Source organism: Apodemus sylvaticus, chromosome 20 (assembly GCF_947179515.1).
Source record: "Apodemus sylvaticus chromosome 20, mApoSyl1.1, whole genome shotgun sequence".
NCBI lineage: Eukaryota > Metazoa > Chordata > Mammalia > Rodentia > Muridae > Apodemus > Apodemus sylvaticus.
Window position 1 is genome coordinate 62,517,722 of NC_067491.1, and position 72,089 is coordinate 62,589,810.

General features: G+C 40.2%; 1 protein-coding gene across 1 annotated transcript; it reads right to left on the minus strand.

Annotated features, from left to right (window-relative positions):
* Positions 1–10,033: 10,033 nt before the first annotated feature.
* On the minus strand, positions 10,034–47,350 carry LOC127670674 (vomeronasal type-2 receptor 116-like). Its single transcript, XM_052165110.1, has 6 exons — positions 47,136–47,350; positions 32,922–33,213; positions 31,750–32,556; positions 29,683–29,910; positions 23,981–24,104; positions 10,034–10,971 (listed from the first exon to the last, which is right to left on the minus strand). Exons 1-6 carry the CDS (start codon positions 47,348–47,350, stop codon positions 10,034–10,036), a joined length of 2,604 nt encoding a protein of 867 aa, XP_052021070.1.
* Between the last annotated feature and the right edge of the window lie 24,739 nt (positions 47,351–72,089).

The window sequence follows — 72,089 nt, forward strand, 5'->3', positions numbered from 1 at the left end:
GAGAATAGTTTTAGCTATCCTGGGTTTTTTGTTGTTCCAGATGAATTTGATAATTGCTCTTTCTAACTCTGTGAAGAATTGAGTTGGGATTTTGATGGGTATTGCATTGAATCTGTATAGTGCTTTAGGCAAAATGGCCATTTTAACTATATTGATACTACTGATCCATGAGCATGGGAGGTTTTCCCAGTTTTTGAGGTCTTCTTCCATTTCCTTCTTCAGAGTCTTGAAGTTCTTGTCATACAGATCTTTCACATGTTTGGTAAGAGTCACCCCAAGATACTTTATACTGTTTGTGGCTATTGTGAAGGGGGTCATTTCCCTAATTTCTTTTTCAGCCTGCTTATCCTTTGAGTATAGGAAGGCCACTGATTTGCTTGAGTTGATTTTATAACCTGCCACTTTGCTGAAGTTGTTTATCAGCTGTAGGAGCTCTCTAGTGGAGTTTTTTGGGTCACTTAGGTAGACTATCATGTCGTCTGCAAATAATGATAGTTTGACTTCCTCCTTTCCAATTTGTATCCCTTTGACCTCCTTATGTTGTCGAATTGCCCGAGCTAGTACCTCAAGTACAATATTGAAAAGATAAGGAGAAAGGGGGCAGCCTTGTCTGGTCCCTGATTTCAGTGGGATTGCTTCAAGTTTCTCTCCATTTAGTTTGATGCTGGCTACCGGTTTGCTGTATATTGCTTTTACTATGTTTAGGTATGGGCCTTGAATTCCTGTTCTCTCCAAGACTTTAAGCATGAAAGGATGCTGAATTCTGTCAAATGCTTTTTCAGCATCCAATGAAATGACCATGTGGTTTTGTTCTTTGAGTTTGTTTATGTAGTGGATTGTATTGATGGATTTCCGTACATTGAACCAACCCTGCATTCCCGGGATAAAGCCTACTTGATCATGGTGGATGATCGTTTTGATGTGTTCTTGGATTCGGTTGGCAAGAATTTTATTGAGTATTTTTGCATCGATGTTCATAAGGGAAATTGGTTTGAAGTTCTCTTTCTTTGTTGGATCTTTGTGTGGCTTTGGTATCAGTGTAATTGTGGCTTCGTAGAAGGAATTGGGTAGTGTTCCTTCTGTTTCTATTTTGTGGAATAGTTTGAAGAGTATTGGTGTTAACTCTTCTTTGAAGGTCTGGTAGAATTCTGCACTGAAACCATCTGGTCCCGTGCTTTTTTTGGTTGGAAGACTTTCTATGACTCCTTCTATTTCTTTAGGATTTATGGGACTGTTCAGATGGTCTAGTTGGTCCTGATTTAATTTTGGTATTTGGTATCTGTCAAGGAAATTGTCCATTTCCTCCAGATTCTCCAGTTGTGTCGAGTACAGGCTCTTGTAGTAGGATCTGATGATTTTTTGGATTTCCTCGGTTTCCGTTGTTATGTCTCCCTTTTCATTTCTAAGTTTGTTAATTTGGATACTTTCTCTGTGCCCTTTGGTCAGTCTGGCTAAGGGTTTATCTATCTTGTTGATTTTCTCAAAGAACCAGCTCCTGGTTTTGTTGATTTTTTGTATGGTTCTCTTTGTTTCTACTTGATTGATTTCGGCCCTGAGTTTGATGATTTCCTGCCTTCTACTCCTCCTGGGTGAAATAGCTTCTTTTTGTTCTAGGGCTTTCAGGTGTGTCATTAAGCTGGTAATGTATGCTCTCTCCATTTTCTTTTTGGAGGCACTCAGGGCTATGAGTTTTCCTCTTAGCACTGCTTTCATTGTGTCCCATAGATTTGGGTATGTTGTGTTTTCATTTTCATTGTGTTCTAAAAAGTCTTTAATTTATTTCTTTATTTCTTCCTTGACCAAGGTATCATTGAGTAGAGTATTGTTCAATTTCCACGTGTATGTGGGTTTTCTATTGTTTCTGTTGCTATTGAAGACCACTTTTATTCCATAGTGATCAGATAGGAGGCATGGGATTAGTTCTATCTTCTTATATTTGTTGAGGTCTCTCTTGTGACCAATTATATGGTCGATTTTGGAGAAGGTACCATGAGGTGCTGAAAAAAAGGTATATTCTTTTGTTTTAGGATATAATGTTCTATATATATCAGTTAAATCTAATTGGTCCAAAGCTTCAATTAGTTTCATTGTGTCCTTGTTTAGTTTCTGTTTTCCTGATCGGTCCATTGAGGAAAGTGCAGTGTTGAAGTCACCCACAATTATTGTGTTAGGTGCAATGTGTGCTTTGAGCTTTAATAAAGTTTCTTTTATGAAAGAGGGTGCCCTTGCATTTGGAGCATAGATGTTCAGGATTGAGAGTTCTTCTTGTTGTATTTTTCCTTTGACCAGCAAGAAGTGTCCCTCAGAGTCTCTTTTGATGACTTTGGGTTGAAAGTCAATTTTATCTGATATTAAAATGGCTACTCCAGCTTGTTTCCTGAGACCATGTGCTTGTAAAATTGTCTTCCAGCCTTTTACTCTAAGGTAGTGTTTGTCTTTGACCCTGAGGTGTGTTTCCTGTAAGCAGCAAAATGTAGGGTCCTGTTTACGTATCCAGTCAGTTAGTCTGTGTCTTTTTATTGGGGCATTGAGTCCATTGATGTTAAGAGATATTAAGGAATAGTGATTGTTACTTCCTATCATTTTTGACGTTATTTTTTAAATTTGATTGCTTAACTTCTTTTGGGTTTGATGAAAGGTTATTATCTTGCTTTTTCCAGGGTGAAGTTTCCGTCCTTGTATTGGTGTTGTCCTCCTATTATCCTTTTTAGGGCTGGGTTTGTGGATAGATATTGGGTAAACTTGGTTTTGTCGTGAAATATCTTAGTTTCTCCATCTATGGTGATTGAGAGTTTTGCTGGATATAGTAGTTTTGGTTGGCATTTGTGTTCTCTTAGAGTCTGCATGAGATCTGCCCAGGACCTTCTAGCCTTCATAGTCTCAGGTGAAAAGTCTGCTGTGATTCTGATAGGTCTTCCTTTATATGTTACTTGGCCTTTTTCTCTTACTGCCTTTAATATTCTTTCTTTGTTTAGAACATTTGGTGTTTTGATTATTATGTGACGGGAAGTATTTCTGTTCTGGTCCAGTCTGTTTGGAGTTCTGTAGGCTTCTTGTATATTCATGGGCATCTCTCTCTTTAGGTTAAGGAAGTTTTCTTCCATAATTTTATTGAAGATATTTGCTGGCCCTTTAAGTTGTAAATCTTCACTCTCATCTATGCCTATAATCCTTAGGTTTGGTCTTCTCATTGTGTCCTGGATTTCCTGGATATTTTGGGTTACCTGCTTTTTGCATTTTGCATTTTCTTTAACTGTTGAGTCCATGGTTTCTATGGAATCTTCAGCATCTGAGATTCTTTCTTCTATTTCTTGTATTCTGTTGTTGATATTTGCATCTCTGTCCCCTGATTTCTTCCCAAGGCTTTCTATCTCCAAAGTTGTCTCCTTTTGAATTTTCTTAGTTGTTTCTACTTCTGATTTTAGATCCTGGATGGTTTTGCTTAGCTCCTTCACTTGCTTGTTTGTGCTTTCCTGTAATTCTTTAAGAGATTTTTGTGTTTTTTCTTTCATGACCTCAGCCTGTTGACCAAGGTTCTCCTGTATTTCTTTAAGAGATTTTTGTGTTTCGTCTTTCATGACCTCAGCCTGTTGACCGAAGTTCTCCTGTATTTCTTTAAGTGTTTTTTGCATTTCCTCCTTGTTGGCTTTTGTATTCTCCTGGATTTCTTTCAATGATTTTTGTGTTTCCCTTGCAAGGGCTTCTAACTTTTGATCCATTTTCTCCTGCATTTCTTTAAGTATGTCCTTCATGTGTTCCTGTACCAGCATCATGACCAGTGATTTTAAATCCAAATCTTGTTTTACTGGTGTGATGGGGTATCCAGGACATGCTGGTAGAGGAGAATTGGGTTCAGATGTTGCCATATTGCCTTGATTTCTGTTAGTGACGTTCCTGCGTTTGCCTTTTTCCATCTAGCTCTCACTGGTGTTACTTGGTCTTGTCAATGCTGGACTCACCAGTGCAAGCTGCCCCTTCCCCGTTGGCCTCTGGTGCACAGTTTACACCCTGCACTGCCTGTAGACAGGGTGCTGCTGTCCAGGCTGTTCAGATCCCGAAGCAGGCACCTGAAGGCTCCCACTGGGGCCCGCAGGATTTATTGGAGCACACCGACTTCTCCCAGCTGGACGCCCGGAAGCCCCCACTAGCCTCTTGAGGGACCTGGAGATGTGGTGTGGCCGCCCAGGCTGATCTGAAGCGGAGAGAGTTGACCTGAGGGCTTCCGCCTGAGGCCTTGCCCCAGATTGTGTCTGTGGACCAGATGGAACCCGTGTGCACCCCCAGGGAGCTCCGAAGGTGTATGCTGCTGTGACCTCCCCTGTGTTCCGCTCACTCCGCTGGGCAGCCGATTTCCCCAACCGTGCTGGCGCACACTAGGTTAGCCTTGTCGCCCAGGCCCTGAGTCCAGGCAAAAGCCTGGGAGGCCAAGGTCCGAGCAAAGTTCCCCTAGGGGTATGACTGTTAATTGGGTCCGCCAGGTGACCCGGATGGCGGGCGTGCGTGTCCGCGCTCCCCGAAAGCACCGGGAGAGTCTGTTGTGCTAATAACCTCCTGGGCGGGTTGACACACAGATGGCCCACCAAGCCGCCCAGTTCTTGGGGTCAGTCCTGTGCCTTTTGGGGCCTAGACCCCCGTTTTGTTAGCCTCAGGCTACGCTTGTTAGCCGTCTCTGCCCTCCCGAGCACTCTGGGTCCTGTAGGCAAAATGGTGGCGTGTGCGCCGGCCAGGGCAAAAAAAACCTCCTGGCTGGGTTGGCGCCCCGATGGCCACTCGAACAGCCCAGGGCCTGGGTGCAGGACAACGCCCGTCAGGCTCAGACCCCTGCGGTGTTGGGCCTAGGATTATGTTTGTGTACCTCAGTCTGTCGGATCTCTGGATCCCGGAATCAAGATGGAGTTGAGTCTTTCCCGACTGGCAGGAAGCCGAGTTCTGAAGTGGCTTCTGTGCAGCGAAAGGCTCCGCAGAACCGCAGCTGCTTGCCGCCCGGCTGGTCAGCGAAGGTCAGTGGTCGTGGGCGCAGGGCCTAACTGGACCCTGTGTCGCCTTGGTTCCACCGCTGATGGCCCTTCAGCTGGACCAGCTACTGCTGCCGCTGCCGCTGCCGCCGCCGCCGCCGCCCCCATCTTCTTCATTTATATTGCCAATGGTAAAACCTTTCCCAAATTTCCCCCCTCCCAAAGCCCCTTCCCCAAAGATTTCCTACCCCTCCTCCCACCCCTGCCTCCATGTATATGCCCCTCTACCTGACACCCTCCCACCTCCCCCCACCCACATTCCCCCTGACCATTTCCCTTTGTTGGAGCCTCTATTGAGCCTTTACCTGACCAAAGACCACTCCTCTCACTGATTCCTAACAAGGCCTTTCTCTGACACATTTTTGGCTGGAACCATGTGTACCCCTTTGTTGATGGTTTAGTCCCTGGGAGTCTTGGGGTGTCTGGGTGTCCGAAGTCATTGTTTTTCCCATGGGGCTATATACCCCTTCAGTCCTCCGGACCTCCCTCCATATCCTCCGTTGGGGACCCCAAGCCCAGTCCAATAGTTGGTTGCTCGCTTCTGCCTCTGTATTTGTAAGGCTCTGGCAGGGCCCCTCTGGAGACAGCCATGACATGCTCCTTTTGGTACATGCTTCTTGTCATAGTATCAGGGTTTGGTGACTGTTTATAGGATGAATCTCCATGTAGGGCAGTCACTGGGTAGCCTTTACTTCAGACTCTGCTCCACACATTGCCTCCCTTATTGCTCCTGTGAGTATTATGGATACAGAAACTGTGGTATATATACACAATAGAATACTATTCAGCTATTAAAAACAATGAATTCATGAAATTCTTAGGCAAATGGATGGAAATGGAAAGTGTCATCCTGAGTGAGGTAACCAATCACAAATGAATGCACATGGTATGCACTCACTAATAAGCAGATGCTAGTCCAAAAGCTCAAAATAAACAATTTACAATTCACCCAGAACAGGAAGCTCACGAAGAAGGAGGACTTAAGTGAGGGTGCTATGGTTCCTCTGAGAAAGGTGCTATGACCCCTTCTATTTCTTTAGGGGTTATGGGACTGTTTAGATGATCTATTTGGTCCTGATTTAATTTTGGTATTTGGTATCTGTCTAGGAAATTGTCCATTTCCTCCAGATTATCCAGTTGTGTTGAGTATAGGCTTTTGTAGTAGCATCTGATGATTTTTTGGATTTCCTCAGTTTCTGTTGTAATATCTCTCTTTTCAGTTCTAATTTTGTTAATTTGGATACTTTCTCTGTGCCCTTTGGTCAGTCTGGCTAAGGGTTTATCTATCTTGTTGATTTTCTCAAAGAACCAGCTCCTGGACTCGTTGATTCTTTGTATGCTTCTCTTTGTTTCCACTTGATAGATTTAAGCAAAAAAAAAAAAAAAAAAAAAAGACTCTACCTCTGGTAGAAATACAGGGATCAAGTGGAGGCATAGGGTTGCTGTCCCACAGTGAAAAATGCTGACCCAGGATTGTTCCTGTCTGAAAGAACTACAGGCACTAGAATGGAGAAGAGATTGAGAGAAAGAAGGTCCCGTGACAAGTCCAAATTGGACCCCATCTGAAGGGGAGGCTCCAAGCCTGACACTATTATTGATCCTAAGATACAGCTGAATTAGGGAAAGGCTGGAATAATTGAAGAGGAGTGCGACCCATAGGAAGACCAGTTGTCTCCATAAACCTGGATCCTCCAGATCTCTCAGACAATGAACTGCCAAGCAGGCAGCATACACTAGCTGGCCCAAGGCCCCTCACACACACACACACACACACACACACACACACACACACACACACACTCACTGAAATGGCCTCACTGAGAGTAGACACACCTATCACTTGAGAGACTCGAGGTCCCAGGACATGTGTAGGCCTGGTGGTGGGGGGTGGGGGGTGGGTTTGTTGGAGGTTGGGCCATTCCCTTGGAGAATGTGGTGGAGGAATGGGGTGAGGAAAGGTCAGAGGGCAAAGAGGGAAAGGGATAGAGACTGAACTGTAAAAATAAATTGGGGATTAGTAATAATACTGATAATAATACATAAAAAATATGAAGTACCATTGGTAGCTTTACCACTAGAACAAATAATCACAAAGAGACTTGCTAAGTACAATTTCTAATTATATCATAAAACAGATATAAGACTGAGTCTCAACCTTTCTAGGACATCTGTTAAATATCATGAAACTCTATAGTCCATAAAGACCCTTAACTGTAAATATCTGTGTTTACAATTAAAATAATAAATAAAAAAGAATTCTTTTAGTCTCCTTTCCTTAGGTTGATTTGCCTTGTCCTAGTTCAGTGAGATGGGCTTTTTTTCTTATATGATTTGCTAGTATGTTTTGTTTTTATCTTACGGAATCCTATTCTTTTCTAATGAGAAACAGAAATGGACTAGATCCAGAAGGGATGAGAGTAGAGAGAAACTGGGAAGATTAGAGTGGGATAAAACTGTAATCAGGATATTTTGTTTAAGAAAAGAATCAATTTTTTTTTGCTTTTTTTTTTATTCGATATAATTTATTTACATTTCAAATGATTTCCCCTTTTCTAGCCCCCCCCTCCCCGAAAGTCCCGTAAGCCCCCTTCTCTTCCCCTGTCCTCCCTCCCACCCCTTCCCAGTTCCCCGTTCTGGTTTTGCCAAATACTGATTCACTGAGTCTTTCCAGAACCAGGGACCACTCCTGCCTTCTTCTTGTATCTCATTTGATGTGTGGATTATGTTTTGGGTATTCCAGTTTTCTAGGTTAATAACCACTTATTAGTGAGTGCATACCATGATTCACCTTTTGAGTCTGGGTTACCTCACTTAGTATGATGTTCTCTAGCTCCATCCATTTGCCTAAGAATTTCATGAATTCATTGTTTCTAATGGCTGAATAGTACTCCATTGTGTAGATATACCACATTTTTTGTATCCACTCTTCTGTTGAGGGAAACCTGGGTTCTTTCCAGCATCTGGCAATTATAAATAGGGCTGCTATGAACATAGTAGAGCATGTATCCTTATTACATGGTGGGGAATCCTCTGGGTATATGCCCAGGAGTGGTATAGCAGGATCTTCTGGAAGTGAGGTGCCCAGTTTTCGGAGGAACCGCCAGACTGCTTTCCAGAGTGGTTGTACCAATGGGAAGATTAGAGTGAGATAAAACTGTAATCAGGATATTTTGTTTAAGAAAAGAATCAATTTTTAACAAAAGGGATAAGTTGCCCATGGTTGGTGAATATGTGAGTTGGTAATAAATCTTTAAACTGAATTAAAGTACAGTAAATAAATGAGTCCATGGTTATTATAGCTATTAATAGCAGTCTTTGGTTCAGAGAGAATAAAAAATATCCCCCTAAAAGATTTAGACTGCCAAAGCTGCTGATGGTTATCTAGACAAGTAGCTTTTAGTTGAAGATAGATAATTTTGGCTTCAAGGAAGATTTTATCAGTAGAAAAGGAAAAACATAGGAGAAGAAGCAGAGAGGAAGGAGTGAAGGAAGGAAAGAAGGAAGAAGGAGGGAAGAAAACGAGAGTATACTGGAGTTAGTTTATTTTTTTTTGAAAGTAAAGAGAGATGCCTTTGAAGTTCTGAAATTACTATAAATTCAGTGAGAGCAGTGATTCTCAACCCTTGAGTCATGTCCCTTCTGTGTTCACAGGACTCTTCACAAGAGTCACCAAATACCTTTGAATCAGGAGATAATTATTTAATGATTCATAATGGTAGCAGAATTATTGTAATGAATTATCCATGAAAATAATATTATTATTGGGGTAACCAGAATATTTGGGAATATATTAAAGGGTCACAGAGTTATAGAGCTTGTGAACCACAGATTTTAGATGGTCAAGCAAATTTTAATTCATGTTAGGAGCAAACCATTACCTTTGTGAGTTTTGGGCAAGTGGTCTGCTAACTTAGTCTGAAAAATGGGGGTTACATGCCCACATTTTGAATAGATTTTAAAAGTAAAGAATTCTATGTGCTAAAAATTATGCATAATTTTTAGAGCACATTGTTTGTTTGCAAGGACTCAGGATTTAATCCACTGTTATCCGTATATGGTGCCAAGAAGTAATTTTAGATTTTGAGATACACAAAATTTTCAAAATCTGTTGGGAAGTGTTTAAAGGACACTTTTCACAATTTTGGATAAGAAGGTAGAGAATAATGGTTAGAGTGATGTCACAATTAACTTATGGTTCCAGAGGAACAAGAATTTTATTGGTCAATATAATCATGTTACACATTGCACATAATGTGAAGCAGTGTCAGGGATTCGCCCACATGATGCTGACCTCAGACTCAGAGAACTAATTGCTTATTTAGCAGGACAGACATCAAGATGGTTCACATTTAGCTATGCCATGGTTTCTGCTGATTGCTGTTTCAGGACTTCAGTTGAAATAAGAACAGTACTGAAAGAATTGAAAATGTGAAAATTTATGAGGAATGTTGTGGTATGAAGTTTTATGTGGCAGTCAAACTGTGTGAAATTCATGACATGTGAAACTGTTAGAAATCAATGCCACCAGAAAGACATTGCATAGTCAGCACTGGGAGAAATGAAAAGGTCCTTTAAGGAAAAAACACCACTGGTTGAAGTAATTAATATGATTTAGAAATAAGAATTTAGAGAAAAAGCCCCAGGACCATCACATGATTTGATGAATAGAGTGTCCTTATTGCAAAAAGTGACAGATTTCAAGAGGAAAAATTAATATTTGATGTCAGTGTAAACAATGAAAGCTCATGCTGTCATATCTCAATGTTATGATTGTTTTCAAAAGGGTTTTCTAAAGTTATATTAAAAATGTTTACTTATTTTAGGGACTGGAAATGCACTAGTCCAACTTCAGAAAATCGATTCCTTACTTCATCATGGGGTTCCAGGGAATTATGCTCAGAATATAATATCTGGTGAGAAGAAGCCATACCCACAAAGCCATCACAGGAAAAACATGTGACCTAATATGTGATGGTCAGATCGGTAGAGATCCAGTGAAATTCAGTTTAGATGAAGAATCATGTGAACAATGTTTTAAGTAAATATTTGCCTCTGTGGTGTCTTTCATCCCTGGTATGAGGAAGTGTGTTTAATTCTGGCCTAAACAAAACAATGTAGCACTTAGGGACAAAGATTACAATTAGAATGCTTGCACTGGAAGCCAGGATAGAGAACATTTCCATAGCTATCCTGACCTTCCCAGTGGTGCTGTGGTAGACAGGGAGGAATGTGACCCATACACTGCAGAACACAAGCATGCTGAAAGCCATGGACTTGGATTCATTAAATGTGTCAGGAAGGTTCCTGGACAAGAAAGCCATGAGGTAACTACCCAAGGCCATGACTCCCAGGTAGGCCAGAGCACAGTGGAAGGCAACATCTGAGCCCTTGTTGCAAAGTATGATGATGTGTCCCTGTTCAGAGTGAGCATCCATGTCAATAAATGGAGGGCATGTTCCCAGCCATATGCCAGAGAGAAGTACTTGTATCAGAGTGCAAGCTGGAATGACACACTTAGGGACCTGTGATATCTGCAACCATCTGATCTTTCTTCCTGGAGCTGTAATCTTGAAGGCCATAACTACAGTGATGGTTTTGGCCAACACAGTGGATAGAGTCACGGTGAACAGAAGTCCAAACACGTTCTGTTGCAGGATACATGTGGCTGTGTGTGGAAGACCAAGGAAGAGCAATGGATAGAGGAAACAGAGGGTCAGAGTGATGAGCAGGATGTAACTGAGAGATTTGTTATTGGCCTTGACTATTGGAGTGTCTCTGTGGTTTACAAAGACCCCAATAACAAGAGCTGTGAGAGTAGAAAATCCAAAGGACACGAATGTGAGTCCCTTCCCCAAGGGATCATCATAGGCCAGAAAGATGACAGTTTTCTCCAGGCAGTGTGTCTTCTCTGCATTTGCATAATGAGTTTCTGGACAGTGCACACACTGATCCATACCTGGTGGAAATGAAGTTGATCATGAATGCACACTCAAGTTTCCCTTTACCCTACTACATTTTATGCTTCAAACTCATTGGATTGTTATTACAACCATGTCCCCTTGTCACTTTTGGTATGGAGATATGAGTATTCTAAAGTAAATAATTACACAAGTTAAGGTTTATACTTCTTTCCAAAAACCCGATGAAGAGTATCCTTTTCTGGAGAAAAGGGTATTTTTCACATTATACATTATAAATATATCACTGAGGAAACCATGCAGGAACTGGAGGGAGGATAAGGAGGTAAGAACTGAAGCTGAGTCCACTGGGGTGTGGTGCTGCCTGCCCTGCCTCTACTATTTTCCCTGACCTGCTTTGTTATGTAGCTTGTGATCACCTCCTCAGAGGTGCACCAACCCAGTGAGGCAGCGCAGCCAACAGCAACCACTAAACATGAGTATGTACAACGGATTTTCAATTGTGGTTTTTCTTTTATTACATAAATCCTGATTGTGTCAAAATGACAATGAAAAAACCCATAAAATCTCATACCGAGAGCCTATTTATTTTAGTTGTATATTGAAGTATTCTTATTTTTAGCTTTTTACCTTTCTTTTATTTATATTTTGTAATACAGTTGAAGCACATATTTTCAAACTAGAAAATACCAAATTACATTGCAATAACTAATTCTACTTTTATACCAGTTCTCAAAAATATTTCTAAATTTCCAATAGAAGATGCGAATTCAATTTTGAAATAGACATTTTTCATTGAATTTCTTATGTAAAATGATTTTTTAGTCTGGGATATATGACACAAATTCATTTTTATTTATAAATTTTTTTCAGTTTGAAAATATTTTCTTCTCATGTGATGTTGGTTGGAAACTACTAAATATGTCTTCAAACCATTCCTTATCTTTCCCCAGCCCCTTTCATTTTTGATGGAAGGAAGTTCTCACAGGTATTATAGTGAATATATGGATGTTTGAGAAAAGTTAATAGGCCTTTTCTCTTTTAAGTACTACTGGGTTCTGTGATGAAATTAAGGGTAGAGTAGGGGATTTAAGTTCCTTTTAATATTGAGATAATTTCGTGGCTATTAGTTTACTGTTTTGGAAAACTTTTTGAAACATTTCCAGGAAAAGAACTACTTAATAGTTAAATTTATGTTTTCTTTGTTCCTCCAGAATAGATTTTTTTTTCAGATTTATTTATTTTTTAATTTTTTTTATTCTATATAATTTATTTACATTTCAAATGATTTCCCCTTTTCTAGCCCCCCCACTCCCCGAAAGTCCCGTAAGCCCCCTTCTCTTCCCCTGTCCTCCCAGGGGAAGGGAGGACTTCATTAATTGTGGGTGACTTCAACACTGCACTTTCCTCAATGGACCGATCAGGAAAACAGAAACTAAACAGGGACACAATGAAACTAATTGAAGCTTTGGACCAATTAGATTTAACAGATATATATAGAACACTCTATCCTAAAACAAAAGAATATACCTTTTTCTCAGCACCTCATGGTACCTTCTCCAAAATCGACCATATAATTGGTCACAAGACAGACCTCAACAAATATAAGAAGATAGAACTAATCCCATGCCTCCTATCTGATCACTATGGAGTAAAAGTGGTCTTCAATAGCAACAGAAACAACAGAAAATCCACATACACGTGGAAACTTAACAATACTCTACTCAATGATACCCTGGTCAAGGAAGAAATAAAGAAAGAAATTAAAGACTTTTTAGAACACAATGAAAATGAAAACACAACATACCCAAATCTATGGGACACAATGAAAGCAGTGCTAAGAGGAAAACTCATAGCCCTGAGTGCCTCCAAAAAGAAAATGGAGAGAGCATACATTACCAGCTTAATGACACACCTGAAAGCCCTAGAACAAAAAGAAGCTACTTCACCCAGGAGGAGTAGAAGGCAGTAAATCATCAAACTCAGGGCCGAAATCAATCAAGTAGAAACAAAGAGAACCATACAAAAAATCAACAGAGTAGATTTTAAGAACTAAATCTTTGTGAATAAAACTCAGAGGAGAAAAATAAATGCTCCTAATATTATTTAATCACATATTTCTTGTCACAAATAACTTTCCGTATTTTTATAAAGGCTTTATTTCAAAAACTATTTTAGTTTCACTTTTCCTTAAAAGATACAGAAAGACTACATTTACTTCTTTTTACACTCAGTTCTGTATTTGTGTATCTTTCTTATGCTTTCTTGAACTCTCCTGTCAAATAGTTAACATTTTCTCAATGTGACTATTCATGCTAATGTAACACTTTTACACAAATCTGTTCTGCTGTGTTGTTAGATTATATTTGTTGCTGTGTTATACTAGCTTTTAATATTGTATCTTATAAATAATATTCATTAATTTATGGCAACTGATCTATAAGACAAAATTTATTTCGTATAAGGCGTATGGTTTGTCTTGAAATATATGTTTATTATATTTCCCTGTATTCAAATTCCTTTGATCAGTAATTTCTTTAACTTTTGAGTGTTCAACATATATGTAGCTGTATTTTTAATCAATGCAATCTGATACTGTGATGTAGGTCTAAACCTTTATTCTATTCTATCCCTCCAAATGTACATATCTCTAACGTGTCTGAACTTCAGTCTGTAATAAAGGAAGCATTTTGGGGAGACAGTTGAAGTGGTCCTTCTACAACCACATTAAATTCGTAAGTGAAATTTATATGTCTTCAATCTGCATACAGGAACTATAACCGAATTAACAGGCAATTAGGTAGTCTATATGTAGCAGAGAAATACCTTATATAAAATATTTTACAGTCAAATAATGGAAATTAATAGATGAGGAAATATAATTATCCAGAAATCTGCACCAGACTTCTATTCTCCCACTACGTCTCTGCCCAGATTCATCAAGCCTGTTGATCCAGAACCAAAACATTTAGATTTCTTTCCTTCTCTAATCGTCCCTGCCCAAAGAACTTTGTCAGGCATGGCTCTGAGGAGATCGTCCTTGCCAGATATAAAATTTTCTGCCAAGTCTCTTGCCATCTTTTTAAGACCTGCTATTCCAGAACCATATAGCCCCAAAATATACACCAGGGGACTATCACACCAAGATCACGATGGTTAGCCATCATCCCAATATATATCATAACAGGAACATGCAGTGACTAAAACATCTAGATGGCTGTAGGAGTTCTCTAGTGGAGTTTTTTGGGTCACTTAGGTAGACTATCATGTCATCTGCAAATAATGATCGTTTGACTTCTTCCTTTCCAATTTGTATCCCTTTGACCTCCTTATGTTGTCGAGTTATTTATTGTTTTATTTATTGTTTTATTATTAAAAAAACATCTAGATGGCTAAAGGCATGAAACTAACTCAAACAAAAAAATTCAAGAATATTATGACACCAACAGGGCAAACTTACTCTACAACAGCAAGCCCTGCAAATCTTAACACAACTGAACCACGGTGCCCTTAAATCCAGTCTTATGAAGATGATAGAGGCCGTTAAAAAGGAAAGGAATAAAATGCTTAAAAAAGAAAAGGAAAACACAATCAGACAAATATAGGACTTTACAGAGGAAACAAATAAATCTCTTAAAGTAATAGCAGAAACTACAGTTAACCAGGGAAGTAAGTAAAGCTGTTCAGGAAATGAAAGTGGAAATAGAAGCCAGAATGAAAATACAAACTGAGAGTAAACGGCAGATGGAAACCCTAAAGAAGCTTACAGAACAACAAATGCAAGGATCACCAATAAGATGAAAGGATGTAGGAGAGAATCTCAGGCATACAAAAATAGAAACTGGCACATCAGTAAAAGAAAATGTTAACGCTAAAATATCCCTGAAACAAAACAGCCAAGAAATCTGGAATACAAAGAAAACAAGTAACCTTAGAATGATCGTAATAGTAGAAGGTAAAGAGTCCCAGATCCCAGGGTAAGAAAGTATTTTCAACAAAATTATATTAGAAAAAATCACAATGTAAAGAGAGAAATACCTATAAACATAAAAGATGCTTGTGTAACACAAAATAGAGTGGGCCAGAAAAGTCCTCCCTCAACAAAATAATGAAAATGCAGAATGTAGAGGACTAAGAAAGACTAAGCACTGAGGGAAAAGACCAGGTATCATTCCATAGCAGACCTGTTAGAATTGTGCATTTTCAATAGATTCTCTAAAAACTGAAGGGCCTGGACAGATATCTAAAACCTATGAAAACATCACACATGCCAACCTAGAGTCCTATAACCAGCAAAACTGTCAATCACAATAGATGGAGTAAACAACCATAATTCAAGACAAGTCTGGATTTAAACAATATCTATCCAAAAATCCATTCCTAAAACAAAATGCTAGAAGGAAAACTCCAACAGAAAGATGATAGCTAATTTGAAGGAAACACAAGAAATAGGTAATTCCATACAAGGAAAATCAATTTAAACACACACAAACCCATATACACACAACACCAACATCAAATAATAGGGATAAACAAACACTGATCATTAATATTTCTCACCATCTATTGATTCAATTTCTCAATAAATGACACAGACTAACAGAACAAGTACAAAAACAGGAACTCTCTGTACTGGCTGGTTTTGTGTGTCAACCTGACACAGGTTGGACTTACCACAGAGACAGGTGCTTCATTTGGGAAAATGGCTCCATGAGATCCAGCTGTGGGGCATTTTCTCATTTAGTGATTACAGGGAAGGGCCCCTTGTCAGTGTTGCCATCCCTGGGCTGGTAGTCTTGCTTTCCATAAGAAAGCAGACCGAGAAAGCCAGGGATGCTAGCCCAAAAGTAACATCCCTCCATGGCCTCTGCATCAGTTCCTGCTTCCTGACCTGGTTGAGTTCCAGTCCTGACTTCCTTTAGTGATGAACAGCAGTGTGGAAGTGTAAGCTGAATAAACCCTTTCCTCCCCAACTTCCTTCGTGGTCATGATGTTTGTGCAGGAATAGAAACCCTGACTAAGATGCTTTCATTTTGCTGTATAAAACAAAGAACTCAGCAATACCAATAGACATTACCTTAGAGTAAGTTCTGAAAAAAATTTCCAGGACAAAAAGCCCTAGAAGTAAGCTGAAATAATCATTCTTATACTTATTAAAATAAACTTCCAACTAAAATTATTAAAAGGAGATGGGAATGGATAATTCATACTCAGCAAAGGAAAAATCTACTAAGATGATATTTCAACTCTCAACATGCATGCCTCCAGTTCAAAGGCATGAACATTTGTAAATGAAACATTGATAAAGCTTGAACCACATGTCAAACTCTGATCATTACTAGTGGTTAATTTCAACACTCTGTTTTCACCAATTGACATGTTATTTAGTCAGAAACTAAACAGAGAAATAACAAAACTTACAGACATTATGAATCAAATGCACTTAAAAGGCATCTAGAGAATATTTCACACAAACACAAAAGAATATACTGTCTTCTCAGCACCTAATGGATTCTTCCCCCCAATATTTACCAGATAATCAGTCACAAAGCATCCTTCATGGATACAAGAAAATTGAAACATCATTTTTTTCTGTTATGAGAGAACCTTGGAGGAAATTTGGACTTCAACAACAGAAATACCATGAAACCTATACACTCATGAAAACTGAAGAACTCATTACTCAATGATCTCTGGATTAGGGGAGAAATAAAGAAATTTTTAGATTTCAATAAAAACAATGCACAGCAAACCCAAATTCTTGGGAAACAGTAAAAATAGTGCTAAGAGGAAGGATCACTGCACTGAGTGTCTTTATAAAGAATTTAATTTGAAAATTCTCAAAAGAGTAATTTAAACATATATGTGAGAGCTCTAGAAAAATGAAATACCAGGAAGAGGAGGCAAGAAGAGGAAATAATCAAATCAGGGCTGAAATCAATCAGTTAGAGCAAAAGGAATAAAATTAATCAATGAAGACAAGAACTAGTTCATCGAGAAAATCAATAAGATAGACAAAATCTCACCATATTAACTACATAGCAATCGTATCAAAATAAATAAAACCCACACTTGAGAATTCTTTGTTTAGCTCTGTACCCCATTGTTAATAGGTTTCTTTTGTTCTCTGGAATCTAACTTCTTAAATTCTTTGTGTACATTGGATATTAGACCTCTACCGGATATCCGGTTGGTAAAGATCTTTTCTCAATTTGTTGGTTGCCATTGTGTTTGTTCTATTGACAGTGTCCTTTGTCTTACAGAAACTTTGTAATTTTATGAAGTCCCATTTGCCAATTCTTTATCTGAGAGCATAAGTCATTGATGCTCTGTTCAGGAAATTTTCCCCTGTGCCCATGTGGTCGAGGCTCTTCCCCACTTCCTCTTCTATTAGTTTCAGTGGATCTGGTTTTATGTGGAGGTCCTTGATCCAATTGAACTTGAGCTTTGTACAAGGAGATAATAATGGATCAATTTGCATTCTTCTGTAAGCTGATCACCAGTTAAACCATAACCATTTGATGAAATGATAATCTTTTTCTCACTGGATGGTATTACCTACTTTGTCAAACATCAAGTGACCATAGGTGTGTTGTTTCATTTCTGGGTCTTCAATTTCATTGCACTGATCTACCAGTCTGTCACTGTACCAGTTTACCATTCACTTTTTAAACACTGTTGCTCTGTAGTACAGTTTGAGGTCCAGGATCCTGGATTCCCACAGAAGTTCTTTTATTTTTGAGAATCGTTTTTACTATCCTGGGTTTTTTGTTATACCAGATGAATTTGAGAATTGCTCTTTCTAACTCTGAAAAATTGAGTTGGAATTTGGATGGGGACAGCATTTAATCTGTATATTGCTTTTGACAAGATGGTCATTTTTACTATATTAATCCTGCCAATCCACAAGCATGGGAGATCTTTCCATCTTCTGAGGTCTTCTTCAATTTCTTTCTTCAGTGACTTGAAGTTCTTGTCATACAGATCTTTGACTTGTTTGGTTAGAGTCACATCAAGATACTTTATATTGTTGGTGATTACTGTGTAGGATGTTATTTTTGTAATTTCTTTCTCTTACTGAGAAACACCTAAAGAAATGTTCAAGATCCTTAGTCATCAGGGAAATGCAAATCAAAACAACCCTGAATTTCTGCCTCACCCCAGTAAGAATGGCTAAGATCAAAAACTCAAGTGACAGCAGGTGCTGGCAAGGATGTGGAGAAAGAGGAACACCCCCCCCCACTGCTGGTGGGACTGCAAGCTGGTACAACCACTCTGAAGGCAGTTTGATGTTTCCTCAGAAATTTGGACATAGTATTACTTGATGACCCAGCTCTACCACTGCTGGGCATATACCCAGATGATTCTCCAACATGTAATAAGGACACATGCTACACTATGTTCATAGCAGCCAGAAGCTGGGAAGAACCTACATGTTCCTCAACACTGGAATGGATACAGAAAATGTGGTACATTTACACAATAGAATACACTATTCAGCTATTAAAAACAATGAATTTATTAATTTTGAAATTCTTAGGGAAATGAATGGAAGCAGAAGATATCATCCCAAGTGAGATAACCCAATCACAAAAGAACACACATGGTATGTGCTCACTGATAAGTGGATATTAGCCTAGAAGCTCAGAATACCTAAGATACAATTCCCAGACCAAACAAAGCTCAAGAAGAAGGAACACCAAAGTATGAATACTTTGGTCCTTCTTAGAAGGGGGCACAAAATGCCCATGGGAGGAGATAAAGAGACCAAGTGTGAGCAGAGCCTGAATGAAAGACCTTCCAGAGACTGCCCCACAGAGAGATCAATCCCATATACAGTCACCAAACCCAATCACTATTGTGGATGCCAACAAGCACTTGCTGACAGTAGCCCGAAATAGCTGTCTCTTGAGAGGCTCTGCCAGTACCTGACAAACACAGAGGTGGATGATCTCAGAAAACCACTGAACTGATCATAAGGTCCCCAATGGAGGACCTAGAGAAAGGTCCCAAGGAGCTGAAGGAACTTGTAGTCCCATAGAAGCAACAACAATATGAACCAACCAGAATCACCCCAGAGCTCCCAGGGACTAAACCACCAACCAAAGAGTACACATGGAGGAACCCATGGTTCCCGCTTCGTATGTAGCAGAGGATGGCCTTGTTGGACATCAAAGGGAAGAGAATCCATTGGTCCTGAGAAGATTCGATGCTTCAGTATAGGGGAATGCCAGGACAAGGAAGCATGAGTGTGTAGGATGGTGAACTGGGGGAGGGGCGATGGAATAGGGCGTTTTCAGAGGGGAAACGAGGAAAGGGGATAACATTTGAAATGTAAGTAAAGAAAATATCTGATCAAACATAAATAAATATATATAAATAAAAAAATTCAGAAATGAAAAGGGAGGCAAAAACACACACAAGAAAAAAAAAGTGTTAGCTTACTTCAAAGCTTATACTCCACAACACTGGAAAAGCTTAATGAACTGGCTGAATTTCTAAACAAATTCCATACTTACTAAAGTTAAATCAAGATCAGGTATCCTATATAAATATCTGTAAAACCCTAAAAAAAAAAAAAAAGAGAGAAGCAGTCATGAAATGTCTCTTGATTAAAAATACCCTAGAAAATTGGAATACCCAAAACATAATCCACACATCAAATGATGTGCAAGAAGAATGTAGAAGTGGCCCCTAGTTCTGGAAAGACTCAGTGTAGCAGTATAGGGCAAAACCAGAACAGGGAAGTGGGACGGGGTGTATGGGAGAACAGGGGGAGGGAAGAGGGCTTATGGGACTTTTGGGTAGTGGGGGAACAGAAAAGGGGAAATCATTTGAAATGTAAATAAAAAATATATCAAATAAAAAAAATACCCAGGGCCAAGTGGTTTTATTTCAGAATTCTCCCAGACTTTTAAAGGAGAGCTAAAACCAATTCTTCATGGATTACTCCACCAAATAGAAGCAGGAGCACTGCCATACTCATTTTATGAGTCCACGGTCAAACTGATACACAAATTTCACAGACTCAACAAACAAAAATAATTTCGGACCTATTTCACTTATGCATATTGATGCAGAAATACTAAAAACAATCTATAAAAATCAAAACTCACAAACCAATTCCAAGAACACATCAAAAATGTCATAAACCATAACTCAGTAGGATTCATCCCTGAGATCCAAAGATGGTTCAATACATGAAAATCCTTCTGCCTGATTCACCATATAAAAAAATTGAAGAAAAAAACATATTGATCATCTCATTAAATGCTGAAGGAAACATTATGAAAATGTGATACCAATTCATTCACAGAAAGGAACCTCCTATCTTGACAGAGCACTGGAAATCCAAAAAAGCAGCAGAAAGTGTCAGATGCAGATATTTGTACCCAACCAATAGACAGAAGCAGCTGACCCCTGTTGTTGAACTAGTGAAGGTTGAAAGAAGCTGAGGAGAAGAGCGATCCTGTAGGAGGACCAGCAGTCTCAATTAATCTGGACTTATGTGATCTTTCGATCACTGGACCACCAAACAGGCAGCATATACCAGCTCCCGCACACATACAGTAGAGGACTGATGGGTCAGTGTTATGAGATGCTGCACCTAACCATCAAGAGACTGGAGACCTCAGGGAGTTTAGAGGTCAGGCAGGGTGGGGGTCTGGACCTCCATGTGGAGACAGAGGATGTGAAGGAAGTATGAGATGTTGAACAGTTGGTGAGTCGATGGGGGTGAATAAAATATGGAGTGTAAAAAATTAATTAAAATAAAGAAAATGTGACATTAATTCATTTTTTAAGTGTTTGAAAAATCAGGGATATATGTCAAAGATCTAAATTTTACACAAACAACATACAGAAAGCCAGTATCTAACATCAAATTAAATGGACAGAAACGTAGCTAATTCCACTAAGATCAGGGACAAGACAATGTTGCCCACTCTCACTAATCTATTCAATACAGAGGTTGAAGTAGTAGCTGGAACAGTCAGAGAACTAAAACAGATCAAGTGGCTACAAATTGGAAAGAAAGAAGTCAAAGTATTGCTTTTGACAGATGATATGAAAATAAACATAAATAATTCCAAAAATTTCTACCAGAGAACACGTACAACTGATGAACACTCGGGGAGTAGGGGACCAGAAAAGGGGAAATCATTTGAAATGTAAATAAAAAATGTATCGAATAAAATTAATAAAATTAATAAAAAAGAAAAAAGAAATAATAATTAAAGAAATATTAAAAATCAGAAAAAAGTGGCTGAATACAAAATTAACATTAAAAATGCCATATTCCTTCTTTACACAAATGATAAATGAGCTGAGAAAGAAATTATGGAAACAGATTACTTTACAATATTTATAAATAATATAAATATCTTCATGTAATTCTAGCCATGCAACTGAAAACCTATAAGAAATTATCTTGAAATCACTGAAGAAAACATTGAGAAAGATATCAGAATATCCAAAGATCTCTCATGTCCTTGAAATCGAAATTAACATAATGTAAATGATTACCAAACCAAAAGTAACCTACGTATTCAATCCAATTCCCATAAAAATTTCAATACAATTCTTTACAGACCTTGAAATAGTAATCTTAACTTTATATGGAAAAACAAAATCCCAGCATCACTAAGGGAATCCTGAACTATAATAGAACTTTTGGAGGTAACACCATCCTTGACCTTAAGTAATAGTAATAAAATCTGCATGATACTAGTCTAGGAACAAACATATTGATCAATGGAATCAATCCTCAAAGCCACATGCCTACAGACACTTAAATTTCTGACAAAAACCCAAAATCATACAATGGGGAGAAAAGAAAGCATCTAAATAATAGTGGTGAGCTAATGGGATGTCTGATGTAGAGGAATGAAAATAGATGTATATCTATCACCCTGCACAAAACTTCAAGTGAAGTGGATCAAAGACGTTAGCATAAAGACTCCAGAGAACCAGGTAATGCTATTAAAAATGGAATACAGAGCTAATAAAAGACTTTCCAAATAAGGAATCTCAAGTGGCTTAGAAGCTCCTGGTGAACTGTTCAACATTCTTAGTCATCAGGGAAATGTAAATCAAAATGACCTTCAGATTCCACCACACACCCTTTAGAATAACTAAAATCAAACTCTCAGGTGACAGCAAATGCTGGTAAGGATGTGGAGAAAGAGGCAAACTCTTCTATTGGTGGTGGGAATGGAAGCTGGTAAAACCACTCTTGAAATCAGTGTGATAGTTTCTCAGAAAATTGTAAATAGTACTACCTGAGGATCCAGTTACACCACTCCTGGGCATATATCCAAAAGATGCTCCAATATGATCATATCAGCCTTTTTTATAATAGCCAGAACTTGAAACAACCCAGATGACCATCAATGAAAGAATGGATACAATACTTATCATGCAAATACGCAATGGAGTGATATTTAGCTATTAGAAATGGCAACTTTGAGTTTTGCATTCAAATGGATGGAAGTAGAAAATACCATCCTCACTGAAAATGTTGAGCAGCAAAAGAACATGAAACATATGTACTACTCTCTCATAGTGATGTGGCTATTAGGCAAAAGGCTTGTAATACCCACCATACAATGGACAAACTGTGAAGATCAAGCTGAAAGAAGACCAAATTGTGGATCCTTCAGTCCTACTTAGAAGACGGAAGAAAATAATAATGGGAGCTAGAGGGAGAAAATTGGTTAACAGAGCAGAGGATGAGGGGAGAAGAGGGGCAGGATACAATTCACAGACTAAATGAAGCTCAAGATGAAGGAAGAACAAATTATGGATACTCTAGTCCTTCTTAGTAGGGGGAACTAAAATACCCACAGGAGGAGATACAGAGACAAAGTGTAGATCAGAGACTGAGGGAGAGATTAACCAGAGACTGCCCCAACCTAGGGATCCAACTCATATACAGTTACAAAACCTGGACACTATTGTGGATGCCAACAAGTGCTTGTTGATAGGAGCCTGATATAGCTGTCACCTGGGAGGCTCTGCCAGTGATTGACAAATATAGAGGTGGATGCTCTCAGCCAACCATTGAACTGAGCACAATGGACGAGCTAGAGAAGAGACCCAAGGAGCTGAAGGGGTTGCAGTGCCATAGGAAGAACAACAATATGAACCACCCAGCTCCCCCAGAGCTCCCAGGGACTGAATCATCAACCATAGAGTACACATGGAGGGACCCATGGCTCCAGATATATATGAAGCAGAGGATGGCCTTGTTGGACATCAAAGGGAGGAGAGGCCCTTGGTCCTGAGAAAGCTAGATGCCCCAGTATAGGGGAACCCCAAGACAGGGAAGTGAGAGTCCGTGGAATGGTGAGCAGGGGGAGGGGGAGGAGTTAGGGGATTTTCGGGGGGAAATCAGGAATGGGGACGACATTTGAAATGTAAATAAAGAATATAACTAATAAAAATAAAAGTGCTTGCTCAGAGGAGCCAGATACAGGTGTCTACTAACAGAGTCTGAGAAATACAGATGGGGATGCTCACAGCCAATCATTGGACTGAGCACAAGAATCCCAATGGAGGAGTTAGACGAAGGCCTGCAGGAGCTGAAGGGGTTGCAACTCCATAGGAAGAACAGTATCAACCAACCAGAACACATGGAGAGAACCATGGGTACAGCTGCATATGCACCAGAAGATTACCTTATCTGGCATCAGTGGGAGGGGAGCCCTTTAGTCCTGTGGAGGGTGGATGACCCAGTGGTGGAGAATGCTAGGGCTCTGAAGTAGGAAGGTGTTGTGTGGGTGAGGGTGGCATCATCATAGAAGCAGGAGGGATAGGATTGGGTGTTTGCTGAGGGCAAAACAGGAAGGGAGATAATATTTGAAATGTAACCAAATAAAACAAACAATAAAAAATTTTAAAGAAAGAGCATAGACTTAAAGATTTAGTTGCGAATCTAAAGTAATGTAATTGCCACGTAGTTCTCTTGTTTAGTTTTTTTTTCATTACTTAGTTTTGTCAGTGCACCATAGGGAGTATGTAAAATCCTCTGAGAGACTTGTCCTTCACCTGTCTCATTGGAAATCTCATTGTCTGGGCAAGGACTGCAGTCAAAGCAACAGGTAGGCCTTCCCTCCAGGACAACTTTCCTAAATCCAGGGCTGCAGCTCTCACTGCAAACAGACCGAGGAATCTGAAAAATATTTAATACAAGATACAAAATGCTTAGCTCCTAATCAGTGCCCAAGTACATATTTTATAATGGAAGGTGTATTAATTAAAATTTATATTTAAAAACGTACAAACGTGCTATTGAATGAAAAGTGGAAATGAAGTTTGGCCAGCAACAGCGATCGCTTTCCTCCTGCTGAATGTGGACAGAATCTGCCCAGTTTCCTCAAATCACTGCTGTCCTGATTCCCTGCCATGATGAACTTCACCCTCCAGCTGTGATGTTCTGAAGACAATCCTACTTTCCTCGCATTGGTTTTGTTGCCATTTTTCCAAGATGAGACTTAAGAATAAAGGGACATCCTCTCAGTTTGTTGTGTGTCTGCCAAAGGCTTAAAAGCAAAGGCGGCCAGAAAACTGACTGTGACTGCCTTTCTAGTTGTCTTAGTTGTGGTTTCTATTGTGATCAAACACCGTGCCAATAGTAAACTGAGGACAGACATGTTTCTCATCAATGGAAATAAGGACAGGAGTTAAAGCAGGAAACTGGAAAATTAATAGAAATGGAGAACATGCAGTATTTCTGTTTACTATCCTGCTAATCATGGGTTTTTCACCCATGATTCTTAAACAACTTAGGACCACCTGACACCACTCCATTTTATGTGTCATTGCGATTATTTTTTCACTAATTGTTTTATTAATTTCACATACAGGATGCTACCTCTCCTAGTCCACACCCTAACACTCCTCCCCCCTGGCCTGCTGTGCTGAGAGGGTGTGGGCCCCCTGGATTTACTGCCACTCTGCCACATCATGTCTCTACAGGATTAGCTTCATACTCTCCCACTCTGGCCAAGGAAGGCAGCTAAGTTGTGGAGTGAGTCCCACAGATAGCTTAAGGACAGCCCCCACTTCAGCTTTTTGGAACAAACATGGAGTTTGAGCTGCACATCTACTACATATTTTGAGGGTGTTGAGACTATGTCTATCTCATGTATGACCTTTGATTGGTGGATTATTTTGTCAGAGCCCCCAAGGGTTGAGGTTACTAGACTCTTGGTCTTCCTGTGCAGTTCCTAAACTATCCTCAATCCTTCCCTAAGAGACCCTTAGCTCTGTCCAGTGTTAGGCTGTGGATCTCTTCATCTGTGTCTGTCTACTGTTGGGTGAAGCATCTTGGACGACACTTGTGCTAGGTCTTTTTCTGCAAGCATAACAAAATATCATTAACTGTTTCAGGGATTGAGTATTGCCCCAGGATGGATCTCAAATTGGGCCAATTATTGGATGGCCATTATATCAATCTCTCTTCCATCCTTGCATTTCTTTTAAATAGGACAGATTTGGGTCAAAATTTTTGTGTCTGTGTTGTTGTCCTTATCCCCCCAAGGCAGGACCAGCATGGCTATAGGAGTTGTTTGTCCTCTTCATGTACTATATCTCCACGGCTATTTTTCTCAGCTATGATCACCTGAATTTTCTACTGGTACCCTTCCTAAAGCCATGTTTCTGACACTTCTTGTGATTCCCCCAAACCCTCCACTGCTGGCAGCTACAGATTGCCTTTCATTCTTCTAATTCTCCCAACACCTGATACTGAGACCACCATTCCCTACCACCTTCCCTCTCACACCCAAGTCCTTCCTCCATCTACCAATTATGACTATTTAAAAACCACTTCTAAGTGAGATTCAAGTATGCTTCCTTCAGTATCCTGCTTTATTTAGCTTCACTGGATCTGTGGACTGAATCAGAGCTATCATGTACTTTATGACTAATGTCCTCTCAAGAGTGAGCAAATACAGTGCATGCCTTTTGGGTCTGGGTTACCTTATTGAGGAGGATATTTTCTAGTTCCATCCGTTTTCCTTGAAAATTTATAATGGCCAAGTGTTTTAATAGCTGAATAGTAGACCACTATGTGAATGAACCACATTTTCTGAATCTGTTTTTCTATTGAGGCCTATCTGCGTTGTTTCCAGTTTCTGGCTATTATGGATAAAGATGCTATAAAGATAGTAGAGCAAGTGTCTTTCTGACATGGTAGAGCAGTTTTGGTTATATGCCCAGAAGCAGTATATATACACTTCTTCACGTAGTACTATTTCAAGTTTTCTGAGAAAATGCCAGATTGTTTTCCTGTGTGATTGTACAAGTTTGCAATCCCACCAGCAATGGCGGAATGCTGCCCTTTCTCTATATCCTTACTACCATATGCTATCTCTTGAGTATTTCTTTTTATTTTAGCCATTTTGATTGGTGTAAGATGATTTCTCAGGGTCATTTTCACTTGCATTTCCCTGATGACTATGGTTGTTGAACATTTCTTTAACTGCTTCTAAGACATTCAAGGCTCCTCTTTTGAGAATTCTCTATTTAGTTCTTTACCACATTTTAAAAATTTTGTTATTAGCTTTTCAAAATAAGGAATCTAATTTCTTGAATTACTCATTATTTAGAATATTAGACTTCTACTGAATGTAATGTTAATGAAGATCTTTTCACAGTCTATCAGCTGCCACTTTTGTCCTATTGATAATGTCCTTTGCCTTATGGAAGCATTTCAGGTTCAGTTATCAATGGTTTCATGATCCGTCCAGGAAATTGTCTTCTCTGCCAATGGGTTCAAAGCTATTTCACACTTTCTCTTCTATTAGACTCTGTGTATCTTGGTATTATGTTAAGGTTTGTTTTTATTTATTTATTTATTTTATTTACATTGCAAATGATTTCCCCTTTTCTGGGTCCCCACTCCCCGCAAGTCCCATAAGCCCTCTTCTGTCCCCCTATTCTTCCATCTACCCCTTCCCACTTCCCTGTTCTGGAATTCTCCTATACTCTTGCACTGAGTCTTTCCAGAACCAGGGCCCATTCCTCCATTCTTTTTGGACATCATTTAATTTGTGGATTATGTCCTGAGTATTCAAAGTTTCTAGGCTAACATCCACTTATCTGTGAGTGCATACCATGATTGATCTTTTGAGACTGGGTTATCTCACTTAGTATGATGTTCTCCATCTCCATCCATTTGTCTAAGAATTTCATGAATTCATTGTTTCTAATGGCTGAATAGTACTCCATTGTGTAAATATACCACATTTTTAGTATCCATTCCTCCGTTGAAGGACATCTAGGCTCTTTCCAGCTTCTGGCTACTACAAATAGGGCTGCTATCAACATAGTCGAGCATGTGTCCTTATTGCATGCTGAAGAATCCTCTGGATATATGCCCAGTAGTGGTATAACAGAGTCCTCAGGAAGTGACATGCCCAGTTTTCTGAGGAACCGCCAGACTGATTTCTAAAGTGGTTGCACCATCTTGCAATCCCACCAGCAGTGGAGGAGTGTTCCTCTTTCTCCACATCCTCGCCAACACCTGCTGTCTCCTGAGTTTTTGACCTTAGTCATTCTGACTGGTGTGAGGTGAAGATTAACGGAACAACTGAAAACCCTGGAACAAGAAGAAGCTAATTCACCCAGGAGGAGGAGAAGACAGGAAATCATCAAACTCAGGGCCGAAATCAATCAAGTAGAAACCACAAGAACCATACAAAGAATCAACAAGACCAAAAGCTGGTTCTTTGAAAAAATCAACAAGATAGATAAACCCTTAGCCAGACTAGCCAAAGGGCACAGAGAAAGTATCTAAATTAACAAAATTAGAAATGAAAACGGAGATATCACAACAGAAACCGAGGAAATTCAAAAAACCATCAGATCCTACTACAAAAACCTGTACTCAACACAACTGGAGAATCTGGAGGAAATGGACATTTTCTTAGACAGATACCAGTTACCAAAATTAAACCAGGATCAAATAGACCATCTAAACAGACCCATAACCCCTAAAGAAATAGAAGGGGTCATATATAGGCTTCCAACCAATAAAAGCACAGGACCAGATGGTTTCAGTGCAGAATTCTATCAGACCTTCAAAGAAGACTTAACACCAATACTCTTCAAACTCTTCCACCAAATAGAAACAGAAAGAACACTACCAAACTCCTTCTTCGAAGCCACTATTACGCTGATACCAAAACCACACAAAGACCCAACTAAGAAAGAGAATTTCAGGCCAATCTCCCTTATGAACATCGATGCAAAAATACTAAATAAAATTCTTGCCCACTGAATCCAAGAACACATCAAAACGATCATCCACCATGATCAAGTAGGCTTCATCCCAGGGATGCAGGGATGGTTCAATATACGGAAATCTATAAATGCTATCCACTACATAAACAAACTCAAAGAAAAAAAACCACATGATCATTTCATTAGATGCTGAAAAAGCATTTGACAAAATTCAGCATCCTTTCATGCTAAAAATCTTGGAAAAGACAGGAATACAAGGCCCATATCTAAACATAGTAAAAGCAATATACAGCAAACCGGCAGCCAACATCAAACTAAATAGAGAGAAACTTGAGGCAATCCCACTAAAATCAGGGACTAGACAAGGCTGCCCCCTCTCTCCATATCTTTTCAATATGTTAAGGTTTTTGATGCACTTGGTCTTGGGTGTCTTCAGAGTGATAAATATTGGTCTATTTGCCTTCTTCTATAAGCATATATTCAGTAGGAGAGATATCATTTGTTGAAGATGCTTTCTTTCTTTTTCCATTGTAAGGTTTGGCTTCTGTCAAAAATCAAGTGTCCGTAAATGTACTACAGGGAGCTGATTTCATTCCACTGATCAACTACTTTCATTTTATAGGAAACTATAAAGGTTTTATACCATTGCTCAGTATTACATTTTGAGGGCAAGGATGGTGATTTCTCCCAAAGTTCTTTTATTGTTCAGGTTCATTTAGCTATCCTTGGTTCTTGTTTTTTCCATATGAAGTTGAGAATTGCTCTTTGAAGGTCTGTAAATAATTGTGTGAGAATTTTCATAGGAATTACACTGTATCTGTAGATTCCTTTATTAAATTTGTAAAATTTAGGTAACACTCTAAATTTCCAATTTTCACTAGATTAATCAAATTCATCCATGAGGATGAAAGAGGTTTCCATCTTCTCACATCTTCTTCAATTTATTTCTTCAAGGACTTGAATTTGTTTTCATACATGTCTTTCATTTCCTTGGTTAGAGATACATCAAAATAGTTTACATTATTTGTGGTTATTATTGGTAAGGGTGTTTTTTTCACTAATTTCTTTCTAATCCCATTTTTTTTAATAAATTAGGGAAATATCTCCCATAGTAATGGTCCCTCATACTACCATGTTTTATGATAATACTCGACAGGTTTTCCTTGATGAAAGAAGATCAGAAATACTATCTATACTAAGATTCCTCTTCTCAGGGAAGTTCAATTTGTGTTATTTTGAAAAAAATTTACCTTGGACTCTAGAAGTTAATGTAAACAGCCTGATATCTCTTATGTTACAATGATATCAGAAAGTACTAACTGATAACCTTTCTTTAAAGGTCAAAATAATTAGATAATTTAAAAATATTTAAAACACTTCCACAAGAATGAGCGATCAGTAAAACTCTTAATAATAATAGTTATGAGTGTATTGATGGGGTAATTATTAACAACCAAGATTTACTACATCAAGAAGCATATAAGATTTACTTAGAAACACACCTCTGTAAATCCTATGGGCCAGTTAATCATGTATTCAGATATCATCAGCTGTTCCCCCTTGGAAGCACTAGGAACAAATGTACCCACTTTCACCAGTAGTGAAAGACCTGATGGAAAGTTCCAAACGTTGTGAATATCATACTCTGGATCAGCCATCCTTTTCCAGTCCAGAACCACAGGGTCACCAACAGAGTTTTTGAATTGAATAGTCTTCAGAAAAGGGTGAAGCTGAAAGATATGAGAAATCGTATGATGAAGTTGAAGTTATGGATTTATAATTTAATTATGAATAAGGAGTTATTTCCTGACAATAAGGTATGATGTTAACACTGTTTTAATTAATTATCTATGGGATTGAACACAACAAAAGAAACCTTAGAAGAAAATAAATATAATTTATTTCTTAAATGTCAGTTTGCATAGAAAATGCCAGGCCAAGAAGTACCAAATGATCAAAGATAATACAGCAAACAAGTCACAACTTTTTATCCCTTTTCAAAAGATTGAAACTACTTCATTTCTATCACTATTATCTAATAGAATAAAATATAATTCCAAGAATCTATAAAATGGTACAAAAGAGCGTATTACTTTGCCATGGTTGAAAAAAAAAAACTATCTTATTACTCTTCCAAGTATTACTAAATGTTCAAGGACTATGGAGTTAACAGATCTCAACTTCTTTGAAAAACTAGGTATATCCTTATATTTCCGGACATTTTCACAGCCTCAATGTTTAAGATGAGGTTATTTGTGTTTGGTGGAGAGTAGGAGTGGGCTGATTTAGAGCACATACTTATGCTAATGGCATACAGGAATTTTGTATATATTTTGTGTAAAATGAACTTGAAAACCTGGATTTTTTTTTCTTCTTTCTTTTTTCTTTTTGTTCTGGTTTATTTGCAAGAATGAGAACATGCATTTCAAACAATCAAATGTTTTATAAACTTAGCAACATAGAATACAATGGCAGTTTTCAAACTAGAAAGCATAGCTTAACATGAATTGGTAGCCATGATTTACATGTATGTTGACTTCTATGAAACCCAAAGATACACAGTTGTCCTGTATGCTTCACTGACTTAAAGAGTGCTTATAGTTCCTATGAATAAAAAGTCACACAACATTTCCCTAGATCCAATGACCTAATGCCCCAAAGTCCCCTGACACATACCTCTCAAGACAGCTTAACAGGGTAACCCCACGAGACCCAGCAGCTTGGCACTTGGATTTGGATTGCAGATGCAGTCACATTGACAACTATGACTACCCATCACAACTAACTGTATGTCATGCTGTGAAACACCAAATTATTCTTATTTATCTAAAGTGGGGTATCCTCTAAACAACATTTTCATTGCCTTTACCCTATAATCACATTTTCTTGGCAATTCCCATTCTACTTTCTAAATCTACTCTGGAATTTGGATCTACATTTCCTTTTTTATAGGTTTTGTATGCTTTTCAATGTAATTATTCAGTTCCATCCTGATTGCAGTTCCTCTTTTTAGACTAATCCATCTCACCACCCAACCCCCATCAACTTCTCTGAGATGGTGTAGCATCCCCTGGGTATTCACAACTCTAAGACATGAAGATTCTTTAGGGATCGGCACATTAATGAAAATCTTGGTTTTTCTACTGAGAAATTATCAAGACAAATATCTCTGCTATTTTTTTTTTGTTTGCTTGGGGGTTTTGGTTCTTTTTCAAGACAGGGTTTCTCTGTGTAGTCCTAGCTGTCCTGGAACTCACTCTATAGACCAAGCTGGTCTCGAACTCAGAAATCTGCCTACTTCTGCCTCCCAAGTGCTGGGATTACAGGCGTGTGCCACCATGCCCAGCTATCTCTGCTATTTCTACAAAAAAGAAGAATTAGTCTGTTGAACAGAATCTTCTACAGGCCACTTATCATATACATAGACATTGAACTATATTGATATCTAAGCACTGAAATATGCACTATGTCTTATAGGTTATTGAATGGAAAAATAATATAGTATTACTAGTGTGAGAGCTTTTCAGGCATCTATTGGTGAATTTAAAATACAAAGAAAGGCACATTACCTGCCAGGGGGATAACAGAGTCCTATCAATATTTGCCTGTGGTTGAACTTGTATTTGATTGAGATTCTTCTCATGGAGACTGTGGGCCACTGCATACACAGCATTGTACACATTGTAACTCTCTTCAGTCATGACCATTTCAAAAAGACTCCTTGGCAACAATCCCAAAGAGGCATTGGGCACACAGTTTTCAATGATTTTACGTGCAGAATGAAATCTTGAGCAATTGAAAAAAATCATCCACAAGATAAGAAGAAAAGTATCTTCTGGGTACTTAACAGGATTGGCTTCCTGCATAAATTTTATGAAACCAACAATCTCCCCATGATGGGGTGAAAAAGTGAGAGCCCCATGGGATAAATGTGACAGTGTATATGGATGAATACTTGGGCTAATCCATTTTTTATTCATAATCCAGATTTTATTCATTGTGTACTTTCTATGGATATTTACTATTATAGTTAATAGGAAATTATTGTGTTCATAAATTACAATCACATCTGCAGATGACTCTATAGTACGCATCTGATCATATCTTAGCAAATGATATATTGGTTCTCCCACAAACGATACTGTTTCCACAAAAGCTATGCAGGCTTTGTTCTTTTCCATCTCCATTCTAAAATCTGATGCAAACTGAGAACCTTTGTGGTCATCTGTGATGAGCAGTCCCACCCAGGTCCAGCTGAAATGAAGCATCAAAGAGGCAATACCACAGAACAGAGCCGTGTCTTTGGGGGCTACCTGGTACACAGATGTAAAATGATTTGTGTCAATCTCTGCATGATCAAAAGGCCCAACAGTAAGCTGAAAGGAAATCAGTATTTTAAAAAGGAGAACAATAAATGTCATTTAAATAGTCTTAGTCTTAAAAACCCGATTTAAGTTATAAAGTTGATACTCTGCTCAATAGTTCTTAATGTCGCATCTCATCTCCTGAGTGTTTCCAGAAAAATTATTAAAAGTATCAAAGTTTTAAATTGCCTTGTGTACTGTTCACCCTCCTTACTCTACATCAAAGTAAAAAAAAAAAAATAACAGACTGTGTCCGTACTTGTCTTTCTATTTGCTCTTTAATGCCAATTAATCAAAATCTCTCCTTTTCATTTTGCAAACAGCTAATTCTGAGAAAAGAAAGCTGGCTTCCCACCACTCACATCATGTGCACTCACCTGAGGAAATTTGTAAAGACCCAACAGTGTCCCAATGATTTCAGATGATTTCCATGATATTCCAGTAAGTGTAGCAGCCGATTTCCACTTTTTTCTACAATTGTAATTAGGGATAAATATGCTCAAACCTGTGAGCCAATAGAATACACTCTTCAGAATGTTCCTTTCAGTATCTGAGAGACTATATATCTCAAGTCCCAGAGACGTGTTTGGTAAAACATGAGGGTTCAAGTTGATTTCATTGATGGCAAATAACATGGCCAAAACAAGTTGGTAGTTTCGTATATCCATCCTGCATAGAAGTATCACAGCATTCATATTGGGAACTCATAACTATTATACCTATAACTTTAAAGCAATGGCTTTTATATTCTGAAAGCTTGTGTTTGCTTAGAACACACAGTCCTTCAACAAATTCTTCATTTCAAATGATATGCTGAAGAGCAAAACTTATTAATTATATATCCAAGAGAGTTTGCTTTCTCTGACTTCCAGATGTGGAAATATAACATAATTCCGTCATAGAATGAAATATATTTCTTCACAAATTATCCACTGTACTTATCTTCCAGTATGCCAAACCATGAAAAATAGTTTATTTTTCATGAACCACCAGATTCATATGATATACTATTATGAAAGAGCTCACTTTGTGAATTCAGTCTATCTGTGGCAAGATTTGGCTTTTGAAAAACCTGTTCATTTTTGGTTTACCCTGGAAAATAGATGGATGCAACCTTCTCTGTGTGGGCCAGAGATTAAATAACTATTGCAAGATGGAATGGCTAGAAAGGGAATCATATTGTGTAAACCCTCAGAGCCACTAGGTACCTCATTTGCATGGAAACCTATGTTTTGTGGTATGTGATCACATGTCTTATGTCCTTATGTGGAAAATATGGCAAGTATCCAATTCAGGAATGTAGTAGGGAGTTAGGAGATGCCTACAATCTCTGGTGGGTGCCTGGGTACCAGGGTGCCAGGGTCTCAGACATACTCAAGCTTACTAGGTTTCTGGCTTTTTCTTCTATCCCAGACTCATCTCCTTAAGAAAAGTAGGAGCTGGGTGGCTGTGGCACACGCCTGTAATCCCAGCACTCTAGGAGGCAGAGGCAGGCAGATTTCTGAGTTTGTGGCCAGCCTGGTCTACAGGGTGAGTTCCAGGACAGCCAAGGAACTCTGTCTCAGGGAACAGAGAAACCCGGTCTCAAAAAAAACCAAATCCAAAAAAAAAGAAGAAAGAAAGAAAGAAAGAGAGAGAGAGAGAAAGAGAGAAAGAAAGAAAGAAAGAAAGAAAGAAAGAAAGAAAGAAAACTAGGAAAAGGATCAAGATTGGTGGCAAGTTTCTATGTTGGCGCACATTGTGTGATGTTTTGTCACTATTATTGGATTGCTGAATTCTAATCTTTCAGGGAGTAAAGCACTGGCTTAGTTGTCAGTTCTTGGTTTTGCTATTTCTACAGACCATCAGTGGCCTGATATTTTGTGAACATTCATCCTTCCTCACTTGCCTGTAAGACGTAAGATATATCTGACTACCAATAGCTGGGAAGAAAGTGAATAGCAAAACTTCCAGGAGATATAGGGATACTTCAAAGCAGAAATCAAAGGTGGTAGTCTTGCTAGCAGGACACTGTGGTTTTTGGATGGACCTGAAGATGAGCAGAGAAGTAAAGTGGACCACATCCAGGACATAGTGGCAGGTATTACAGTGGAGAGTTTCAAAGTTTTCTGGTAATCTGCTCACCTAAAACTCCTATGCCTTAAAATATTGAAAAGCATCTGTCATTATCTATACCACTGGTGGGTGCATGAGTCTACTACATACAACCTTATTAAACATGCAGAAGCAGGCCTATCTGTAAATTCCATATGAGTCTGTCTATATCTTGCTTCCAGACAACCCTGGATATACATTAACCCTATCTCAAAGAAAATGAAAAAGTAGAAAAATTTCACTGTGAAGTCACAAATATTGTTAAAAGTACCTAAGTTATCGCTTCTTGACCTTTTGGCTAAGTTAGATGCTCTCCACTAAATGATTCTAAAATACAGGAGAAAGAAAGGAGTCAACATAGTAGGACTTCACTGCTAAAGAGGACAGTCAGGTCTGAAGGTCAGAATAACATATGAATGCCTAGCCTCAAGTGATTTGGTGATTTCTGCTTTTCCTCACTGATGAGCACTCATAGAAGCCCACATAAGCTCTGAAGCTGCAACATTGACAGGATATTTTCCCTGCCCACAAACAACATCTAGTTTCACTTCTGGTTTCTATCCCAGAGCTGAACCTGTGCACCAGCTCTCTATACCAAAATACTGCCAGTAGAGAGTTAGTCTCCAAGTAGTGATGACAAACCTATGAGCAGTGATAAGACTACCAATCTGCTCTGAGGGACCTGACCAGAGTCCTCAGATCGCAGGAATCAAGGAGAAGTGTGAGATAGAATCGCTTGGGTTTCAGTCACTGCCCAGAGTTAACCATGGGCCACAGAGAGAATTCCTCCCAGAGAGAACTGATATCAAAGGAGTGCTGACACGCAGACTTGCAGAAGGGACAAGCCACAATCAGGGACAAGAATACCAACTAACACCAGAGATAACTAGATGGCAAGAGCCAAGGGGAAGAACATAAACAACAGAAACCAAGGCTACTTGTCATCAGGATAACCCACATCTCCCACCACAGCAAGCCCTGGATACACCAACAAACCAGAAATCAAGGCTCTCATTTAAAATCAAATCTCATGATAATGATAGAGGACTGTAAGTACATAAATAACTCCCTTAAAGAAATACAGGAAAATGCAGGAAAACAGGTAGAAAGTGTTAAAGAGGAAACACAAAAATACCTTAAAGAATTATAGGAAAACACAACCAAATAGGTTAAGGAACTGAACAAAACCATCCATGATTAACAATGGAAATAGAAACAACAAAGGAAACAAAAGGAGACAACACTGAAGATAGAAAAACTAGGAGAGAGATCAGGACTCATAGATGCAAGCACCTCCAACAGAATACAAAAGATAGAAGAGAGAATCTAAGGTGCAGAAGACACCATAGAAAATATTGACACAACAATCAAAGAAACCCCAAAATGAAAAAAGTTCCTAACTCAAAACATCCTGGGAATCCAAGACACAATGAAAAGACAAAACCTAAGGATAATAGGTATAGAATAGAACAAAGATTCCCGACAGAGAGGGCAAGTAAATATCTTCAATAAAATTATAGAAGAAAACTTCCATAACCTAAAGAAAGAGATGCCCATGAATATATAAGAAGCCTACAGAACTCCAAACAGACTGAACCAGAACAGAAATTCCTCCCATTACATAATAGTCAAAACACAAAATGCACAAAACAAATAAAGAATATTAAAAGCGGTAAGTTTAAAAGGTCAGGTAACATATAAAGGCAGACCTATCAGGATTACACCAGACTTCTAAACAGAAACTATGAGAGCTAGAAGATCCTCAGCAGATATCATACAAACCCTAAGAGAAGACAAATGCCAGCCCAGGCTACTATCTTTCTACAAATTCAGCCCTGCAAAGGGTAACAAATGGAAAATTCCAACAGGAGGAGGGAAACTACACCCTAGAAACAGAAGAAAGTAATCTTCTTTCAAGGAACCCCAAAGAAGATACCCAAAAGAAAAGAACATAATTTCATCTTTAACAACAAAAATAACAGGAAACAACAATCACTATTTCCTAACATCTCTTAATATCAATAGACTCAATTTCCCAATAAAAAGATATAGACTAACAGACTGGATATGTGAACAGGATACAGCATTTTGCTGCATACAGGAAGCATAGCTCACAGTCAAAAACAGAAACTACTTCAGGGTAAAGGGCTGGAAAACAATTTTCAAAGCAAATGATCTCAGGAAAGAAGCTGGAGTAGCGATTCCAATATTGAATAAAATCTACTTACAACCAAAAGTTTTCAAAAAAGATAAGGAAGGACACTTCATACTCAACATATGAAAAATATTCCAAGGAGAGCTCTCAATTCTGAACATCTGTGCTACAATTGCAAGGGCACCCACATTCATAATAGAAATTTTATTAAAGTTCAAAGCACACAGTGAACCTCACAATAACAGTGGGTCACTTTAATATTTCAATCTAACCAATGGTCAGATCATGGATACAGAAACTAAAGAGAGAGACACAGTGAAACTAACAGAATTTATGAAACAGATGGATTTAACTGCTAATTACAGATGATTTAACCCTAAAGCAAAATAATAAACCTTCTTCTCACCATGGTACCTTCTCAAATTATCTACCATATAATTTGGACACAAAATAAACATCAACAGATCCAAGAATTTTTAGTTAATCCCATGTATTCTATCAGACCACCACCGAATGAGGCTGATCTTCGATAACTACAAAAACAGGAAGCCCGTGTACACATGGAAGTTGAACATCTATCTCCTCAATGTTAACTTGGTCAGGAAAGAAATAAAGAAGGAAATGAAAGACTTTTAGAATTCAATGAAAATGAAAGACAAAACATACCCAAACTTTTGGGGCACAGTGAAAGCAGTGCTAAGAGGAAAGCTCATAGCTCTGAGTGCCTCCAAAAAGTAACTGGAGGGAGCATACACTAGCAGTTTAACAGCACACCTGAAAGCTCTCTTACAGAAATAAGCAAATACACCAAAGAGGAGTAGACAGCTGGAAATAATCAAACTCGAGGATGAAATCAACCAAGTAGAAACAAAAAGAACTATATAAAGAATCAGCAAAAGCAGTTGTTGTTTCTTTATCAACAAGATAGTGGAAATACTTAGCCAAACTAATTAGACAACACAGAGAGAGTATCCAAATTAACAATGTCATAAATGAAAAGGGAGACATAGCAACAGAGATGGAGGAAATTTAAAGAAATTATCAGGTCCTAATACCATAGACTATACTCAACAAAACTGGAAGTCCCTTTCTCAGAGGAACCATAGCACCCTCACTTAAGCCCTCCTTCTTCTTGAGCTTCCTGTTCTGGGTGAATTGTAAATTGTTTATTTTGAGCTTTTGGACTAGCATCCGCTTATTAGTGAGTGTATACCATGTGCATTCATTTGTGACTAGGTTACCTCACTCAGGGTGACACTTTCCAGTTCCATCCATTTGCCTAAGAATTTCATGAATTCACTGTTTTTAATAGCTGAATAGTATTCCATTGTGTATATGTACCACAGTTTCTGTATCCATAATACTCACAGGAGCAATAAGGGAGGCAATGTGTGGAGCAGAGTCTGAAGTAAAGGCCACCCAGTGACTGCCCTACGTGGAGATTCATCCTATAAACAGTCACCAAACCCTGATACTACGACAAGAAGCATGTACCAAAAGGAGCATGCCATGGCTGTCTCCAGAGGGGCCCTGCCAGAGCGTTACAAATACAGAGGCAGAAACTAGCAACCAATTATTAGACTGGGCTTGTGGTCCCCAACGGAGGATATGGAGGGTGGTCCGGAGGACTGAAGGAGTATATAGACCCCTGGGAAGAACAATGACTTCGGACACCCAGACACCCCAACACTCCCAGGGACTGAACTATCAACAAAGGGGTACACATGGTTCCAGCCAAAAATGTGTCAGAGGAAGACCTTGTTAGGCATCAGTGAGAGGAGTGGTCTTTGGTCATGTAAAGGCTCAATAGAGGCCCCAACAAAGGGAAACGAACAGGGGGAATGTGGGGGGGGGAAGGTGGGACTGTGTCGGGTAGAGGGGCATATATGTGGAGGCAGGGGGTGGGAGGAGGTGTAGGGAATCTTTGGGGAGGGGGGCTTTTGGGAGTTGGTAAATTGGGAAAGGTTTTACCACTGGCAATCTAAATGAAGAAGATACTCAATAAAAAAATAGTAAAAATAAATTAATAAATAAATGCACAGGGCCAGAAGATTTGAGGGTAGATTTCTATCAGAATTAAAGACGTCTTAATACCAATAAACCCAAACTCTTTCACAAAATAAAACAGAAGGAACACTACCCAATACATTTTACAAAGCCTCATTTATGCTTTGTAAAGCCTCATTTATGCTAAACCACACAAAGACCCAACAAAGAAAGAGAATTTCAGAACAGTTAACAATTTCCCTGATGAATATTGCTGTAAAAATATTCAATAGAATTCTAGCAAAATGAATCCAAGAACACATCAAAATGATTATTCACCATGATCAATTGTGCTTCATCTCAGGGTTGCAGAGATGGTTCAATATATGGAAATCCATCAACTTAATCCATTATATAAACAATGTCAAACAAACAAAAACCCACATGATCTTCTCATTGGATCCTGAAAAACTTTTGACAAAATAAATCACCCCCTCATGCTAAAAGTATAGGAGAGATCCGGAATTCAATTCCATACCTAAACATAATTAAAGAACTATAAAGCAAACCAACAGAGTTAGAGAACAGGAGTAACCAAAGAGGGATAGAGGAGCAGGAGGGCAAAAAGGAGGGGCATGAACAGGTAATAGAAGAGGCAGGGGAGAAGACAGAAAATAAAACAGAAACAAGTAGCAGTGGAGATGTCGAAATTGGGGCAACCAGAAGACAGTCCTAGACTCCAGAAAAGTGAGAGGCTCCCAGGATGCAATGGGGATGGCTTTAGTAGTAATATCCAAGAAAGAGATACAAAACATCTACACACAACCTCCAGTGGATAGTCATGACCCCCAGTTGAATCATGATGCCACCCATGTAATTCAAAACTTTAAACCCAGAAATATTCCTGTCCAAAGGAAAGAGAGAGACAAAAATGGAAGAGAGACTGAAGTAAAAGCCATCTAGAGGCCACCATGAGAGGAATTCATCCTACATGTAGAAGCAAACACCCACAATATTGTTGATGTCAAGGGCTTGCTGGAAGGAGCCTGATATGACTGTTCTCTGAGAGGTTATGCCAGCAACTGATTATTACTAATGGAGAAACTAACAGGCAACTACTGGACTGAATGCAGGGACCCCAATAGAAGAGAAGGGGAAGAACTGTAGGAGCTGAAGGGGATTGCAACCCCATATGAAGAGCAACATCAAGTAACTGGACCATCCAGGCCTCCCAGGGACTAAACAAGCAACCAAAGATTGTACATGAACCAAGACATGATTCCAGATACATATGGAGAAGAGGATGGCCTTCTCTGACATCAAGGGAGGGTAAGGAGGCATGATTCTCTGTGTAAAGGGATGCTAGACTGGTGAGGCAGTACGGGGTGAGTGGGTGGAGGAGCACCCTCTTAGAGGTAAAGAGTAGGGGGGTGAGGGGCAATGTGATTGGGAGCTTTGTGGAAGTGGAACTGGGAAGGGAATTCTCATTATAAATATAAACAAAAAATGATAAATAATGTATTTGTATAAGAAAAAAGAAGACAGCATAGATAAAATAGATATATCATTCAAATAAAATGTTAAATTTTAAAAAATTCCAGACCCAAAACATCCGGAAAAATCTTGGACAATATAAAAAACAAAGTTTACACACATAGAAATAGGAGAAGTAGAGAATCCCCATGTCAGAAATCCAGGATATTTTAACAAAGCCTTAGAATAAAAATGTCATATCCTATAGAAAGAGTTGCCTATAATCATGCAAGAAGCTTACAAAATACCAAAAAGACAAGCTAAGTAAACATTCCTGCTACATAATAATCAAAACACTAAGTACACAAACGAAAAGAAGAAATACAAAAAAAGATTAAAACTAAAAGAGAAAATGGAAAGTAATATATAAAGGCATACCAAATAGAATTACATCAGAATTCTTAAGAGACACTCTAAAAGCCATGTGGGCCCAGGAAGATTTCATATAGACTCCAAGAGACCACAGATATCCATGGATAGTATTTTACCCAGTGAAACCTTCCCTAACAATAGATGAAGAAAACGAGATAGACCATGAGAAAGACAAAGTATAGAATGTACTTGTAGAAAAATTCAAACTAAAGAATGTCAAATGTAGCCCTGAAAATTCAGGCAATAAATAATCTCATACCAGCATAACAAAAGCAGCAAAGCAAACATACACTCCACCCTACCACCAACATCAATACCTAAAATAAAATAACAAGAGTTAATAATCATTAATCATTGTCTCTCATTACCAATGGACATAATTCCCTGAAAAACAACACAACCAAATAAAATGACTACAAAATCAAGATGTTACTTTGCTGCATAATACAAACACTATTCAACATCAAAGATAAAAAAAATTATCTCAGAATTAAGGCCTGGAAGGGGTTTCCAAACCAATATCCAAGAAGATCAGTAAGGTCACGTCTAACAAGATAGACTTTCAGCTAAAATTGCCAAAAGGAGATGGGGAAGTGGACTTCATACTTACCAAGGAAACATCTATCAATAGTATACTTCAATTCTCAACAACTATGCCTCAAATTCAAGGGCACCAATATTTGAAAAGAAACATTACTAAAGCTCAAATCCCATCATCCTTCACACCCTTGTAGTGCAAGATTTCAATATTCCACGCTCACCAATAGTCTGGACATACCAGACAAAAACTAAACATAGAAATTGTAGATGTAATAGACAATATGAACCAAATGGACATAGCAGATAACTAAAAAGTATTTCGCCCAAACACAAAAGAAAATACCTTCTTCTGAGCACCTCCTCTAACACTCTTAGAAAATTACCACATAATTATTCACAAAGTATATTTAAACTCATAAAAACATTGAAATAAACCTTTATATTTGATCAGGAAAATACTAATTAACAGGCTATCAACAATGACATCACGTGTAAGCTATCATCAATGACAGAACAACAAATAGCATAGTAACTCATGGACACTGAAGATATCTCTTTAGAATAACTACTGGATCAAGGTATAAATAAAGGAAGAAATTAAAAACTTTGTTGCTATTCAATGAAAATGAATACAGATCATAATCAAAGTTGTGGACTCAATGACGTTGTGCTAAGAGGAAATGTTAAAGCAGTATGTACTTTCATAAAGAAATTGGAGAGATCTTCTACATTCAACTTAACAGCACACCAGAATATTCTACAATAAAAAGAAGCAAACACATGCAAGATAATTACATGGTAGGAAATAGTCAAACACATGTCTGAAATTATTACAACTGAAACAGAAAGAACAAAACAATCAGTTAAACAAGAGTTGATTCTCTAAAACAAACAGGATGAAAAAAAATGTTTATCCAAACTGCCTAAAAGACAAGAAAGCTGTACCCAAATTAACAAATTCAGAAAGAAAAAGAGGCAAACAACCAAAGATAACAAAGAAATTCAAATAATCATTAGTTCCTCCTTTAAAGACCCTTCTTCCACATAATTGGTAAAAGAGGTAAAAGAAAGGGACAGTTTTCTTCATAAATACAACTTACCACAGTTAAATGAAAATCAGATAAGCAGTGCAAATTGACCTGTAGCCCCAAAGGATATAGAAGAAGTCACTAAAATCATTCAATTAAAGCAAAGCAACAACAACAACAACAAGAACTGAAGGTCAGATGGTTTTAGAGGAGAATTCAACAAGACTCTCAAAGAAAGACTAATGCTAATCTTCCTAGAAATATATTCAAAAGGAACATTGCCCAATTCATTTTATGATGCCACTGACACTCTAATGACCAAACACCACAGAGTATAAGAAAGCCTGTTGTAGAAAAATTTCTACTGAAAGTAGGTGAAACTACTCAATAAAAGACTTGCAAAGAACTGAAAGGGCATTGACAACATCATCTACTATGATCAACCGGGTCTCATCTCTGAGATGAAGAAATGGTTAAATATATACAAATCTTTCAATGTAATCCACAGTATGAAAAACCTGAAAAAAGTGCATAATCATGTCATTAAATGCTGAAACAGCATTTGAAAACATGGAGAAACCTTTAAAGATAAATAGTTTTCTACTGATCTGTGGTATAAGGGACATACACTTAAGAAAGCCAGTTTACACCAAGCCTAAATCCAAGAAAGCAATTCTTCAAACATCAGGAAGAAGACAAAGCTGTCCACTATCTCCAGAACTATTTAATATAGTACTTGAAGTTGTAGATTGAACAATAAAACAGAAAAGGAGTTTATGGGAATTCAAATTGAAAAGGAAGCTATCAAAATATCACTATTCACAGATGATATGATAATATAAATAAGTGAGTCCAAAGTCACATATACTAAACTAACCAAATATTATCAATAACCATCTTATATGGAATCAATAAGGAGACCAAGGAAGAAATTGCTAGTGAACCACTCTATACAACAGCCACAAATTATAAAAAATCTTGTGGTAACAAACACCAAGCAAGTTAAAAACATGTATAATAAAAATGTTCAGTCATTGAAAATAAATTGAAGATGTCAGAAGACAGAAAGATCTCAAGAGCTGATGCAATAGTAGGATCAACATAATGAAAATGGCCTTCTAATCAAAAGAAATCTCCTGTTTCAACTTAATCATTATCAAAATTACAACAGAATACTTTTCAAAACTTAAAAGAATATGTAACTTCATACGTAGAAATAAAATCCCACTGTAGATAAAACAATTATGTACAATAAAGAAAATCCCAAGGTATTACTTTCCCTGATATCAAACTGTACTACACAGCAATCGTAATAAAACCATCAAACGGGTTTATTAATAGAATTAAATGAAAAAACCCTCATTGGAATCCATACACCTATGGACAATTGATCTCAGATAAAAATCCAAAAATTATACAATTGTAAATAAGAAAGTACTTTCCATGAATTGTTGTGGTCTCACTAGATGTCAATGATTATAGAATGCAATTAGTTGCGCATCCAGGTTTTGCACAAACCTAAATTCCAAATAGATCAAAGATATTAACATTAGACCAGAAATACTGAATCTAATCCTAGAGAAATTAGGGCAAACCGTTGCATGCATTGAAGAGGAAAGACTTTCTGAACAGAACACCACTCATGCAGTTGCTGTACATTATCACAGCTAATAAAATGATAATAAAAAAGTTTGGTAAGGCCAAGGAAAGACCAGTTGTTCAAAACAGCAGTCTTCAGAATGCAGAAAGATTTTCACCAATTCCACTTCTTGCAGATAGCTATTATCCAAAATATTTAGAGTACTCAAGAGACTAGAAAACAACAAATCAAATATTTCAATTAAAATGCAGTACAGATCTAAACAGAATTTTCAACAGAAAAATCTTAAGTGTCTGGGAAACATTTAAATAAATGTTCAAAATTCAACAGAAAAATGTAAATCAAAATGATTCCGTGATTTCATCTTACACATGTCTGCTTGGCTAAGATCAGAAACAAAAGTGACAGTTGACGCTGGTGAGGACCTCAAGGAAAGGATGTGCTTGCTCCTCCATTCATGGCAAACTTCTACAGTGACCTTGTCCATCAGCAACTCAATAGCCAGCCATACCTCTTCAGAGCATACATCAAAATATTCTACTGTTGTGCCCAAGGACATTTGCTCAACCATGTTCTTTGCAACTTACTGCATAACAGCCAGAAACCAGAAGCAATCTAGATATCCCTCAGTCAAAGAATAGACAAAAATGTGTTAAGTTTACATACTGCCATAGTACACAACTCTTTAATAGAGCATCATGGATTTTGGAAGTAGATTTATCCAGAGCAAGCTTATCCAGACCCAGGAAGATGAACATGGCATGTTCTCACTGACAAGCGGATTAGTTCTGAGGTACAGATTTGGAGAGAGCAAGTAAGAAATAGGGATTAAGGGACAATGCAAGAATAGCCCCAATGTAACAAATATTAGTGTCATGTGTGTATAAAGAACTTGTTCTTTGCCAGGCGGTGGTTGCACACACATGTAATCCCAGCACTCTGGGAGACAGAGGCAGGCAGATTTCTGAGTTCGACGCCAGCCTGGTCTACTGAGTGAGTTCCAGGACAGCCAGGGCTACACAGAGAAGCCCTGTCTCCAAAAAACAAAAACAACAAACAAAAAACAAAAGCAAAACAAAAAAAAAAAACAAAAGAACTTGTTCTTTTGTTTATTACTATGTACTTTCACTTCCACAGTACTATTGTCATGTTATTTTGTTAATTTAAATCACCTTACACCAAAAATACTACAGTTTAATGATTAGGATGTTTTGGGTAATTTGAAATCCACCAAATATCCTTGTAACTGAAGGCATCACTAGCAATATTTTTGCTGAAAAAAGTTAGTTATTTAAACACCAGTATATAAAATGGATCAAACATGTAGATTTCATTTTATTGGGAAACACTTCAGCTTGGGGTTTTCATGCTTGCCTGCTGTTTATGATTCCAAAATATTTTTTTTTGATTAAAAAAATACCTTCCACTAAACTATTGCAAATTGGATTAATAATAAAAAATCAGAAAATGAGTTCAATTACACACACGTATATTGAAACTCCAGTGTTAAGGCTCATAATTCTAGCCACTCTAAAGCACATGATCATTGTGTTCATTGTGACCATGACGCTTGCACTTGTGCACATAGAAACGGAAAAGGAAGAATATCAGAAAGATCCTTTTTCAAAATGACTGTGCACAGCATCACTCTATTATAAAAGATTTAATCAGAAGCATGAATGAAATTTAATAGATCTTACTCTATATTTACTTTATATGAATACTTTATATTCAGATACCCTTTCTTGTAGAAAACTAGATAATTTTAAATTACATTAAATAAGGCGAATATAAATATATTTAATATATTTATACTTTATACATATATTTATCATGCATGAAAAAAGAAATCACTTCCCAAATTCTGTTGTCTTATTTCATATCCTGTTAAATCATCTGACAAGTCATTTTCCACTTGTTAGCATTTGATGAGCTGTTCTACTGCAAATGTGCTTTTGCAGTGAGATTGCTCCCACTACACAGTCTGGACAGACATGGGGCATAGTGCAAAGTGGTTCCTGACGTGGTGCAACTGCACAAGAGTGTAAAAGATTTATCAAGTGCATCCATGGTTCTTGCAAAGTTAAAAAAGATACATACCTGGGGAATTTAGAGAGCCACATGAAATATTCCAGCTGGTTGTGAACTTTTGGATTACTCTGATCATCTTTAATATTAAAATTTATTTCAAAATATGAAAAGATGTCTTCTTCACCTAATGATGTTTTATTTCTGAATCATTTCCCTTCTACACTGTCTTGACCTAACAATTTATCAACTTACCAATTTGCTAGCAAAGTGTTAGCAATGTTTCTACTTAGACTAAATCCACTTAGACATTCAGCAATTTTCCAGCAACTAACCAGAAGCAGGACATTCATTGCACAGTTTTCCTTCCCCAGGTTGAATTCAGAGTTGAGTGTGTACTTTGTTTCTCTATTTCAGTTCTTTAGTTTATATATACCCTGATAGAAATTTCAGCATGCTACAATATACACTTTGTTTCCTTGAAAAATTATTGTACATTGCTATTTATGTCTGAGATTACCAAGGAAGCTGAAGCAGACTTTGTCTAGATCTGCTGTTCCTGCAGATATTAGACTGTCTAGGAAAGAGCCTTCAGTGACATAATCTCAGAATATTCCTGTATGAATAAATTCATAAAATCAAGTATTGCATAGTGGAAATTTATAAATTAAATAGGTTGTAATGGATAAAAATCTGAAATCATATGAATTAAAAATATTAGCTTTCAATACTCTGTAAAATGGTAAGGATAGAAATTAAAAGTGAAGAGAGATAAATTTCCAATTCTGCCATCACTGCATTCAAATCTGTGTCAGCTGACACAAGCAACACTTATCACTCTAGAACCTGAGGAGGTATTACAATGTCACAGATTTCAAAGGTATTACCTGCTCTAATACAATCACAAATGAAACTCCGCGATTCTCTGAAGTGTTGTGTCAGGCTACTGACAACATCCCTTGTAGTACAGGACTGGCATGATATGTGCTCACAGTCTGAGGAATTACAGACAGCATGGTGAAAGGTGATCAAACTGCAATGACCAAATATGAAACACAAAACTCTGTAATGACATATTTCTCTTCTCACTTGAGAGGACATAAGGAGTCATCAAGAAAAGAAAATTAAACAGAGGATCTTGGAAGGGAATATATGAAGGAAACCTCATGAGGAGAAATTTTTGGAATAAGGTTCAAATCCACACTTAAAGTAGGACAAATGAATATTTAAAAATGAGTTGATACAAATCACTTACCATAAATCATTAGATGTGCCCAAAGGTAATGTTTTCCAATCTATTTTTAAACTTGAAGCAGTGTCACCTATGAGAGGAAAAAATGCACCAATGACCACAGACCCATCGTGGTGCAGTACATGTTCTGATTCTGTTAGGCCAAAAGGGGCTGCAATGATCCAGATGGGTGTTCGCATCTGTAAAAACCAGAAGATAAAAAGCCAAGAGAAGAGCATATGAAGAGATGTTTCTGCCAAGATCTAAGTCGTGGGATGGTACAACCTATGGTGTGTTACATATATATATTCAGTGCTCATATGTGTTTGCATGTGTGTGCCTGTGTGTGTGTGAGTGTGTGTGTGTTTACACTGTTGTTGTTGACATGATGACCGAATATTACACTCTAATCAGCCAGAGATATGTGCAAGGATACTTCCATTCACCCTGTGAGAATTCTATGGCACTTTATCCTTCAGGCTATCCATATGAGTCACCTCACTCAGTGACAAACAAGTTACAGCATCAAAGGACATGCTTTCATTTCCACTAGGAATCACAATAATTACTCCAAGACTGAAACACCCCAGTGTTGCTTTCTGCCTCTGTGTTTATGGCCTAAAATGTTTACCAAGAAAGAATTTATTCGAGAGCCTTTCAAGATAATGCCCACATATCACATCAAAGGAAATCACTGTTGGAAAAATATAAATACACATTAAAGACCCATACCAAGAACTGATGAACTTAATTAAAGGTGCACCATGCTCCAAAAAATTTAATAGTATTGGTCTTAAGTTCACTTTTTACTCTCGTATTGTTCTTAGGGTTCTGAGACAATTCTATCTTTCATACATGCATGTCTACATACCAATACTTGGCCAGTTTACTCCTGCATACCCTTGTGTCACATTTGTGTCACATTGTTGGGTAACCTACTACCAAGGTGAAGTTATTACTTCAGATGCATAACTTAATTTCAAGGTAGAAATCAGGTTAATGATTTGTTCTTTATCCATCCTGGAACAATGAATATATATATATATATATATATATATATATATATATATATATATATATATATATACATACATATACATATGTATGTGTATGTGTATGTGTATGTATATGTATATGTATATAAGTCATATTCATTGCCCTCTTAACAACTCATTTCTTTTTTTCTTTTTTTGACATGAGGGTATTAGAGAAATTCCCCCCATTTCTCCAAAGAACATATCATATGCTGTGGGGGTCTCTATGTTTCTTTCATGGAGTCACTCAACAAATGTATCATAAGCAGGGACTATTTTCAATCAATAAAACAATTTAAGGCAGAATAAATACATTGTTCTGTAGTGTAGACGTGCTTGCATTTTCCTGTTAGTTTGATTGCCATGAAGGTTGTACAACATAATAACTAATAGAATGTATAGGCATGTGTAGGTGAATGATACAGGTAAGCAAAAACTTCTGTAAATTAAAAAAAAAACCCTATCCCACCCTCCCTCCCCCTGCATTTATGAGAATTCTCCCCCACTCACCACTCATTCCTGCCTCTATTCCCTACCATTCTCCTATACTGGGGCATCAAACCTTCATAGGACCAAGTTCCTCCCTTCCCACTGTTGCCAGATAATCCCATCCTCTGCTACCAATACAGCTGGAGCCATGGTCCCTCCATGTGTATTCTTTGGTTGGTGGTTTAATTCCTCAGAGCTCTGGGGGGGTCTGTTTTGTGGATTTGTTGTACTTCCGATGGGGTTGCAAACCTCATAATCTTATTCATCCTTCCCCTAACTCCTCCACTGGGGTCCCCATATTCAGTCTGATGGTTGGCTGCAAGCATCCTTGCCTGTATCAGTAAGGGTCTGGCAGAGCCTCTCAGGAGAGAGCCTTATCAGGCTGCCATCAGCAAGTACTTGTTGGCATCAACAATAGAGAATGAGTTTGGTGGCTGCATATGGGATGGATTCCCTGGTGGGGCAGTCTATGGATGGCCTCTCCTTCAGTCTCTGTCCCATTCTTTGTCCCTGTATTTCCTTTAGACAGGAGTAATTGTACATTAAAATTTTAAGAAGGGTGAGTGACCCCATCCCTCAACCAGGGGCTGTGCCTAACCTCTGGATATGGTCTCTATAGTTTCTCTCTCCATATTTTGTTAGATATTTCAGCTAAAGTCATCCCCATTAGGTCCTGGGAGCCTCTTGCTTTCCTTGCTCTGGGACTTCCTATTGGCTACCCCCAGTTCCCATCTGCCATTGGTACAGACCTCCGTTCAATTTCCTGACCCTCTTTACACATCCCCAGTCTCCTCCCACACCTGATCCTGCTCCATCTTTTTTTCTCTCCCTCCTCTCTTCCTTCAAAGTCCCTCCCACCCTCTACCTCTTGTGATTATTTTGTTCTCTTTTCTAAATAGAAGTGAAGCATCCGCAGATTGATATTTCTTCTTCATGACCTTCCTGTTATCTGTAAGGCAAAGGACACAGTCAATAGGACAAAGCAACAACCTTCAGAATGGGACAAGATCTTTACCAACCCTACATCTGATAAAAGGATAATATGTGCCACTGCTGCCTATCATTTCTACTGGGGGAGACTCTTTCCAGGTCTGCCATAGTGAAAACACCATTTTCTGATACATTCTAGAGAATCAGCTGCACTCAGAGCATTTGAGAACCAGAAGCACTCAGGGACTTTGGGTCTGCTATAGTGAAGACAATGTCTCCTGATGCATCATAAAGAGCCCACTGCACTCAGGGCACTTGGTCCCTCTGCAGGAGTGTGGAGTGGCCTGGGAGCATGGTGATGATCCTGGACCACAGAGCTACATACACAAACACCACCACAGGAGAGCTCGTCTCCCAAGAGTGCCTACATACCAGTGTGCACAGAGAGAACAGGAATCCCAGGAGTACAGATACACAGGCTTGCAGGACAGAGAAGCCACAGTCAGAGACAGCAAGACCAGCTAACACCAGAGATAACCAGATGGCAAAAGGCAAACACGAGAACATTACCAACAGAAACCAAGGCAACATGGCACCATCCAAATCTAGATCTCCCATAATAGCCAATCCTGGATACACCTAACACAACACAAAGGCAAGATCTAGACTGAAAATCACATCTCATGATGCTGACAGAGGACTTCAAGAAGGACATAAATAATTCCCTTAAAGAAATACAGGAGAACATGAGTCAACAAGAAGCCCTTAAAAAACGAAACACAAAAATCCCTTAAAGAAATACAAGCAAACATGGGTCAACAGGTAGAAGTCCTTAAAGAGGAATCACAAAAACTCCTTAAAGAATTATAGGAAAACACAAACAAGCGAAGGAACTGAACAAAACCATCCAGAGTCTAAATATGGAAGTAGAAACAACAAAGAAATCACAAAGGGAGACAACTCTGGAGATAGAAAACATTGTAAAGAAATCAGGAGTCATAGATGCAAACATCAGCAACAGAATACAGGAGAAAGAAGAATCTCAGGGGCTGAAGATACCAGAGAAAGCATGGACTCAACAATCAGAGAAAATGCAAAATACAAAACGTTTGTAACTCAAATCATGCAGGAAATCCAGGACAGAATGAGAAGATTATATACCTAAGCATTATAGGTATAGAAGATAGAAAAATTTACAACTTAAAGTGACAGTAAATATCTTCAACAAAAATTATAGAAGAAAACTTCCCTAACCTAAAGAGAGAGATGCCCATGAACATACAAGAAGCCTACAGAACTCCAAATAGACTGGACCAAAACAGAAACCCCTCCCATCACATAATTTAAACACCAAATGCACAAAACAAAGAAAAAATATTAAAAGCAGTAAGGGAAAAACTGTCAAGAAACATATAAAAGCAGACCTATCAGAATTACACCAGACTTCTCTCCAGAAACTGTGAAAGCTAGAAGATCCTGGGTAGATGTCTCAAATCCTAAGAGAACATGAATGTCACTCCAGGCTACTATACCCACCAAAACTCTCAATTACCATAGTCAAAGAAAACAAGACATTCCATGACAAAACCAAATTTACACAATATCTTTCCATAAACCCAGCTCTACAAAGGATAATGAGTAGAAAATACCAACAAAGGAGGGAAAGTACACCCTAGAAAAAAAAAGCAAGAAAGTAATCTTCTTTCAACAAACCCAAAAGAAGATAGCCACAAATCAGTATTCCACTTTTAACAATGTAAATAACAGAAAGTAGCAATCACTTTTCCTTAATATCTCTTAACATCAATGGTCTCAATTCCCCCAATAAAAAGCCATAGACTAACAGACTGGATATGTTAAGAGGACCCAACAATTTTCTTCATACGAGAAACCCACCTCAGTAACAAAGACAGTCACTACCGCACAGTCAAAAGTTGGAAAACAATTTTCCAAGCAAATGGTCCCAAGAAACAAGCTGGAGTGCCCATTCTTATATCAAATAAAATCAACTTTCAACCAAAAGTTGTCAAAAAAAGATAAGGAGGGACACTTCATAGTGGTCAAAGAAAAATCTACCAAGATGAACTCTCAGTTGTGAACATCTATGCTCCAAATGCAGGGATACCCACATTAATAAAAGAAACTTTATTAAAGCTCAAAGCATATATTGGACTCCACACAATAACAGTGGGAGACTTCAATACCCCACACTCAGCAATGGACAAATCATGGAAACACAAGCTAAACAGAGAAACAGTAAAACTAGCTGAAGTTATGGACTAAATGGATCTAACAGATATTAATAGAACATTCCACCCTAAACAAAAAGAATATACTTTCTTCTCAGCACCTCATGGTACCTTCTCCAAAATTGACTGTATAATTAATTGATCTCAAAAGAGGTCTCAACAGATACAGGAATATTGAAATAATTCCATGCACCCTATCAGATCACTATGGCCTAAGGCTGGACTTTAGTTCAAACAAAAACAGCAGAAAATATACATAATCAGGGACGCTGAACAATGTTCTACTCAATGATAGCTTGCTCAAGGGAGAAATAAAGAAAGAAATTAAAGACTTTATAGAAATTAATGAACATGAGGACACATCATCATGCCAAAACTTATGGGATATAATGAAAGCAGTGCTAAGAGGAAAACTCAGAGCTCTAAGTGTCTCCAAAAAAAAATGGAGCTTACGCTAGCAGCTTGACAACACACCTTAAAGTTATAGAACAAAAGAAAGCAAATACACCCAAGAGGAGTAAACTTCAGGAAATAACCAAACTCAGGACTGAAATCAACCAAATAGAAACAAAAAGAACTATACAAAGAATCAACGAAACCAGGAGGTGGTTCTTTGAGAAAATCAACCAGAGAGATAAACCCTTAGCCAGACTAACCAGAGGGCACAGAGGCTCTCCCCAAATTAATAAAATCATAAATGTAAAGGGAGATATAACAATAGAAACTAGCCAGGCGGTAGTGTCACATGCCTTTAATTCCCAGCACTTGGGAGGCAGAGGCAGGCAGATTCCAGAGTTCAAAGCCAGCCTAGTCTACAGAGTGAGTTCCAGGACAGCCAGGGATATACAGAGAAACCCTGTCTCATGGAAAAAAAATAGAAACTGTGGAAATTAAGAAATCACCAGATACTACTACAAGAGCTAATACTCAACAAAATTGGAAAATCTGTACAAAATGGACAATTTTCTAGACACATACCAGGTGACAGCATTAAAACGGGATCAGATAAACCATCTAAATAGCATCTAAATAGTTACATTAATCCTGTTGAAATAGAAGCAGTTGTTAAGCGTCTCCCAAGCAAAAAAAAAAAAAAAAAAAAAAAAAAAAAAAAAAAAAAAAAAAGCCCAGGACCAGATTGGTTTAGTGGGGAATTCTATCAGATCGTCAAAGAAGAGTTAATACCAATACTCTTCAAACTATTCCACAAAATAGAAACACAAGGAACACGAGCCAATTCATTCTATGAAGCCACAATAATACTTATACCTAAACCAAACAAAGACCAAACAAGGAAAGAAAAGTTAAGACCAATTTCCTTTATGAACATTGATGCAAAAATACTCAACAAAACTCTGGCCAGCCGAATCAAAGAATGCATCAAAACAATAATTCACCATCATCAAGTAGGCTTTATCTCAGGGATGCAGGGATGGTACAATATATGGAAATCCATCAATGTAAGCCACTACAAAAACAAAATTAAAAACACCCACATGGTCATTTTATTAGATGCTGAAATCACTTTTGCCAAAATTCAGCATCCCTTCATGATAAAAAACTTGGAGAGATCAGGAATTCAAGGCCCATACCCAAATTTAGTGAAAGCAATTTCCTGTAAAGCGGTAGCCACTACCTTATTAGGACTACACATTATAAATCCACCTGTGACAAGAGCTCTCTACCCCCAAACTGTAGTAGGCAAATTTGGCATAAGGCTGAATTTGTCCTGAATTGCCTTGTTCATCTTTCCAGGTTAGAAGCTTAGTGCTTTGCTTTGGGTTATTGACATAACCAATCCCTCAGAGGTGAGTGAGCGTATCTGACAAGGGCCAAGTTGAAGCCCAGTCTTGTCCTCTACTAATTGTCACTTCAGCTCCAGCATCTATTAATCCTTCAAAGTTTTTTCCCTCAATTGTTAATTTAAGGTTAGATCTCTTACTAGTAATAGATTGAACCCAGTACACAACAGAGGGACCAAAGCCACTCTGTCCTCTCTTACTGGAATCTGGAAGGTAGGTAGTTGATACAAGGGAACTAAGTTGAGCAATTCTTTGGTTAGCAGGTATAGTTATAATACCATGAATGGAAGCAGCCATAATTTTAATTTCTCCCTCATAATCATTGTCTATGAACCTGGATAACCCTGCAGTTCTTTTACAATAGTACTGCTTCGTCCTAGAAGCAATCCACAAGTTTCTGCAGGCAAAGATCCAAAAACTCCTGTAGGCAGGGTCTGAACTCCCATTTCTGGGGTTAATACAACATGGGAGGTTGAATAGATGTCCAATCCAGAGCTGCCTTGTGTTGCCCTGAAAATTCAAAAACAGATGTCCCTGGCCTGGCAGCGGCTTCATGGCCCCACAAAATGCTTGCTGTGGGCATCTGGGAGGAGGCTGGCCCCTCTGCCTGAGGCTGGCCCCTCTCCCTGAGGCTAGCCCCTCTGCCTGGTTCCCGACATGGGAAAGCCCTGAATATATCTTAGATTTACAGTGCCTGGCCCAGTGATTACCTTTCCTGCATCTAGGACAAACTCCTGGGGATAACTTGATTGCCCACTTACAGCGCCTCTGTTCCTAGGGCAATCACTTCTAAAATGACCCAAACCTCCACATTTAAAACACATTTTATTCTCTGTCTCTGTGAGCGTATTGCTTGCCTGGTGGTTCCTTGCAAAGCTATAGCCATAGCTAGACTTTGATTGTATGAAGGCCCAATCTCTGCACAAAGGCAAATATACCCAGCTAAGTCTATCCGTCCCTTGTAAGGTCTAATGGTGGTGTGACAAGCTGCATTAGCATTCTCATAAGCCAACTGTGTGACAAAGATTCTGCTTGAGAATTTCCAAAAATTCTACCTGATTTCAGTAGCCTATCCACAAAATCCTGAAAAAAGTTCATCAGGTGCCTGTCTAATGCTTGCTAAACTTCCACTGAGATCCCCTTTAGTCGATAATTGATTCCACGAATGGTGAGTGGTGGGCAGCCATTGCAACCTGTGCATACACTCCAACAGGGAACCCAATCTGATTAGCATTGCCTCCATATTGACCCTCTCCTAGTAGCATGTTAGTGTCCCAATCTGAATTACCTGATTCATCCCAGCAGTTCTCTTACTAGCTTCACGCCATTCAGAATTCCAAAGCAAGAAATCTCCTCCTGACAAAGTAGGCTTACATAGAATCTTCCAATCTTGTGGGGTTAAGTTTGACTGTATCACAGTATCCAAGAAAGCTTGTGGAAAAGGACCGAGGGCTATGATGTGCCACAGCTGTCTTTAATTCCTTTATCACTTTGAACTCCAAGGTTTGATATTGTCTAACTATATTCTGCTGGTCTATGATCTCAACGACAAAGTTAGATGTGTCCTACCTTTCCCTGTGAGCCTGACTTACAGCTCTTTCTAGTGGCGATTGGTGTGTCTCAGGATCAGTGCTCCTTCCTGAACTTGATACACTTTCTGCAACATAATTTCAAACTCCAATTTATGTAGTTGCATATCCATCTTGGTATCATCTCGTACAGTAGAGGCCACAGGCAGAGCAGAAGGTGCACTAGGAGGCCAATCCTCACCATAATATTAGGCACCTCCTTCGTCTGAATGAGCTTTCTCCTCTAATGTTAGCTCTTCAGTAGTGTCTCTGTATCTTTCTAAGTTAGGGTTGAGAAGACTCTTTTCTGAGGAAGTCCTCTCTGGCAGGCTTCCTTCTTGAGATTCCTCAAGTGTGATATCTGGTGCCTGTGAGATCTCTTCATCAGTAGTATCTTTTATAAGCATCCGGAGGCAGAGGGTAGTATTATCTGCCTTGGTGGCTCTTAGTGCTTTTCCAATTTTTTCCCAGGTTCTCTTATATAAAGTTCTTTTTTTCACGGAACCATGGGCAACAAGAATCTATCTGATCTAAAAAACCTTCTAACCATTGTTTTTCAAACCCTACTCCTTTCTCCTGAAGCAGCTCTTGAAGGCTGCGAACAAACGCCTGGTTTGAAATTCCTATCCCATTTCCCACTGTCACCTCCTAAGCAAGCTCAGTGTTGGGTCTACGCTGTCCCACTTAGCCCCTATCCTTCTGCACTGACAACAACAGCTTCAAAAAGATGAAATTTTAGACTAGTGTTAGTATTTAGCTCCTGTATGTGCTCCCCATGCAGGATACTGTCTTTTTCAATTTTCTGCAAAGGTTCGCCCAGACAGGGTCGCCTCAAGACACCTTCCTGTGTCTGGATATTGGTCAGGTGCCAATCTGTAATTGCCAGCAGTTATGTCGAACAGGTTCCCTGGAAGGGAAGCTGGGGATGTATGGGAAGGTGGGGAAAAGAGAAGGAGACCAAGACAACAGCACCTGCTCAAAGCCTCAAGGTTTAATGGAGGACTCAGAATTTTAAGGTTTCAGGTAAGTCTCTTCCCCCAAATTCCAGGGTGTGTTCTGGGAACTGGTCTGGCTGTTCCCTTGGCATTGGCTCCACTGCTCAGGCAGCTGGGTGGGTCACCTGCTTAATTCAGGAATTTGTAAATCTGGAGGAACAAAGAACTTCACCTTGGTCTGAGTGCTCCACCCTAGGTGGAGAGGATTATGGCTAACAGAGGAATTTCCACTCAGAGGCTGGGAGAAGAACTTCATCTTGGTCAATGTCAAGTTCCTGCCAGGTGGCATGGCACCCCAATAAGGCTCTCTACACTGGATGTTTTCAGTCAGGAGCTTTTTGCATTTTGTGTTTCTTTGACTGCTGTGTCAATGTTTTCTATCTTCTGCACCCGAGATTCTCTCTTCTTTCTCTTGTATTCTGTTGGTGATGCTTGCATCTATTACTCCTGATTTCTTTCCTAGGTTTTCTATCTCCAGTGTTGTCTCTCTTTGTGATTTCTTAAATTTTCAACTTCCATTTTTAGATCCTGGATGGTTTTGTTCAGTTCCTTCACCTGTTTGAGTGCGGTTTTTCTGTAATTCTTTAAGGGCTTCTATCTGTTTACCTGTGTTCTCCTGTATTTCTTTAAGGAAGTTACTAATGTTATTCTTAAAGTCCTCTATTAGCATCATGAGATGTGATTTTAAATCCAGCTCTTGCTTTTCTGGTGTGTTGGGGTATCCAGGATTGCTATGGCGGGAGAACTGGTTTCTGATGTTGCCAAGTAGCGTTGGTTTCTGGTGCTTATGTTCTTGCGCTTGCCTTTGCCATCTGGTTATCTCTGGTGTTCATTGTTCTTCCTTTCTTTGGCTGGAGCTTGTCCCTCCTGTGGGCCTGTAAGCCTGTGTCAGCACTCTTAGGAGACCAACACTCTTCTGACAGGATCTGTGTGCAGATGGCTGTGGAGCCTCTTGGCTCCAGGGTGCAGATGGTAACTGGACTGCTCCTGTCCCAGCTGCTCCACTGGATGCCGTGTGCATTCCTAACCTTTCCCCTCCAGACAGTTATTGGAGACAAAGTGTGGATCTCACCTCCAGAAGTGAAGGCTCTGCTGGGAGATCCCACTCTCCTGGTGGGCAGTGCACAGAGAGAAGTGGAGCTGCCGGGCTCCCTGGTACAAATGGTGACAGGAGGGCTCCTGTCCCAGCTGCTCCACTGATCATATGATGGTGAACATTTCTTTAGGTGCTTCTCGGCCATTTGATATTCCTCAGTTGAGATTTATTTGTTTACCTCTGTACACTGCTTTTACTAGGGCTACAGGTTTCTCTGGAGTCTAACCTTTTGAGTTGTTTGTATTTATTGGGTATTAGCCCTCTGTTGTATGGAGGGTTGGTAAAGATCTTTTCCCAATCTGTTGACGGCAGTTTCGCCCTCTTGACAGTGTCCTTTGCCTTACAGAAGCTTTGCAATTATATGAGGTCCCATTTGTCAATTATTGATTTTAGAGCACAAGTCATTGGTGTTCTGTTCAGGAAATTTTCCACTGTGCCCATGTGCTCAAGGCTCTTCCCCACTTTCTCTTCTATTGGTTTCAGTGTATCTGGTTTTATGTGGAGGTCCTTGATCCACTTGGACTAGAGCTTTGTATGAGAAGATAAGAGTGGATCCATTGGCATTCTTCTACATGCTGACCTCCAGTTGAACCAGCACCACTTGTTGAAAATGTTCTTTTCCACTGGGTGGTTTAAGCTCCTCTGTCACAGATCAAGTGACCATAGGTGTGTGGGTTCATTTCTGTGTCTTCAGTTCTATTCCACTGATCTACCTGCCTGTCTTTGTTCCACTACCATGTAGTTTTTATGACTATTGCTCTGTAACACAGCCTGGGGTCAGGGATGGAGATGATTCCCAGAGAAGTTCTTTTATTGCTGAGAACAGTTTTTGCTATCCTGAAGCTTTGGTTATTCTAAATAAATTTGTGTATTGCCCTTTTGAACTCTATGAATAACTGAGTTTCAGTTTTGATGGGGAGTGCATTTAATCTGCAGATTGCTTTTGGCAAGATGGCCATTTTTACTATATCAATCCTCCCAATCAGTGAGGATGGGAGATCTTTCCATCTTCTGAAATCATCTTCAATTTCTTTCTTCAGGAACTTGAAGTTCTTGTTATACAGATCTTTCACTTGCTTGGTTAGAGTCATAAGGTTTTTATATTATTTGTTACTATTGTGAAGCATGCTGTTTCCCTAATTTTTTCTCAGCCTGTTTATCCTTTGAGTAGAGAAAGGCTACTGATTTGTTTGACTTAATTTTATATTCAGCCACTTGCTGAAGTTGTATTTCAACTGTAGGAGCTCTCTGTTGGAACTTTTGGTGTCACTTAAATATACTGTCATATCATCTGCAAATAGCGATATTTTGACTTCTTCCTTTCCAATTTGTATCTCTTTGACCTCCTTTTGTAGTCTAATTGCTCTGCCTAGGATTTCGAGTACTATATTGAATAGGTAAGGAGAGAGTAGACAAACTTGTCTAGTCCCTGATTTTAGTGGGATTGCTTCAAGTTTCTCTTTTTTTTCATTTATTTTTTTATTGATATATTTTTATATACATTTCAAATGATTTCCCCTTTTCTGGGTGCCCACTCCCTGCAAGTCCCATAAGCCCTCTTCCAAGGCCCTGTTCTTCCATCCACCCCTTCCCATTTCCCTGTTCTGGAATTCCCCTATACTCTTGCACTGAGTCTTTCCAGAACCAGGGGCCACTCCTCCATTCTTTTTGGACATCATTTAATTTGTGGATTATATCCTGGGTATTCAAAGTTTCTAGGCTAATATCTACTTATCAGTGAGTGCATACCATGATTGATCTTTTGAGACTGGGTTACCTCACTTAGTAAGATGTTCTCCAGCTCCATCCATTTGTCTAAGAATTTCATGAATTCATTGTTTCTAGTGGGTGAATAGTACTCTATTGTGTAAATATACCACATTTTTTGTATCCATTCCTCCGTTGAAGGACACCTAGGCTCTTTCCAGCTTCTGGCTACTACAAATAGGGCTGCTATGAACATAGTGGAGCATGTGCCCTTATTGCATGTGGAATACTTTGAAGAATATTGGTATAAAACTATCTGGTCTTGTGCTTTTTCTTGTTGGGAGACTTTAAATGGATGCTTCTATTTCTTTTGGGCTTATGAGAATATTTAAATAGTTTGTCTGATCATGATTTAATTTCGGTACCTGGTATCTGTCTAGAAAATTGTCCATTTCATCCAGATTTTCTAGTTTTGTTGAGTATAGGGTTCTGTAGTAAGATCTAATAATATTTTTGCATTTCCTCAGTTTCTGTCCTTATGCCCCCTTTGATTTTCTTAAAGAACCAACCCCTGGTTTTGTTGGTTTCCATGTAGTTATTTTTGTTTCTACTTGGTTATTTTCAGTTCTAAGTTTGATTATTCCCTGCTGGGTACTCCACTTGGGTGTATTTTCTTCTTTTTGTTCTAGAGCTTTCAGGTGTGCTGTTAAGCTGATAGTGTATGCTCTCTCCATCTTTTTCTTTCGTTGGGGAACAGGGAAATGACTCATAGCTATGGGTTTTCCTCTATGCGCTGTTTTCAATGTAGATATTAGCCATAAAATACAGGATACCGATGCTACACTCCACAGACCCAAGGAAGGTAAGCAAGAAGGAAGGTTCAAGTGAGGATGCTTGAATCTCACTTAGAAGAGTGAATAAAGCAGTCATAGGAGATAGACGGAGGGAGGGAACTGGGTGAGAGAGGGGATAGGGAGGTGAATGAGGTGATACAGTTTTCAGGAGCAGGTGGGGAGACAGAAGGGCCCAGAAGGCCAGGAGAATAAATTGAAATCTGCAACTCGCAGGGTTGGGGGCTGGAGGCATCACAAGGACATAAAACCTGGGATGGGGTAGACACCCAGAAATCAGTGGGGACGACCTTAGCTGACACTCACAGCAGTGGAGATATGAAGCCTGAAAAGGCCACCTCCAGTAGCCAGACAGGAACCCCAGTGAAGTGATAGGGACACCAACCCACCCACAAAACTTCTGACCCAAAATTTATCCTGTCTACAAGAAATGGAGGGGTAAAGATGGAGCAGAGACTAAGGGATTGGCCAACCAATAACCAGCCCAACTTGAGACACAACCCACGGGCAAGCACCAGTCCATGACACTACGATGATACTCTGTTATGATTCCAAACAGGAGTCGAGCATAACTGTCCTCTGAAAGGGTCCACTCAGAAGCTGACTGAACCATCCAAACATGGGATGGAACTGGAGGACTTGTATTAGTCAGGATTCTCTAGAGTCACAGAACTTATGGACTGTCTCTCTATATTGAGGGAATTTATTGTGATGACTTACAGTCTGTAATCCAACTAACGCAACAATGGTCAGCTGTGGATGGGAAGTCCAAGGATCTAGTAGTTGCTCAGTCCCCAAGAGGCTGGTTGTTTCAGCTGATCTTCTGTAGAAGTAGGTTCCAACAGATGTGCTGGCAAGTAAGTGCAAGTGGGTGAAGAAGAGTGAATCTTCCTCCTTCAATGTCCCTATGTAGGTCTCCAGCAGAAGGTGTGGCCCAGATTAAAGGAGTATGCCACCACACCTGGATCTGGAACATGCTTTGTCCTAGGCTGACCTGGAACTCGGAGATCTCCTTGCCTCAGTTCCCTGGGTTTAAAGGCATGTACCACCTTGCCTGTGCCTAAGCTTTTCATGGCCACTATGCCTCAAGATCTCCATGCTAAGATCCAAATCAGAAACTTGTATCTTCCAGCCTCAAGACCTGGATCACAAGTATGCCCCTCAATTCTGAATTGTAGTTCTTTCCACATGTAGTCAAGCTGACAACCAGGAACAGCCATTACAAGAATCTTATGGAAGAGTTGGGGGAAGGATTGAGGGCCTGGAAGGGGATAGGAACTCACAGGAAAACCAACAGGGTCAACTAACCTGGACCCCGTGGGCTCTCAGAGACTGAATCACCAACCAAAGATGTTTGAATGGGCTGGACCTAGGCCTCCCCATGCAATGTAGCAAATGTGTAATTAGGTCTTCATGTGGGTCTTCCAACAGGTAGAGTGGCGTGTATCCCCAAAGCTGTGAAATATGTTTCCCTAACTTGGTTACCTTGTCTGGTCTCAGTGAAAGAGGATATGTGTAATCCTGCAAAGACTTGATGCACAAGGGTGGGGGATACCAGAGGGAGGTCCTCTAAGAGGAGAAGGAGATGGGTGACAGGGGGGAAGACCTGTCTTCTTGAGTGAGGGGAAGACCAAGAGGGAGGGCATAAACCAGGTGAATGAATGAATAAATAAGAGTGAATAAATAAATAAATATGTTTTTCTATTATTTTAAGTGTATGGGATTTGGGAGGGGGTGTATGGGCACATGTGTACAGTACCCAGTGCCCAGTGGTCAGAAGAAGGTATCAGATACCTCTGATGATGAAGCTAAGAGGCAGTCATGAGTTACCATGCACACTAGCCACTGGGCCAACTCTCCAACCATAAAATTATTCCATTGCTACAGCATGACTGTAATTTTGATACCATTATGAATCATCATGTAAATATCTGATTTGCAGGATGTCTGGTACGTTACCCCTGTGGGGGTTGTGACCCCCCCCCATGTTGAGAACCACTGTTTTAGGGACTTGGCTAGGTTCCAGGCCAATGAGAGACCTTGTTTTATTGAAGAAGAAGAAGAAGAAGAAGAAGAAGAAGAAGAAGAAGAAGAAGAAGAAGAAGAAGAAGAAGAAGAAGAAGAAGAAAGAAAGAAAGAAAGAAAGAAAGAAAGAAAGAAAGAAAGAAAGAAAGAAAGAAAGAAAGAAAGCATCTGAGAATGGACACTTGAGGTTGCCCTCTGACCTCCACATGCAAACACACACACACACACACACACACACACACACACACACACACACGAACATGCGCAGGCACACAGGAGAATCACTGTCACCCAAGCTGGTCTCACACTCCCCATTCTACTACCTCAGCCGCCAAGTGCCAGTGTCACAGGCACGTGTCCCACACCCACAGTCTCTGGGCCTGCTGAACATTGCCAGCACTGGGCAGTGAGGCAGAGAGGCAGGCATGGGTGCCTGGGGAGGGGCTCAGCTCAGCTGCAGTCAGGCCAAACAGAGGATCTGTACAAGCAGAGCCCTGCTGTGCTCAGGATGTGAGCCTGCCTTTTCACTGGGAACTTCTGCCTCTAACAGAACATCTGGGACCTGTAGGACCCTACAGTGCAGAGCATTGGCTGCAGGATGCTGGCATGCAGTCACTTAACAGGGAGGATCCCCATGAAAATGCAGGCTGTCAAAGGCTGAACACCAGCTACCAAGGGCAGAGGCATCCGGCATGCTCTCTGAGTTGAGCTGAATTCCTTGGGTCTCCTGGATTTCAGTGTCTGCCAGTGGCATACAGAGGATCCTGACCCAGCCTCTAAGGAGAAGAAGGAAATGGAGGGGGAGTCGGTACTTTTGACTGTCCCCCCATGCTTCCAGACCCAAAGACCTGAAGGACATAAGGAGCCCGCCCATTCCCAGAGAAACACACACCTTGTCCTGGGATACAGCAAGACCTGCACCCCTCCTGCTGCCCCTGGCAGACCTGCCAGGCACCCTGGGAGCACGATCAGGCACCTCACCAGTACTAATCATGAAGGGTCTGTGTTTTCTAAGCTGGACCTAGGATAAGTATCCACCACGCACAGAGGAAGGCCACAGTGGCTATGAGGCCTCTGTCTTGGCCAATATACAAGATACCCAGGACAGGTCTCTGTTCCCCAAGTCTCTCCTAAGACTGGCAGGTCCTGCACAATGATGCACTGAGATGTTAGGTAGGTGCAGGAGGACCTTCTACCTTACCTGGAGAGCTTGAAAAGCAACATGCACAGCAGAGACATTTGGTACAAAGTTTATAACACACCCTCCCATGAGACAGTAACTTAAAGTGTTTTGAAACAATCAGGAAGGGCAGATCCAGGAGAACCTACTTCCAAAGCCTGGAATACACATTTGATCCACATGGTCAGAGTGGGGACAGGACAGGACATCAAGTCTGAGGGAGGGGCTTGGAGGCCCCCGAGCAGTAATCTTCCACAGGCGTGAGGAAAGGATTCAGACCAAAAGCAATGTGTGACCTTCCAGACAGTCCAAGGGTTGGCAGCCTTCTTCCCAAGGCCACCTGCCCACGCAGGCAAACAAAGTGTTCATCACCTTCAGGGCTGTCAGGGAGGGTGCTGACTTCGTGAACAGTCTCGGGCCAACCATTCCCGGGGCCATGCTGGGATGGCCCTCCTCGAAAACCCATTGGTGACCAGAGAAGCCCTCCGAGCAGGACCGCATCTTTTGAGGCCATGTGATAGTCAAGGAATGCTGAGGATGGGCCCTGCCCACACTCAGGGCCACACAGGCACCCAACCCTTGTCCACAGTCAGCAGCCAGGACCCCGGGACAGCTCCAAAGCCAGGAGTGCCTGATCGGGGCATGGGGCCAACACATGACTGGCCCACGGGTGACTTTCCAGCTTCCATAGCAGCTAGGGTCGTCACCAAGGGTCAGCGTCAGCGACAGACTGGGCTTGCGCTCTGGCTCTTCACCCTCCTGGCAGGGCTGGGGCGGCCGGGATTTGAAGAAATCTGAAATGTAGCGGACCTGGGGAGGGGAAAGACAGTGAGTAGGACAGGAAGAAAAAGAACATCTTCTGGGGGCCCTGAGGGAGAAGGTGAGGGGGTGTAGTCATGTGGATGGGTGGGGCCAGCCGTGAGGGGCTGTTTGAAACTAATTCCGCTCCTCAGAGGGGCTGCAGATGAGGAGTTGCCTTGTGAACCTTCTCCCCACCTTAACTTTTCAAATAAAGGATTGAGCCAATGATTGGGCAGGAGGAAGGGGGAGGAGCTGAGAGTCGGGGGGAGGAGCTGAGAGTCGAGGGGAGGAGCCACAGGGGATAAATAGGAGGGGAGGTGCTATGAAGGATAAATAGGAGGGGAGGGGCTTCGGGGATTGCAAGCTAGGCTGCAGAGAGAATCTCATGGCCTGGAGAAACTGCAAGTTACATGGACTAATATAGATGGGAATAGAGTAGTGTGGCAGGAGATCTGCCCAATCTAGGCTTGTAGCTTTTTTTGTTAAACGAATGAGATTTCTTTTACCGGGGAATTGGGTTGGAAACAAAAGTAGCAACAAGGGAAAAGCTCTTGAAGACAAAACAGCAGGCAGAAGTTGCAGGCCATCAGAGGCCGGCAGTGCAGATCCTGTAGGTCAGGCAAGCAGCACTCACCTTGAGGCAGGCCACCAGGGCTCCCTGAAGGAGGCCGACGAGGACATCACTCCAGTGGTGCTTGTGGTCAGACACTGGGCTATAGCCCACATAGATGGCAAAAGCCACCAAGAAGAACTGAACGGTGGGCCTCAGCAGCCGGGCCCACTTCCAGCAGAGCCAGGCCTGCACGTACAGCTATCGGGACATCAGCCTGCTGTCAGCTGGGCCCACGAGTGTCCACAGCCTGCCCAGCCCGGGGCCAGAGTCGCAAGGCCTCCCACCCTTAGTGCCTCCTCCACACACCCCATTGTACAGAAGGGTAGACCAAGGCACAGGCAACGCATGGCCCCATAAAGTCCCCCGGGAGGTACTCACCACCAGGAACAACATGCAGTACATGCCAAAGGAGGAGTGGCCAGAGTAGAAGAACAGCCTGAGAGAAAGGACAGCCACTCAGGTCATGGAGACCCAGAGGCAGGCCTGCAAGCTCCTTGGGGAGCTGGCAGCTATAGAGGAGTGCAACTCAAAACTCAGGCAAACAGGGCCAGAGAGGTGGCTCAGCAGTTAAGAGCCCTGACTGCTTCTGGAAAGGACCCAAGTTCAGTTCCTGGTGCCCACATCCTACTCTTCACAAGTACCTATAACTCCGAGTCCAGGAAATCTGATGCCTTTGGTCTCTGAGGGTACCTGTAGTAATGCACAAACACACACACACACACACACACACACACACACACACACACACACACTTTTTTTTTGGTTTTTTTCAAGACAGGGTTTCTCTGAGTAGCCATGGGTGTTCTGGAACTCACTCTGTAGACCAGGCTGGCTTCGAACTCGGAAATCCACCTGCCTCTGCCCCCCAAGCACTGGGATTAAGGCGTGCCCCACCACTGCCAAGCTCACACACACACACACACACACACACACACACACACACACACACACACACTTAAAAGTAATAAAAATAAATTGTCTTTAAGACTTACTTTTATTGTATGTGTATGGGTGTTTTGACACATCTCTGTGTGCCACACGCATGCAATGCCTGCAGTAGCCAGAAGGAGGCATCAGATCCCATGGACCTGAAGTTGCAAACTGTTGCGTGTGGACTAACTTGTGAGTTTTCAGAATCTAATACAGATCCCCTGGAATTAAAATAAAAATTTAACCCGAGGGGAACTGGAGAGATAGTGTAACTGTTAAGAGTACTGGCTGCTCTTCCAAAGGACCTCAGTTCAATTTCCAGGACCCACACGGTGGCTCACAACCATCTGTAACTCTGGCTCTTAATTCTGGCCTCCACGCTTACCGTCCATGCATGTGGTATATGGAAATATCCAGGCAAACCACCCATACACATAAAATAAAACTAAAATTGAGAAACAAAATTTAACCTGAAGGAAGGCTTGCACACGGGACACTCCCTCAGGAGGCCCTGGAGCAACCGTCTCCCCTCCTGACCCTCAGTTCACCAACTCCAACCCCTGCCTGCTCCTGGAGCTGCCACGGCCAGCAGGAGCACATGGTCAGGCTCCCAATACTACAGTCGCAGCCACTGCTGTGACAGCTGTCGGTCTGGGTTGCTGGTCATTACCTCATCTTACAAAGATATTTGTCACTGCTCGAGCGGCAGCCATGACCTATGTTTTAGAGACTCTGAGGAGTCATTCCCCAACCCGGGCACCCCCAGAGCTGCTCTCCAAACTTAGCAGATACAATAAGGCTAAGGCAGAGTCCCCAGCCCCACCCCAGCACCCAGAAAACAAAAGTGAAATGTATGTCCAATCCTGTTGACCTCTATGCAGACCACAGACCTCATTCTAACAGGGCCACCCTCAGTTCCCTCATGTGAGCCATGAAATAGACAATGACCTCAGTATCCACTGTCCCTGTGACTCGGTGTCGAGTCACAGCTGTGGGTTTGACCTTAAGTACAGTCACAAACAGACACAGACAAGAGTCACGGATTCGCAACAACAAAAAATATCCCAGGCGTGCACATGCATAGCACAGCTAATAACTAGAAGCTGCCTAAGGAGCTGGGGAGATGGTCAGCCATGAAGGTGCTGCTGTGCAAGGCAGAGGACCTGAGCCACCCTAATAATCACAACAAAGGAGGCAGTGCATTCCTTAACCCAGGACTGCAGCTTGCTGGCCAGTCCAACAGGACTGCACAGCTCCAGGTTGAGTGAGAGTCCTTGCCTCAACCTTTAAGGTGATGAGGGACTGGAGAGTGAACTCTGGGGTTGGGAGCGCTCAGTGCACTTCCAGAGGATGAGGGTTCAGATCCCAGCACCCACACAGCAGCTCACAGCAGCAGCTTCTAACTCCAGTTCAAGGGGATCTGGTGCCCTCTTCTGACCCCTGTAGACTCTGATAGCTCCAGCAGCTAGGCAGGCAACTCCTGGAAGGTGCTGCTGCTGAGGTTGAGCACCTGGAGGCTGCAGCAGAGCAGCAAATGGGCCAGGCAGGCCCTTGGGCAGCGAGCCTGGGGCGCCCAGCCGGTTGTTCGTGGCCAGCAGCATGTGCAGGCCGCTCAGTGTCAGCAGCTCAGGTCCCAGCTCTGCGAGGTCATTGCCACTCATGTCCAGGAGCAGGAGGAGGAAGCCACCGCCCAGTGCACCCATGGCAGCAACTGGCAGCAGCAGCCACAGCAGCGCCTCCTGCGAGCCATGCCACTCATCAGTGGTGCCTCCAGCTCAGACTCCAGGGCCTCCGCCCCACACGCTGTGGATGGACCAGTTGAGTTTGGCCTCCCGAGCCCGGTTTCCTCCATCCAGCAGGATCCTAGGACGCCTGATGAGGCAGTGCATCCTGGAACCTGAAGGGTTCCACCCCATCAGAAGTGGTGCAGCATGGCCCTGCCCAGGCACTCACCTCTGATGCCAGCCGAGTCAAGCCTCAACCTTCTTCTTTACTCTTTGGCTAATATCCACTTACAAGTAAGAATATACAGTTGTAGATTTGGTTGATTGCTAATATTATCTTAATGGGGTTCCCAAATTATAGGAGACTTTGCATGTCTAAGTGTGAGACACTGTCCTTCCTCCCAGATTGTGCTAAATGCTAAATTAATTTGCTGGTAGCAAATGACTGGACAGGGAGACAGAGGTGGGACTTTAGATTTCTCAGACAGTAGATCACTGAAAGAAGGAAGTTTTAGAATTGCCATGCTGGGAAAGCAGAGGATGGAAAGGTCTCCCATTCTCATGGATTGATAGGATAATACAGTGAAATGGGCATCTTACTAAAAATAAATCTACTGATTCAATGCAATCCCCATCAAAATAGCAACACAATAATTTACTGACATGGAAAGAGCAATTCTCAGTTTCACATGGAAAAACAAAAAACCAGGATGAATGAAACAATTCTGAAAAAGACTTCTGGAAGAATCACCATCACTGACCTCAAGCTGTACTGCAGAGCAATAGCGATATAAATTGCATGATAGTGGACACGGACAGTCAGGTTAATCAACCGAATGGAATCAAACACCCAGAATTAAACCCACACACCAGTGGACACTTGTCTTTTGATAAAGAAGCCAAAACCATACAACCAAAATTATAGCATCTTCAAATCAGACTGGCATTTAGCACCTCATTTTAAAACAGCAGTGGATTAAGTAAGGGATTGCTTGCTAGAACCCTTCCCCTCATGTCCAGATGCCTCTTGCTTGTTTGGCTAGGGGGGAGATTTGGAGCAATACACTTCTATTGAACCAGAAGAAGAGAGTCAAATTTGCAGAAGAATGTTTTTACATAAGTAAACATGGATAAACTCACATAAAATTATATATGGATTCATGCTTGCACATTCATATATCTCCATTAAAACCAGTTGGGCCAAACTACATCCTTATCTCATAATTACACACACACACACACACACACACACACACACACACACACACACACACACACACACACACATCTATACTTACAAATGCATTTGGAGCAAAAGATCAAGCACCAGTGCCGAATGAACTCATTCATTCTGGATGGAAAATGAGCTCCAATCTTTATTGCATAGAGAAAGAAAAGCTTCTTCAAGTTTGTTGCTAAATGAATTTAACCCAAGTCCATAGCAGAATGCTTTGTCCTCTTTAGTACAACTAAGCTTGCCTTGCTATTAAGAAAAGACATGTTCTGTCCTGTGGTAAGGAGGGTCCTACCTGCCCCTTCCACTCTCTCTGTAGTTTCTTCTTTTTGCCTCTTTCTCTCTGCATTGTGCATATTGCTCTTATTTTATAAAGATGCCTTATATTTAAGATATTAAACTCTGCATTCTCCTTTTAATCTTGCTCCCTCCTCCTGCTCTGATGTAACAATGCTCTTACTTTCAATGTGTTTGTTACTTTTTATTTCGCTCACTTTTTTATTAGATATTTTCTTTATTCACATTTCAAATGTTATCCCCTCTCCTCATTTCCCCTCCAAAAACCCCTATCCCATCCTTCCTCCACCTGCTTACTACCCCACCCACACCCGCTTCCCTATCCTGGCGTTCCCCGTCACTGGGGCGTGGAGCCTTCACAGGACCCAGGGCCTCTCCTCTCATTGAAGTCTGACAGGGCCATCCCCTTCAACATATGTGGCTGGAGCCATGGGTTCCCCCACGTGTTCTCTTTGGTTGGTGGTTTAGTCCCTGGGAGTTCTGGGGGTGCTGGTTGGTTCATATTTCTGCTCCTCCTGCAAGGTTGCAAGATCCTTCAGCTCCCTGGGTCCTTTCTCTAGCTCCTCCATTGGGGACCCTGTGCTTAGTTCATTAGGTGGCTGTGAGTATCCACTTCTGTATTTGTCAGGCACCGACAGGGCCTCTCAGGAGACAGCCATATCATCTTCCTTTCAGGAAGCACTTGCTGACCTCCACAATAGTGTCTGGGATTGATGACTGTATGAGGGATGGATCCCCAGGTGGGGCAGTATCTGGATGGCCTTCCCTTCAGTCTCTGCTCCACATTTTGTCTCTGTATCTCCTCCTGTGGGTATTTAGTTCCCCCTTCTAAGAAGTACTGAAGTCTTCCTTCTTCTTGAGCTTCATTTGCTCTATGAATTCTATCTTGGGTGTTCCAAGCTTCTGGGCTAATATCCACTTTTTAGTGAGTGCATGCCATGTGTGTTCTTTTGTGACTGGGTTACCTCACTCAGGATGATATTTTCTAGTTCCACCCATTTGCCTAAGAATTCCATGAATTTGTTGTTTTTAATAACTGAGTAGTACTCCCTTAGGCAAATATCTTCTACAAATAGTGATATTTTTATTTTTTCCATTCCAATTTGTTTGCATTTTACATTCTTTTGTTGTCTAATTGCTTTTGCTACGTGTTTGAGTACTATATTGAACAGGTAGGGAGAGAAAGGACAGCCATGTCTAGTTCTTGATGTTAGAGGGGTTGCTTCAAGTTTCTCTCCATTTTATTTGATGTTGGCTACTGCTTTGCTGTGTATTGCTTTTCTATTATCAGGTATGGTCCTTGAATTTCTGATCTTTCCAAGACTTTTATCATAAAGGTTATTGGATTTTTGTCAAATACTTTCTCTGCATCTAATGAAATGGTCATGTGATTTTTTTCTTTGAGTTTTTTTATATAGTGAATTTCGTGTATCATGAAGGGGTGATGGATTTTTTCAAAAAATTTCTAAGCATCTAATGAAGTGATAATGTGTTCTTTTTTCGTTTGAGTACCTTTATATAGTGGAACACATTGATAGATTTCTGTATATTGAACCATCCCTGCATCCCTGTGATGATGCCTACTTGATCATGATGGATGATTGCTTTGATCATGGATGATTGATAGGTAGATATTGCTCAAATTTGCTTTTGTCATGGAATGTTTTGGTTTCTTCATCTATGATGATTGAGAGTTTTGAAGTCGTCTGAAGCCTGAGTTGACGTTTTTTGTTCTCTTAAGGTCTGCATGATCTCTATCCAGGCTCTTTTAGCTTTCGTAGACGTTTGAGAAGCCTGGTGTCATTCTAATAGGTCTACAATTTTATGTTACTTGGCCTTTTTCTCTTACAACTTTTAATATTTTCTTTGTTGTATACATTAATATGTTGATTATTATGTGATGAGAGGACTTTTCTTTTCTTGTCCAATCTATTTGGCTTTTTGTACATTTATGGCCATCTCTCGCTTTAGGTTGGGGAAATTTTCTTCTATGATTTTGCTTAAGACTTTTTTCTGGTCCTTGGAGTTTGGAATCTTCACTCTTTTCTTTTCCTATTATTCTTTTTTAACATAGTTTTTAAAATTAATTATTTTTATAACCTCCATATTTTATTCTCCACCCTGCCAACCCCTGTCTACCCTCCAACTGTTCCACATGCCATACCACTTCCCCTCCCCCTGTCTCCACGTGGATATCGCTAAACCCCACCCCACCTGACCTCTAAACTTCCTGGGGCCTCCAGTCTCTTGAGAGTTAGGTGTATCATCTCTGACTGAACACAGACCTGACAGTCCTTTATTGTATGTGTACTAGGGGCCTCATATAAGCTGGCATATGCTGTCTGTTTGGTGGTCCAGTGTTTGAGACATTCCGGGGGTCCAGATTAATTGAGACTGCTGGTCCTCCTACAAGGTTGCCCTCAGCTTCATTCAGCCTTCCCTAATTCAACAGCAGGGGTCAGCTGTTTCTGTTCATTGGTTGGGTGCAAATATCTGCATCTGTCTCCTTCAGGTGCTTGTTGGGTCTCCCGGAGTGTTGTCATGCTAGGTCCCTTTTTTGTGAGCGCTCTATAGCCTCAGTAATAGTGCCAGGCCTTGGGACCTTCCCTTGCACTGGATCCCACTTTGAATCTGTCGCTGGGCCTTCTTTTCCTCAGGCTCCTCTCCATTTCCATTCCCGTATTCTTTCAGACAGGAACAATTATGGGTCAGAGTTATGACTGCTGGATGGGTCCCCTCTCACTCATTTGAAGTCCTGTCTTCCTGCTGGAGGTAGGCTCTATAAGTTACCTCTCCCTACTGTCAGGCATTTTATCTAGGGTCCCTTCCTTTTAGTCCTGTGAGTATCTCAATTCCCAGGTCTCTGGGGCATTCTGGAGGGTCCCCCCAACCTATCATCTAAGGTTGCCTATTTCCATTCTTTTTGCTGGCTCTCGGGGCTTCAATCCTTTTCCCTCCACAAATGTCAGATCAGGTTCCCCTCTCTCCCCTCTCCCTCTTCTTCCCTGCCATGTCTACTTTCCTTCCCAGGTCCCTCCCTCCCTCTTCACTTGTGATTGCTGTCTTCTCTCTTGCAAGTGAAACTGAGGCGTCCTCACTTGGCACTTCAGCCTGTTGACCTTTTTGAGTTCTATGGAATGTATCTCAGGTATTCTGTCTTTTGTTTGTTTGGTTCATTGTTTTTTTTTTTTTTTTTGATAATTTTTTTTATTTGATATAATTTATTTACATTTCAAATGATTTCCCCTTTTCTAGCCCCCCCCCCACTCCCCGAAAGTCCCGTAAGCCCCCTTCTCTTCCCCTGTCCTCCCTCCCACCCCTTCCCACTTCCCCGTTCTGGTTTTGCCAAATACTGTTTCACTGAGTCTTTCCAGAACCAGGGACCACTCCTGCTTTCTTCTTGTATCTCATTTGATGTGTGGATTATGTTTTGGGTATTCCAGTTTTCTAGGT

Bases quoted from the DNA above. Each gene is read 5' to 3' on its own strand.
- LOC127670674 (XM_052165110.1), bottom strand. From the start codon at position 47,350: ATGCTCTTCTCTTGGCTTTTTATCTTCTGGTTTTTACAGATGCGAACA. The intron at 33,214-47,135 runs GTAAGTGATTTG...ACTTCTATGCAG, and splicing joins GGCACATCTAATGATTTATG to GATGGATATACGAAACTACC. The intron at 29,911-31,749 runs GTAATGTGCCTT...CATATCTTTCAG, and splicing joins CTCTGTTATCCCCCTGGCAG to CTTCACCCTTTTCTGAAGAC.